The following is a 72,089-nucleotide window of genomic DNA, read 5'->3' on the forward strand; positions in this document are numbered from 1 at the left end:
CCAACCTGAGCTACAAACCCACACCCTAAACCCCAACCTGAGCTACACACCCACACCCTAAACCCCAACCTGAGCTACACACCCACACCCTAAACCCCAAACTGAGCTACACACCTACTCCCTAAACCCCAACCTGAGCTACACACCCACACCCTAAACCCCAACCTGAGCTACACACCTACACCCTAAACCCCAACCTGAGCTTCACACCTACACCCTAAACCCCAACCTGAGCTACACACCCACACCCTAAACACCAACCTGAGCTACAAACCTACTTCCTAAACCCCAACCTGAGCTACACACCTACACCCTAAACCCCAAACTGAGCGACAAACCCATACCCTAAACACCAATCTGAGCTGCACACCTACACCCTAAACCCCAACCTGAGCAACAAACCTACACCCTAAACCCCAACCTGAGCTACACACCGACACCCTAAACCCCAACCTGCGCTACACACCGACACCCTAAACCCCAACCTGAGCTACATACCCACACCCTCAACCCCAACCTGAGCTACAAACCTACTCCCTAAACCCCAACCTGAGCTACACACCCACACCCTAAACCCAAACCTGAGCTACACACCCACACCCTAAACCCCAACCTGAGCTACAAACCCACACCCTAAACCCCAACCTGAGCTACACACCCACACCCTAAACCCCAACCTGAGCTACACACCTACACCCTAAACCCCAACCTGAGCTACACACCCACACCCTAAACCCCAAACTGAGCTACACACCTACACCCTAAACCCCAACCTGAGCTACACGCCCACACCCTAAACCCCAACCTCAGCTACACACCCACACCCTAAACCCCAAACCGAGATACACACCTACTCCCTAAACCCCAACCTGAGCTACACACCCACACCCTAAACCCCAACCTGAGCTACACGCCCACACCCTAAACCCCAAACTGAGCGACAAACCCACACCCGAAACCGCAACCTGAGCTACACACCTACTCCCTAAACCCCAACCTGAGCTACACACCTACACCCTAAACCCCAACCTCAGCTACACACCCACACCCTAAACCCCAAACCGAGATACACACCTACTCCCTAAACCCCAACCTGAGCTACACACCCACACCCTAAACCCCAACCTGAGCTACACGCCCACACCCTAAACCCCAAACTGAGCGACAAACCCACACCCTAAACCGCAACCTGAGCTACACACCTACTCCCTAAACCCCAACCTGAGCTACACACCTACACCCTAAACCCCAACCTGAGCTACACACCCACACCCTAAACCCCAAACTGAGCGACAAACCTACACCCTAAACCCCAACCTGAGCTACACACCCACACCCTAAGCCTCAACCTGAGCTACACACCCACACCCTAAGCCTCAACCTGAGCTACACACCTACACCCTAAACCCCAACCTGAGCTACACACCCACACCCTAAACCTCAACCTGAGCTACACACCCACACCCTAAACCTCAACCTGAGCTACACACCCACACCCTAAACCCCAACCTGAGCTACAAACCGACACCCTAAACCCCAACCTGAGCTACACACCCACACCCTAAACTCCAACCTGAGCTACACACCCACACCCTAAACTCCAACCTGAGCTACACACCCACACCCTAAACCCCAACCTGAGCTACATACCCACACCCTAAACCGCAACCTGAGTTACAAACCGACACCCTAAACCCCAACCTGAGCTACACACTACTACCTAAACCCCAACCCGAGCTGCACACCTACACCCTAAACCCCAACCTGAGCTACACACCCACACCCTAAACTCCAACCTGAGCTACACACCCACTCCCTAAACCCCAACCTGAGCTACACACCCACACCCTAAACCCCAACCTGAGCTACACACCCACACCCTAAACCCCAACCTGAGCTACATACCCACACCCTAAACCCCAACCTGAGCTACACACCTACTCCCTAAACCCCAACCTGAGCTACACACCCACACCCTGAACCCCAACCTGAGCTACACACCTACTTCCTAAACCCCAACCTGAGCTACACGCCCACACCCTAAACCCCAACCTGAGGAACATACCTACACCCTAAACCCCAACCTGAGCTACACGCCCACACCCTAAACCCCAACCTGAGCTACACACCCACACCTTAAACCCCAAACAGAGCGACAAACCCACAACCGAAACCGCAACCTGAGCTACACGCCCACACCCTAAACCCCAACCTGAGATACACACCCACACCCTAAACCCCAAACTGAGCGACAAACCCACAACCGAAACCTGAGCTACACACCTACTCCCTAAACCCCAACCTGAGCTGCACACCCACACCCTAAACCCCAACCTGAGCTACATACCCACACCCTAAACCCAACCTGAGCTACACACCTACTCCCTAAACCCCAACCTGAGCTACACACCCACACCCTAAACCCCAACCTGAGCTACATACCCACACCCTAAACCCCAACCTGAGCTACAAACCGACACCCTAAACCCCAAACTGAGCTACACACCTACTCCCTAAACCCCAACCTGAGCTACACACCCACAACCGAAACCTGAGCTACACACCTACTCCCTAAACCCCAACCTGAGCTGCACACCCACACCCTAAACCCCAACCTGAGCTACATACCCACACCCTAAACCCCAACCTGAGCTACACACCTACTCCCTAAACCCCAACCTGAGCTACACACCCACTCCCTAAACCCCAACCTGAGCTACATACCCACACCCTAAACCCCAACCTGAGCTACAAACCTACTTCCTAAACCCCAACCTGAGCTACACACCCACACCCTAAACCCCAACCTGAGCTACACACCCACACCCTAAACCTCAACCTGAGCTACACACCCACACCCTAAACCCCAACTTGAGCTACACACCCACACCCTAAACCCCAACCTGAGCTACAAACCGACACCCTAAACCCCAAACTGAGCTACACACCTACTCCCTAAACCCCAACCTGAGCTACACGCCCACACCCTAAACCCCAAACTGAGATACACACCTACACCCTAAACCCCAACCTGAGCTACACGCCCACACCCTAAACCCCAACCTCAGCTACACACCCACACCCTAAACCCCAAACTGAGCGACAAACCCACACCCGAAACCGCAACCTGAGCTACACACCTACTCCCTAAACCCCAACCTGAGCTGCACACCCACACCCTAAACCCCAACCTGAGCTACACACCCACACCCTAAACCCCAACCTGAGCTACACACCCACACCCTAAACTCCAACCTGAGCTACACACCTCCTCCCTAAACCCCAACCTGAGCTACACACCCACACCCTAAACCCCAACCTGAGCTACACACCCACACCCAAACCCCAAACTGAGCGACAAACCTACACGCTAAACCCCAACCTGAGGTACACACCCACACCCTAAGCCTCAACCTGAGCTACACACCCACACCCTAAGCCTCAACCTGAGCTACACACCTACACCCTAAACCCCAACCTGAGCTACACACCCACACCCTAAACCTCAACCTGAGCTACACACCCACACCCTAAACCGCAACCTGAGCTACACACCCACACCCTAAACCCCAACCTGAGCTACAAACCGACACCCTAAACCCCAACCTGAGCTACACACCCACACCCTAAACTCCAACCTGAGCTACACACCCACACCCTAAACCCCAACCTGAGCTACATACCCACACCCTAAACCCCAACCTGAGTTACAAACCGACACCCTAAACCCCAACCTGAGCTACACACTACTACCTAAACCCCAACCTGAGCTGCACACCTACACCCTAAACCCCAACCTGAGCTACACACCCACACCCTAAACTCCAACCTGAGCTACACACCTACTCCCTAAACCCCAACCTGAGCTACACACCCACACCCTAAACCCCAACCTGAGCTACACACCCACACCCTAAACCCCAACCTGAGCTACACACCCACACCCTAAACCCCAACCTGAGCTACATACCCACACCCTAAACCCCAACCTGAGCTACAAACCTACTTCCTAAACCCCAACCTGAGCTACACACCCACACCCTAAACACCAACCTGAGCTACACACCCACACCCTAAACCTCAACCTGAGCTACACACCCACACCCTAAACCCCAACCTGAGCTACAAACCGACACCCTAAACCCCAACCTGAGCTACACACCCACACCCTAAACTCCAACCTGAGCTACACGCCCACACCCTAAACCCCAACCTGAGCTACATACCCACACCCTAAACCCCAACCTGAGTTACAAACCGACACCCGAAACGGCAACCTGAGCTATACACTACACCCTAAACCCCAACCTGAGCTGCACACCTTCACCCTAAACCCCAACCTGAGCTACACACCCACACCCTAAACTCCAACCTGAGCTACACACCTACTCCCTAAACCCCAACCTGAGCTACACACCCACACCCTAAACCCCAACCTGAGCTACACACCCACACCCTAAACCCCAACCTGAGCTACACACCCACACCCTAAACCCCAACCTGAGCTACAAACCTACTTCCTAAACCCCAACCTGAGCTACACACCCACACTCTAAACCCCAACCTGAGCTACACACCCACACACTAAACCCCAACCTGAGCTACTCACCCACTCCCTAAACCCCAACCTGAGCTACACACCCACACCCTAAACCCCAACCTGAGCTACACACCTACACCCTAAACCCCAACCTGAGCTACACACCCACACCCTAAACCCCAAACTGAGCTACACACCTTGTCCCTCAACCCCAACCTGAGCTACACGCCCACACCCTAAACCCCAACCTGAGCTACATACCCACACCCTAAACCCCAAACTGAGCTACACACCCACACCCTAAACCCCAAACTGAGCTACACGCCCACACCCTAAACCCCAAACTGAGCTACACACCCACACCCTAAACCCCAACCTGAGCTACACACCCACACCCTAACCCCAAACTCAGCGACAAACCCACACCCGAAACCGCAACCTGAGCTACACACCTACTCCCTAAACCCCAACCTGAGCTGCACACCCACAACCGAAACCCCAACCTGAGCTACACACCCACACCCTAAACTCCAACCTGAGCTACACACCTACTCCCTAAACCCCAACCTGAGCTACAAACCTACTTCCTAAACCCCAACCTGAGCTACACACCCACACCCTAAACCCCAACCTGAGCTACATACCCACACCCTAAACCCCAACCTGAGTTACAAACCCACACCCTAAACCCCAACCAGAGCTACACACTACACCCTAAACCCCAACCTGAGCTGCACACCTACACCCTAAACCCCAACCTGAGCTACACACCTACTCCCTAAACCCCAACCTGAGCTACACGCCCACACCCTAAACCCCAACCTGAGCTGCACACCCACACCCTAAACCCCAAACTGAGCGACAAACCCACACCCTAAACCCCAACCTGAGCTACATACCCACACCCTAAACCCCAACCTGAGTTACAAACCGACACCCGAAACCGCAACCTGAGCTACACACCTACTCCCTAAACCCCAACCTGAGCTGCACACCCACACCCTAAACCCCAACCTGAGCTACACACCCACACCCTAAACTCCAACCTGAGCTACACACCTACTCCCTAAACCCCAACCTGAGCTACACACCCACACCCTAAACCCCAACCTGAGCTACACACCCACACCCTAAACCCCAAACTGAGCGACAAACCGACACCCTAAAACCCAACCTGAGCTACACACCCACACCCTAAACCTCAACCTGAGCTACACACCCACACCTTAAGCCTCAACCTGAGCTACACACCTACACCCTAAACACCAACCTGAGCTACACACCCACACCCTAAACCCCAACCTGAGCTACACACCCACACCCTAAACTCCAACCTGAGCTACACACCTTCACCCTAAACCTCAACCTGAGCTACACACCCACACCCTAAACCCCAACCTGAGCTACACACCCACACCCTAAACCCCAACCTGAGCTACACACCCACACCCTAAACCCCAACCTGAGCTACACACCCACACCCTAACCCCCAACCTGAGCTACACACCCACACCCTAAACCCCAACCTGAGCTACACACCCACACCCTAAACACCAACCTGAGCTACACACCCACACCCTAAACCTCAACCTGAGCTACACACCCACACCCTAAACCCCAACCTGAGCTACAAACCGACACCCTAAAACCCAACCTGAGCTACACACCCACACCCTAAACTCCAACCTGAGCTACACACCCACACCCTAAACCCCAACCTGAGCTACATACCCACACCCTAAACCCCAACCTGAGTTACAAAGCGACACCCTAAACCCCAACCTGAGCTACACACTACACCCTAAACCCCAACCTGAGCTGCACACCTACACCCTAAACCCCAACCTGAGCTACACACCCACACCCTAAACTCCAACCTGAGCTACAAACCTACTTCCTAAACCCCAACCTGAGCTACACACCCACACCCTAAACCCCAACCTGAGATACACACCTACTCCCTAAACCCCAACCTGAGCTACACACCCACACCCTAAACCCCAACCTGAGCTACACACCTACACCCTAAACCCCAACCTGAGCTACACACCCACACCCTAAACCCCAAACTGAGCTACACACCTACTCCCTAAACCCCAACCTGAGCTACACGCCCACACCCTAAACCCCAACCTGAGCTACACACCCACACCGTAAACCCCAAACTGAGCGACAAACCCACACCCGAAACCGCAACCTGAGCGACACACCTACTCCCTAAACCCCAACCTGAGCTGCACACCCACACCCTAAACCCCAACCTGAGCTACACACCCACACCCTAAACTCCAACCTGAGCTACACACCTACTCCCTAAACCCCAACCTGAGCTACACACCCACACACTTAACCCCAACCTGAGCTACACACCCACACCCTAAACCCCAAACTGATCGACAAACCTACACCCTAAACCCCAACCTGAGCTACACACCCACACCCTAAACCTCAACCTGAGCTACACACCCACACCCTAAACCTTAAACTGAGCTACACACCTACACCCAAAACCCCAACCTGAGCTACACACCCACACCCTAAACCTCAACCTGAGCTACACACCCACACCCTAAGCCTCAACCTGAGCTACACACCCACACCCTAAACCCCAACCTGAGCTACAAACCGACACCCTAAACCCCAACCTGAGCTACACACCCACACCCTAAACCTCAACCTGAGCTACACACCCACACCCTAAACCTCAACCTGAGCTACACACCCACACCCTAAACCCCAACCTGAGCTACAAACCGACACCCTAAACCCCAACCTGAGCTACACACCGACACCCTAAACCCCAACCTGAGCTACATACCCACACCCTAAACCCCAACCTGAGTTACAAACCGACACCCTAAACCCCAACCTGAGCTACACACTACACCCTAAACCGCAACCTGAGCTGCACACCTACACCCTAAACTCCAACCTGAGCTACACACCCACACCCTAAACTCCAACCTGAGCTGCACACCTACTCCCTAAACCCCAACCTGAGCTACACACCCACACCCTAAACCCCAACCTGAGCTACACACCCACACCCTAAACCCCAACCTGAGCTACATACCCACACCCTAAACCCCAACCTGAGCTACAAACCTACTTCCTAAACCCCAACCTGAGCTACACACCCACACCCTAAACCCCAACCTGAGATACACACCTACTCCCTAAACCCCAACCTGAGCTACACACCCACACCCTAAACCCCAACCTGAGCTACACACCTACACCCTAAACCCCAACCTGAGCTACACACCCACACCCTAAACCCCAAACTGAGCTACACACGTACTCCCTAAACCCCAACCTGAGCTACACGCCCACACCCTAAACCCCAACCTGAGCTACACACCCACACCCTAAACCCCAAACTGAGCGACAAACCCACACCCGAAACCGCAACCTGAGCTACACACCTACTCCCTAAACCCCAACCTGAGCTGCACACCCACACCCTAAACCCCAACCTGAGCTACACACCCACACCCTAAACACCAACCTGAGCTACACACCTACTCCCTAAACCCCAACCTGAGCAACACACCCACACCCTTAACCCCAACCTGAGCTACACACCCACACCCTAAACCCCAAACTGATCGACAAACCTACACCCTAAACCCCAACCTGAGCTACACACCCACACCCTAAACCTCAACCTGAGCTACACACCCACACCCTAAACCCCAACCTGAGCTACACACCTACACCCAAAACCCCAACCTGAGCTACACACCCACACCCTAAACCTCAACCTGAGCTACACACCCACACCCTAAGCCTCAACCTGAGCTACACACCCACACCCTAAACCCCAACCTGAGCTACAAACCGACACCCTAAACTCCAACCTGAGCTACACACCCACACCCTAAACCTCAACCTGAGCTACACACCCACACCCTAAACCCCAACCTGAGCTACACACCCACACCCTAAACCCCAACCTGAGCTACAAACCGACACCCTAAACCCCAACCTGAGCTACATACCCACACCCTAAACCCCAACCTGAGTTACAAACCGACACCCTAAACCCCAACCTGAGCTACACACTACACCCTAAACCGCAACCTGAGCTGCACACCTACACCCTAAACTCCAACCTGAGCTACACACCCACACCCTAAACTCCAACCTGAGCTGCACACCTACTCCCTAAACCCCAACCTGAGCTACAAACCGACACCCTAAACCCCAACCTGAGCTACACACCCACACCCTAAACCCCAACCTGAGCTACATACCCACACCCTAAACCCCAACCTGAGCTACAAACCTACTTCCTAAACCCCAACCTGAGCTACACACCCACACCCTAAACACCAACCTGAGCTACACACCCACACCCTAAACCTCAACCTGAGCTACACACCCACACCCTAAACCTCAACCTGAGCTACACACCCACACCCTAAACCCCAACCTGAGCTACAAACCGACACCCTAAACCCCAACCTGAGCTACAAACCTACTTCCTAAACCCCAACCTGAGCTACACACCCACACCCTAAACCCCAACCTGAGCTACACACCTACTCCCTAAACCCCAACCTGAGCTACACACCCACACCCTAAACCCCAACCTCAGCTACACACCCACACCCTAAACCCCAAACTGAGATACACACCTACTCCCTAAACCCCAACCTGAGCTACACACCCACACCCTAAACCCCAAACTGAGCGACAAACCAACACCCGAAACCGCAACCTGAGCTACACACCTACTCCCTAAACCCCAACCTGAGCTGCACACCCACACCCTAAACCCCAACCTGAGCTACACACCCACACCCTAAACTCCAACCTGAGCTACACACCTACTCCCTAAACCCCAACCTGAGCTACACACCCACACCCTAAACCCCAACCTGAGCTACACACCCACACCCTAAACCCCAACCTGAGCTACATACCCACACCCTAAACCCCAACCTGAGCTACAAACCTACTTCCTAAACCCCAACCTGAGCTACACACCCACACCCTAAACCCCAACCTCAGCTACACACCCACACCCTAAACCCCAACCTGAGCTACACACCCACACCCTAAACCTCAACCTGAGCTACACACCCACACCCTAAACCTCAACCTGAGCTACACACCCACACCCTAAACCCCAACCTGAGCTACAAACCGACACCCTAAACCCCAACCTGAGCTACACACCCACACCCTAAACTCCAACCTGAGCTACACACCCACACCCTAAACCCCAACCTGAGCTACATACCCACACCCTAAACCCCAACCTGAGCTACACACCCACACCCTAAACCCCAACCTGAGCTACACACCCACACCCTAAACCCCAACCTGAGCTACACACCTACTCCCTAAACCCCAACCTGAGCTACACGCCCACACCCTAAACCCCAACCTGAGCTACACACCCACACCCTAAACCCCAAACTGAGCGACAAACCCACACCCGAAACCGCAACCTGAGCTACACACCCACTCCCTAAACCCCAACCTGAGCTGCACACCCACACCCTAAACCCCAACCTGAGCTACACACCCACGCCCTAAACCCCAAACTGAGCTACACACCTACTCCCTAAACCCCAACCTGAGCTACACACCCACACCCTAAACCCCAACCTCAGCTACACACCCACACCCGAAACCCCAAACTGAGATACACACCTACTCCCTAAACCCCAACCTGAGCTACACGCCCACACCCTAAACCCAACCTGAGCTACACACCCACACCCTAAACACCAAACTGAGCGACAAACCCACACCCGAAACCGCAACCTGAGCTACACACCTACTCCCTAAACCCCAACCTGAGCTGCACACCCACACCCTAAACCCCAACCTGAGCTACACACCCACACCCTAAACTCCAACCTGAGCTACACACCTACTCCCTCAACCCCAACCTGAGCTACACACCCACACCCTAAACCCCAACCTGAGCTACACACCCACACCCTAAACCCCAAACTGAGCGACAAACCTACACCCTAAACCCCAACCTGAGCTACACACCCACACCCTAAGCCTCAACCTGAGCTACAAACCGACACCCTAAACTCCAACCTGAGCTACACACCCACACCCTAAACCCCAACCTGAGCTACATACCCACACCCTAAACCCCAACCTGAGTTACAAACCGACACCCTAAACCCCAACCTGAGCTACACACTACACCCTAAACCCCAACCTGAGCTGCACACCTACACCCTAAACCCCAACCTGAGCTACACACCCACACCCTAAACCCCAACCTGAGCTACACACCCACACCCTAAACTCCAACCTGAGCTACACACCTACTCCCTAAACCCCAACCTGAGCTACACACCCACACCCTAAACCCCAAACTGAGCGACAAACCCACACCCTAAACCTCAACCTGAGCTACACACCCACACCCTAAACCTCAACCTGAGCTACACACCTACACCCTAAACCCCAACCTGAGCTACACACCCACACCCTAAACCTCAACCTGAGCTACACACCTACTCCCTAAACCCCAACCTGAGCTACACGCCCACACCCTAAACCCCAACCTCAGCTACACACCCACCCCCTAAACCCCAAACTGAGATACACACCTACTCCCTAAACCCCAACCTGAGCTACACACCCACACCCTAAACCCCAACCTGAGCTACACACCCACACCCTAAACCCCAAACTGAGCGACAAACCCACACCCGAAACCGCAACCTGAGCTACACACCTACTCCCTAAACCCCAACCTGAGCTGCACACCCACACCCTAAACCCCAACCTGAGCTACACACCTACTCCCTCAACCCCAACCTGAGCTACACACCCACACCCTAAACCCCAACCTGAGCTACACACCCACACCCTACACCCCAAACTGAGCGACAAACCTACACCCTAAACCCCAACCTGAGCTACACACCCACACCCTAAGCCTCAACCTGAGCTACAAACCGACACCCTAAACCCCAACCTGCGCTACAAACCGACACCCTAAACCCCAACCTGAGCTACACACCCACACCCTAAACTCCAACCTGAGCTACATACCCACACCCTAAACCCCAACCTGAGTTACAAACCGACACCCTAAACCCCAACCTGAGCTACACACTACACCCTAAACCCCAACCTGAGCTACACACCCACACCCTAAACTCCAACCTGAGCTACACACCCACACCCTAAACCCCAACCTGAGCTACATACCCACACCCTAAACCCCAACCTGAGTTACAAACCGACACCCTAAACCCCAACCTGCGCTACACACTACACCCTAAACCCCAACCTGAGCTGCACACCCACACCCTAAACCCCAACCTGAGCTACATACCCACACCCTAAACCCCAACCTGAGCTACAAACCTACTTCCTAAACCCCAACCTGAGCTACACACCCACATCCGAAACCGCAGCCTGAGCTACACACCTTCTCCCTAAACCCCAACCTGAGCTGCACACCCACACCCTAAACCCCAACCTGAGCTATACACCCACACCCTAAACTCCAACCTGAGCTACACACCTACTCCCTAAACCCCAACCTGAGCTACACACCCACACCCTAAACCTCAACCTGAGCTACACACCTACACCCTAAACCCCAACCTGAGCTACACACCCACACCCTAAACCTCAACCTGAGCTACACACCCACACCCTAAACCTCAACCTGAGCTACACACCCACACCCTAAACCCCAACCTGAGCTACAAACCGACACCCTAAACCCCAACCTGAGCTACACACCCACACCCTAAACTCCAACCTGAGCTACACACCCACACCCTAAACCCCAACCTGAGCTACATACCCACACCCTAAACCCCAACCTGAGTTACAAACCGACACCCTAAACCCCAACCTGAGCTACACACTATACCCTAAACCCCAACCTGAGCTACACACCTACATCCTAAACCCCAACCTGAGCTACACACCCACACCCTAAACTCCAACCTGAGCTACACACCTACTCCCTAAACCCCAACCTGAGCTACACACCCACACCCTAAATCCCAACCTGAGCTGCACACCCACACCCTAAACCCCAACCTGAGCTACACACCCACACCCTAAACCCCAACCTGAGCTACAGACCCACACCCTAAACCACAACCTGAGCTACAGACCCACACCCTAAACCCCAACCTGAGCTACAAACCTACTTCCTAAACCCTAACCTGAGCTACACACCCACACCCTAAACCCCAACCTGAGCTACACACCCACACCCTAAACCCCAACAAGAGCTACAAACCCACACCCTAAACTTCAACCTGAGCTACACACCCACTCCCTAAACCCCAACCTGAGCTACACACCCACACCCTAAACCCCAAACTGAGCTACACACCCACACCCTAAACCCCAACCTGAGCTACACACCCACACCCTAAACCCCAACCTGAGCTACATGCCCACACCCTAAACCCCAACCTGAGCTACACGCCCACACCCTAAACCCCAACCTGAGCTACAAACCGACACCCTAAACCCCAACCTGAGCTACATACCCACACCCTAAACCCCAACCTGAGCTACACACCCACACCCTAAACCCCAACCTGAGCTACACACCCACACCCTGAACCCCAACCTGAGCTACACACCTACTCCCTAAACCCCAACCTGAGCTACACGCCCACACCCTAAACCCCAACCTGAGGAACATACCTACACCCTAAACCCCAACCTGAGCTACACGCCCACACCCTAAACCCCAACCTGAGCTACACACCCACACCTTAAACCCCAAACAGAGCGACAAACCCACAACCGAAACCGCAACCTGAGCTACACACCTACTCCCTAAACCCCAACCTGAGCTGCACACCCACACCCTAAACCCCAACCTGAGCTACATACCCACACCCTAAACCCCAACCTGAGCTACACACCTACTCCCTAAACCCCAACCTGAGCTACACACCCACTCCCTAAACCCCAACCTGAGCTACATACCCACACCCTAAACCCCAACCTGAGCTACAAACCTACTTCCTAAACCCCAACCTGAGCTACACACCCACACCCTAAACCCCAACCTGAGCTACACACCCACACCCTAAACCTCAACCTGAGCTACACACCCACACCCTAAACCCCAACCTGAGCTACACACCCACACCCTAAACCCCAACCTGAGCTACAAACCGACACCCTAAACCCCAAACTGAGCTACACACCTACTCCCTAAACCCCAACCTGAGCTACACGCCCACACCCTAAACCCCAAACTGAGATACACACCTACACCCTAAACCCCAACCTGAGCTACACGCCCACACCCTAAACCCCAACCTGAGCTACACACCCACACCCTAAACCCCAAACTGAGCGACAAACCCACACCCGAAACCGCAACCTGAGCTACACACCTACTCCCTAAACCCCAACCTGAGCTGCACACCCACACCCTAAACCCCAACCTGAGCTACACACCCACACCCTAAACCCCAACCTGAGCTACACACCCACACCGTAAACTCCAACCTGAGCTACACACCTCCTCCCTAAACCCCAACCTGAGCTACACACCCACACCCTAAACCCCAACCTGAGCTACACACCCACACCCAAACCCCAAACTGAGCGACAAACCTACACGCTAAACCCCAACCTGAGGTACACACCCACACCCTAAGCCTCAACCTGAGCTACACACCCACACCCTAAGCCTCAACCTGAGCTACACACCTACACCCTAAACCCCAACCTGAGCTACACACCCACACCCTAAACCTCAACCTGAGCTACACACCCACACCCTAAACCTCAACCTGAGCTACACACCCACACCCTAAACCCCAACCTGAGCTACAAACCGACACCCTAAACCCCAACCTGAGCTACACACCCACACCCTAAACTCCAACCTGAGCTACACACCCACACCCTAAACCGCAACCTGAGCTACATACCCACACCCTAAACCCCAACCTGAGCTACACACCCACACCCTAAACACCAACCTGAGCTACACACCCACACCCTAAACCTCAACCTGAGCTACACACCCACACCCTAAACCCCAACCTGAGCTACAAACCGACACCCTAAACCCCAACCTGAGCTACACACCCACACCCTAAACTCCAACCTGAGCTACACGCCCACACCCTAAACCCCAACCTGAGCTACATACCCACACCCTAAACCCCAACCTGAGTTACAAACCGACACCCGAAACGGCAACCTGAGCTATACACTACACCCTAAACCCCAACCTGAGCTGCACACCTTCACCCTAAACCCCAACCTGAGCTACACACCCACACCCTAAACTCCAACCTGAGCTACACACCTACTCCCTAAACCCCAACCTGAGCTACACACCCACACCCTAAACCCCAACCTGAGCTACACACCCACACCCTAAACCCCAACCTGAGCTACACACCCACACCCTAAACCCCAACCTGAGCTACAAACCTACTTCCTAAACCCCAACCTGAGCTACACACCCACACTCTAAACCCCAACCTGAGCTACACACCCACACACTAAACCCCAACCTGAGCTACTCACCCACTCCCTAAACCCCAACCTGAGCTACACACCCACACCCTAAACCCCAACCTGAGCTACACACCTACACCCTAAACCCCAACCTGAGCTACACACCCACACCCTAAACCCCAAACTGAGCTACACACCTTGTCCCTCAACCCCAACCTGAGCTACACGCCCACACCCTAAACCCCAACCTGAGCTACACACCCACACCCTAAACCCCAAACTGAGCTACACACCCACACCCTAAACCCCAAACTGAGCTACACGCCCACACCCTAAACCCCAAACTGAGCTACACGCCCACACCCTAAACCCCAACCTGAGCTACACACCCACACCCTAAACCCCAAACTCAGCGACAAACCCACACCCGAAACCGCAACCTGAGCTACACACCTACTCCCTAAACCCCAACCTGAGCTGCACACCCACAACCGAAACCCCAACCTGAGCTACACACCCACACCCTAAACTCCAACCTGAGCTACACACCTACTCCCTAAACCCCAACCTGAGCTACAAACCTACGTCCTAAACCCCAACATGAGCTACAAACCCACACCCTAAACCCCAACCTGAGCTACATACCCACACCCTAAACCCCAACCTGAGCTACAAACCTACTTCCTAAACCCCAACCTGAGCTACACACCCACACCCTAAACCCCAACCTGAGCTACAAACCTACTTCCTAAACCCCAACCTGAGCTACACACCCACACCCTAAACCCCAACCTGAGCTACATACCCACACCCTAAACCCCAACCTGAGTTACAAACCCACACCCTAAACCCCAACCTGAGCTACACACCTACTCCCTAAACCCCAACCTGAGCTACACGCCCACACCCTAAACCCCAACCTGAGCTGCACACCCACACCCTAAACCCCAAACTGAGCGACAAACCCACACCCTAAACCCCAACCTGAGCTACATACCCACACCCTAAACCCCAACCTGAGTTACAAACCGACACCCGAAACCGCAACCTGAGCTACACACCTACTCCCTAAACCCCAACCTGAGCTGCACACCCACACCCTAAACCCCAACCTGAGCTACACACCCACACCCTAAACTCCAACCTGAGCTACACACCTACTCCCTAAACCCCAACCTGAGCTACACACCCACACCCTAAACCCCAACCTGAGCTACACACCCACACCCTAAACCCCAAACTGAGCGACAAACCGACACCCTAAAACCCAACCTGAGCTACACACCCACACCCTAAACCTCAACCTGAGCTACACACCCACACCTTAAGCCTCAACCTGAGCTACACACCTACACCCTAAACACCAACCTGAGCTACACACCCACACCCTAAACCCCAACCTGAGCTACACACCCACACCCTAAACGCCAACCTGAGCTACACACCTTCACCCTAAACCTCAACCTGAGCTACACACCCACACCCTAAACCCCAACCTGAGCTACACACCCACACCCTAAACCCCAACCTGAGCTACACACCCACACCCTAAACCCCAACCTGAGCTACATACCCACACCCTAACCCCCAACCTGAGCGACACACCCACACCCTAAACCCCAACCTGAGCTACACCCCCACACCCTAAACCCCAACCTGAGCTACACACCCACACCCTAAACCTCAACCTGAGCTACACACCCACACCCTAAACCCCAACCTGAGCTACAAACCGACACCCTAAAACCCAACCTGAGCTACACACCCACACCCTAAACTCCAACCTGAGCTACACACCCACACCCTAAACCCCAACCTGAGCTACATACCCACACCCTAAACCCCAACCTGAGTTACAAAGCGACACCCTAAACCCCAACCTGAGCTACACACTACACCCTAAACCCCAACCTGAGCTGCACACCTACACCCTAAACCCCAACCTGAGCTACACACCCACACCCTAAACTCCAACCTGAGCTACACACCTACTCCCTAAACCCCAACCTGAGCTACACACCCACACCCTAAACCCCAACCTGAGCTACACACCCACACCCTAAACCCCAACCTGAGCTACATACCCACACCCTAAACCCCAACCTGAGCTACAAACCTACTTCCTAAACCCCAACCTGAGCTACACACCCACACCCTAAACCCCAACCTGAGATACACACCTACTCCCTAAACCCCAACCTGAGCTACACACCCACACCCTAAACCCCAACCTGAGCTACACACCTACACCCTAAACCCCAACCTGAGCTACACACCCACACCCTAAACCCCAAACTGAGCTACACACCTACTCCCTAAACCCCAACCTGAGCTACACGCCCACACCCTAAACCCCAACCTGAGCTACACACCCACACCGTAAACCCCAAACTGAGCGACAAACCCACACCCGAAACCGCAACCTGAGCTACACACCTACTCCCTAAACCCCAACCTGAGCTGCACACCCACACCCTAAACCCCAACCTGAGCTACACACCCACACCCTAAACTCCAACCTGAGCTACACACCTACTCCCTAAACCCCAACCTGAGCTACACACCCACACACTTAACCCCAACCTGAGCTACACACCCACACCCTAAACCCCAAACTGATCGACAAACCTACACCCTAAACCCCAACCTGAGCTACACACCCACACCCTAAACCTCAACCTGAGCTACACACCCACACCCTAAACCTCAACCTGAGCTACACACCTACACCCAAAACCCCAACCTGAGCTACACACCCACACCCTAAACCTCAACCTGAGCTACACACCCACACCCTAAGCCTCAACCTGAGCTACACACCCACACCCTAAACCCCAACCTGAGCTACAAACCGACACCCTAAACCCCAACCTGAGCTACACACCCACACCCTAAACCTCAACCTGAGCTACACACCCACACCCTAAACCTCAACCTGAGCTACACACCCACACCCTAAACCCCAACCTGAGCTACAAACCGACACCCTAAACCCCAACCTGAGCTACACACCGACACCCTAAACCCCAACCTGAGCTACATACCCACACCCTAAACCCCAACCTGAGCTACATACCCACACCCTAAACCCCAACCTGAGTTACAAACCGACACCCTAAACCCCAACCTGAGCTACACACCCACACCCTAAACTCCAACCTGAGCTGCACACCTACTCCCTAAACCCCAACCTGAGCTACACACCCACACCCTAAACCCCAATCTGAGCTACACACCCACACCCTAAACCCCAACCTGAGCTACAAACCCACACCCTAAACCCCAACCTGAGCTACAAACCTACTTCCTAAACCCCAACCTGAGCTACACACCCACACCCTAAACCCCAACCTGAGATACACACCTACTCCCTAAACCCCAACCTGAGCTACACACCCACACCCTAAACCCCAACCTGAGCTACACACCTACACCCTAAACCCCAACCTGAGCTACACACCCACACCCTAAACCCCAAACTGAGCTACACACGTACTCCCTAAACCCCAACCTGAGCTACACGCCCACACCCTAAACCCCAACCTGAGCTACACACCCACACCCTAAACCCCAAACTGAGCGACAAACCCACACCCGAAACCGCAACCTGAGCTACACACCTACTCCCTAAACCCCAACCTGAGCTGCACACCCACACCCTAAACCCCAACCTGAGCTACACACCCACACCCTAAACTCCAACCTGAGCTACACACCTTCACCCTAAACCCCAACCTGAGCTACACACCCACACCCTAAACCCCAACCTGAGCTACACACCCACACCCTAAACCTCAACCTGAGCTACACACCTACACCCAAAACCTCAACCTGAGCTACACACCCACACCCTAAACCCCAACCTGAGCTACACACCCACACCCTAAACCCCAACCTGAGCTACACCCCCACACCCTAAACCCCAACCTGAGCTACACACCCACACCCTAAACCTCAACCTGAGCTACACACCCACACCCTAAACCCCAACCTGAGCTACAAACCGACACCCTAAAACCCAACCTGAGCTACACACCCACACCCTAAACTCCAACCTGAGCTACACACCCACACCCTAAACCCCAACCTGAGCTACAAACCTACTTCCTAAACCCCAACCTGAGCTACACACCCACACCCTAAACCCCAACCTGAGATACACACCTACTCCCTAAACCCCAACCTGAGCTACACACCCACACCCTAAACCCCAACCTGAGCTACACACCTACACCCTAAACCCCAACCTGAGCTACACACCCACACCCTAAACCCCAAACTGAGCTACACACCTACTCCCTAAACCCCAACCTGAGCTACACGCCCACACCCTAAACCCCAACCTGAGCTACACACCCACACCGTAAACCCCAAACTGAGCGACAAACCCACACCCGAAACCGCAACCTGAGCTACACACCTACTCCCTAAACCCCAACCTGAGCTGCACACCCACACCCTAAACCCCAACCTGAGCTACACACCCACACCCTAAACTCCAACCTGAGCTACACACCTACTCCCTAAACCCCAACCTGAGCTACACACCCACACCCTAAACCCCAAACTGATCGACAAACCTACACCCTAAACCCCAACCTGAGCTACACACCCACACCCTAAACCTCAACCTGAGCTACACACCCACACCCTAAACCTCAACCTGAGCTACACACCTACACCCAAAACCCCAACCTGAGCTACACACCCACACCCTAAACCTCAACCTGAGCTACACACCCACACCCTAAGCCTCAACCTGAGCTACACACCCACACCCTAAACCCCAACCTGAGCTACAAACCGACACCCTAAACCCCAACCTGAGCTACACACCCACACCCTAAACCTCAACCTGAGCTACACACCCACACCCTAAACCTCAACCTGAGCTACACACCCACACCCTAAACCTCAACCTGAGCTACACACCCACACCCTAAACCCCAACCTGAGCTACAAACCGACACCCTAAACCCCAACCTGAGCTACACACCGACACCCTAAACCCCAACCTGAGCTACATACCCACACCCTAAACCCCAACCTGAGCTACATACCCACACCCTAAACCCCAACCTGAGTTACAAACCGACACCCTAAACCCCAACCTGAGCTACACACCCACACCCTAAACTCCAACCTGAGCTGCACACCTACTCCCTAAACCCCAACCTGAGCTACACACCCACACCCTAAACCCCAATCTGAGCTACACACCCACACCCTAAACCCCAACCTGAGCTACATACCCACACCCTAAACCCCAACCTGAGCTACAAACCTACTTCCTAAACCCCAACCTGAGCTACACACCCACACCCTAAACCCCAACCTGAGATACACACCTACTCCCTAAACCCCAACCTGAGCTACACACCCACACCCTAAACCCCAACCTGAGCTACACACCTACACCCTAAACCCCAACCTGAGCTACACACCCACACCCTAAACCCCAAACTGAGCTACACACGTACTCCCTAAACCCCAACCTGAGCTACACGCCCACACCCTAAACCCCAACCTGAGCTACACACCCACACCCTAAACCCCAAACTGAGCGACAAACCCACACCCGAAACCGCAACCTGAGCTACACACCTACTCCCTAAACCCCAACCTGAGCTGCACACCCACACCCTAAACCCCAACCTGAGCTACACACCCACACCCTAAACTCCAACCTGAGCTACACACCTACTCCCTAAACCCCAACCTGAGCAACACACCCACACCCTTAACCCCAACCTGAGCTACACACCCACACCCTAAACCCCAAACTGATCGACAAACCTACACCCTAAACCCCAACCTGAGCTACACACCCACACCCTAAACCTCAACCTGAGCTACACACCTACACCCAAAACCCCAACCTGAGCTACACACCCACACCCTAAACCTCAACCTGAGCTACACACCCACACCCTAAGCCTCAACCTGAGCTACACACCCACACCCTAAACCCCAACCTGAGCTACAAACCGACACCCTAAACTCCAACCTGAGCTACACACCCACACCCTAAACCTCAACCTGAGCTACACACCCACACCCTAAACCTCAACCTGAGCTACACACCCACACCCTAAACCCCAACCTGAGCTACAAACCGACACCCTAAACCCCAACCTGAGCTACATACCCACACCCTAAACCCCAACCTGAGTTACAAACCGACACCCTAAACCCCAACCTGAGCTACACACTACACCCTAAACCGCAACCTGAGCTGCACACCTACACCCTAAACTCCAACCTGAGCTACACACCCACACCCTAAACTCCAACCTGAGCTGCACACCTACTCCCTAAACCCCAACCTGAGCTACAAACCGACACCCTAAACCCCAACCTGAGCTACACACCCACACCCTAAACCCCAACCTGAGCTACATACCCACACCCTAAACCCCAACCTGAGCTACAAACCTACTTCCTAAACCCCAACCTGAGCTACACACCCACACCCTAAACCCCAACCTGAGCTACACACCCACACCCTAAACCTCAACCTGAGCTACACACCCACACCCTAAACCTCAACCTGAGCTACACACCCACACCCTAAACCCCAACCTGAGCTACAAACCGACACCCTAAACCCCAACCTGAGCTACAAACCTACTTCCTAAACCCCAACCTGAGCTACACACCCACACCCTAAACCCCAACCTGAGCTACACACCTACTCCCTAAACCCCAACCTGAGCTACACACCCACACCCTAAACCCCAACCTCAGCTACACACCCACACCCTAAACCCCAAACTGAGATACACACCTACTCCCTAAACCCCAACCTGAGCTACACACCCACACCCTAAACCCCAAACTGAGCGACAAACCAACACCCGAAACCGCAACCTGAGCTACACACCTACTCCCTAAACCCCAACCTGAGCTGCACACCCACACCCTAAACCCCAACCTGAGCTACACACCCACACCCTAAACTCCAACCTGAGCTACACACCTACTCCCTAAACCCCAACCTGAGCTACACACCCACACCCCAAACCCCAAACTGAGCGACAGACCTACACCCTAAACCCCAACCTGAGCTACACACCCACACCCTAAGCCTCAACCTGAGCTACACACCCACACCCTAAACCTCAACCTGAGCTACACACCCACACCCTAAACCCCAACCTGAGCTACAAACCGACACCCTAAACCCCAACCTGAGTTACAAACCGACACCCTAAACCCCAACCTGAGCTACTCACTACTACCTAAACCCCAACCTGAGCTGCACACCTACACCCTAAACTCCAACCTGAGCTACACACCCACACCCTAAACTCCAACCTGAGCTACACACCTACTCCCTAAACCCCAACCTGAGCTACACACCCACACCCTAAACCCCAACCTGAGCTACACACCCACACCCTAAACCCCAACCTGAGCTACATACCCACACCCTAAACCCCAACCTGAGCTACAAACCTACTTCCTAAACCCCAACCTGAGCTACACACCCACACCCTAAACCCCAACCTGAGCTACACACCCACACCCTAAACCCCAACCTGAGCTACACACCCACACCCTAAACCTCAACCTGAGCTACACACCCACACCCTAAACCTCAACCTGAGCTACACACCCACACCCTAAACCCCAACCTGAGCTACAAACCGACACCCTAAACCCCAACCTGAGCTACAGACCCACACTCTAAACCCCAACCTGAGCTACACACCCACACCCTAAACCCCAACCTGAGCTACACACCCACACCCTAAACCCCAAACTGAGCTACACACCTACTCCCTCAACCCCAACCTGAGCTACACACCTACTCCCTAAACCCCAACCTGAGCTACACGCCCACACCCTAAACCCCAACCTGAGCTACACACCCACACCCTAAACCCCAAACTGAGCGACAAACCCACACCCGAAACCGCAACCTGAGCTACACACCCACTCCCTAAACCCCAACCTGAGCTGCACACCCACACCCTAAACCCCAACCTGAGCTACACACCCACGCCCTAAACCCCAAACTGAGCTACACACCTACTCCCTAAACCCCAACCTGAGCTACACACCCACACCCTAAACCCCAACCTCAGCTACACACCCACACCCGAAACCCCAAACTGAGATACACACCTACTCCCTAAACCCCAACCTGAGCTACACGCCCACACCCTAAACCCAACCTGAGCTACACACCCACACCCTAAACCCCAAACTGAGCGACAAACCCACACCCGAAACCGCAACCTGAGCTACACACCTACTCCCTAAACCCCAACCTGAGCTGCACACCCACACCCTAAACCCCAACCTGAGCTACACACCCACACCCTAAACTCCAACCTGAGCTACACACCTACTCCCTCAACCCCAACCTGAGCTACACACCCACACCCTAAACCCCAACCTGAGCTACACACCCACACCCTAAACCCCAAACTGAGCGACAAACCTACACCCTAAACCCCAACCTGAGCTACACACCCACACCCTAAGCCTCAACCTGAGCTACAAACCGACACCCTAAACTCCAACCTGAGCTACACACCCACACCCTAAACCCCAACCTGAGCTACATACCCACACCCTAAACCCCAACCTGAGTTACAAACCGACACCCTAAACCCCAACCTGAGCTACACACTACACCCTAAACCCCAACCTGAGCTGCACACCTACACCCTAAACCCCAACCTGAGCTACACACCCACACCCTAAACCCCAACCTGAGCTACACACCCACACCCTAAACTCCAACCTGAGCTACACACCTACTCCCTAAACCCCAACCTGAGCTACACACCCACACCCTAAACCCCAAACTGAGCGACAAACCCACACCCTAAACCTCAACCTGAGCTACACACCCACACCCTAAACCTCAACCTGAGCTACACACCTACACCCTAAACCCCAACCTGAGCTACACACCCACACCCTAAACCCCAACCTGAGCTACACACCTACTCCCTAAACCCCAACCTGAGCTACACGCCCACACCCTAAACCCCAACCTCAGCTACACACCCACCCCCTAAACCCCAAACTGAGATACACACCTACTCCCTAAACCCCAACCTGAGCTACACACCCACACCCTAAACCCCAACCTGAGCTACACACCCACACCCTAAACCCCAAACTGAGCGACAAACCCACACCCGAAACCGCAACCTGAGCTACACACCTACTCCCTAAACCCCAACCTGAGCTACACACCTACTCCCTCAACCCCAACCTGAGCTACACACCCACACCCTAAACCCCAACCTGAGCTACACACCCACACCCTACACCCCAACCTGAGCGACAAACCTACACCCTAAACCCCAACCTGAGCTACACACCCACACCCTAAGCCTCAACCTGAGCTACAAACCGACACCCTAAACCCCAACCTGCGCTACAAACCGACACCCTAAACCCCAACCTGAGCTACATACCCACACCCTAAACCCCAACCTGAGTTACAAACCGACACCCTAAACCCCAACCTGAGCTACACACTACACCCTAAACCCCAACCTGAGCTACACACCCACACCCTAAACTCCAACCTGAGCTACACACCCACACCCTAAACCCCAACCTGAGCTACATACCCACACCCTAAACCCCAACCTGAGTTACAAACCGACACCCTAAACCCCAACCTGCGCTACACACTACACCCTAAACCCCAACCTGAGCTGCACACCCACACCCTAAACCCCAACCTGAGCTACATACCCACACCCTAAACCCCAACCTGAGCTACAAACCTACTTCCTAAACCCCAACCTGAGCTACACACCCACACCCTAAACCCCAACCTGAGCTACACACCCACACCCTAAACCCCAACCTGAGCTACACACCCACACCCTAAACCCCAACATGAGCTATAAACCCACACACTAAACCGCAACCTGAGCTACACACCCACTCCCTAAACCCCAACCTGAGCTACACACCGACACCCTAAACCCCAACCTGAGCTACACACCTCCACCCTAAACCCCAACCTGAGCTACACACCCACACCCTAAACCCCAACCTGAGCTACACACCCACATCCGAAACCGCAGCCTGAGCTACACACCTTCTCCCTAAACCCCAACCTGAGCTGCACACCCACACCCTAAACCCCAACCTGAGCTATACACCCACACCCTAAACTCCAACCTGAGCTACACACCTACTCCCTAAACCCCAACCTGAGCTACACACCCACACCCTAAACCTCAACCTGAGCTACACACCTACACCCTAAACCCCAACCTGAGCTACACACCCACACCCTAAACCTCAACCTGAGCTACACACCCACACCCTAAACCTCAACCTGAGCTACACACCCACACCCTAAACCCCAACCTGAGCTACAAACCGACACCCTAAACCCCAACCTGAGCTACACACCCACACCCTAAACCCCAACCTGAGCTACACACCTACATCCTAAACCCCAACCTGAGCTACACACCCACACCCTAAACTCCAACCTGAGCTACACACCTACTCCCTAAACCCCAACCTGAGCTACACACCCACACCCTAAATCCCAACCTGAGCTGCACACCCACACCCTAAACCCCAACCTGAGCTACACACCCACACCCTAAACCCCAACCTGAGCTACACACCCACACCCTAAACCCCAACCTGAGCTACAGACCCACACCCTAAACCCCAACCTGAGCTACAAACCTACTTCCTAAACCCCAACCTGAGCTACACACCCACACCCTAAACCCCAACCTGAGCTACACACCCACACCCTAAACCCCAACAAGAGCTACAAACCCACACCCTAAACTTCAACCTGAGCTACACACCCACTCCCTAAACCCCAACCTGAGCTACACACCCACACCCTAAACCCCAAACTGAGCTACACACCCACACCCTAAACCCCAACCTGAGCTACACACCCACACCCTAAACCCCAACCTGAGCTACATGCCCACACCCTAAACCCCAACCTGAGCTACACGCCCACACCCTAAACCCCAACCTGAGCTACAAACCGACACCCTAAACCCCAACCTGAGCTACACACCCACACCCTAAACTCCAACCTGAGCTACACACCTACACCCTAAACCCCAACCTGAGCTACACACCCACACCCTAAACCCCAACCTGAGCTACATACCCACACCCTAAACCCCAACCTGAGTTACAAACCGACACCCTAAACCCCAACCTGAGCTACACACTACACCCTAAACCCCAACCTGAGCTACACACCCACACCCTAAACTCCAACCTGAGCTACACACCCACACCCTAAACCCCAACCTGAGCTACATACCCACACCCTAAACCCCAACCTGAGTTACAAACCGACACCCTAAACCCCAACCTGAGCTACACACTACACCTTAAACCCCAACCTGAGCTGCACACCTACACCCTAAACTCCAACCTGAGCTACACATCTACTCCCTAAACCCCAACCTGAGCTACACACCCACACCCTAAACCTCAACCTGGGCTACACACCTTCACCCTAAACCCCAACCTGAGCTACACACCTACACCCTAAACCCCAACCTGAGCTACAAACCTACTTCCTAAACCACAACCTGAGCTACACACCTACACCCTAAACACCAACCTGAGCTACACACCTACACCCTAAACCCCAACCTGAGCTACAAACCCACACCCTAAACCCCAAACTGAGCTACAAACCTACACCCTAAACCCCAACCTGGGCTACACACCTAAACGCTTAACCCCAACCTGAGCTACACACCTACACCCTAAACCCCAACCTGAGCTACAAACCCACACCCTAAACCCCAAACTGAGCTACAAACCCACACCCCAAACCCCAACCTGAGCTACACACCCACACCCTAAACCCCAACCTGAGCTACACACCTACACCCTAAACCCCAACCTGAGCTACACACCTACACCCTAAACCCCAACCTGAGCTACAAACCTACTTCCTAAACCCCAACCTGAGCTACACACCTACACCCGAAACACAAACCTGAGCTACAAACCGACACCCTAAACCCCAACCTGAGCTACACACCCACACCCACCCCCTAAACCCCAACCTGAGCTACAAACCTTCACCCTAAACCCCAACCTGAGCTACACACCTACACCCTAAACCCCAACCTGAGCTACACACCCACACCCTAAACCCCAACCTGAGCTACACACCCACACCCTAAACCCCAACCTGAGCTACCACCTACAACCTAAACCCCAACCTGAGCTACACACCCACACCCTAAACCCCAACCTGAGCTACACACCCACACCCTAAACCCCAACCTGAGCTACACACCCACACCCGAAACCCCAAACTGAGCGACAAACCCACACCCTAAACCGCAACCTGAGCTACACACCTACTCCCTAAACCCCAACCTGAGCTGCACACCCACACCCTAAACCCCTACCTGAGCTACAAACCCACACCCTAAACCCCAACCTGAGCTACACGCCCACACCCTAAACTCCAACCTGAGCTACACACCTACTCCCTAAACCCCAACCTGAGCTACAAACCTATTCCTAAACCCCAACCTGAGCTACACACCTAAACCCTAAACCCCAACCTGAGCTACACACCCACACCCTAAACCCCAACCTGAGCTACACACTCACACCCTAAACCCCAACCTGAGCTACACCACTACACCCTAAACCCCAACCTGAGCTACACACCTACACCCTAAACACCAACCTGGGCTATACACCCACACCCACCCCCTAAACCCCAACCTGAGCTACAAACCTTCACCCTAAACCCCAACCTGAGCTACACACCTACACCCTAAACCCCAACCTGAGCTACACACCTACACCCTAAACCCCAACCTGAGCTACACACACACACCCTAAACCCCAACCTGAGCTACACACCTACAACCTAAACCCCAACCTGAGCTACACACCCACACCCTAAACCCCAACCTGAGCTACACACCCACACCCTAAACCCCAACCTGAGCTACACACCCACACCCTAAACCCCAACCTGAGCTACACACCCACACCCTAAACCGCAACCTGAGCTACACACCTACTCCCTAAACCCCAACCTGAGCTGCACACCCACACCCTAAACCCCAACCTGAGCTACAACCCACACCCTAAACCCCAACCTGAGCTACACGCCCACACCCTAAACTCCAACCTGAGCTACACACCTACTCCCTAAACCCCAACCTGAGCTACAAACCTACTTCCTAAACCCCAACCTGAGCTACACACCTAAACCCTAAACCCCAACCTGAGCTACACACCCACACCCTAAACCCCAACCTGAGCTACACACCCACACCCTAAACCCCAACCTGAGCTACACCACTGCACCCTAAACCCCAACCTGAGCTACACACCTACACCCTAAACACCAACCTGGGCTACACACCCACACCCACCCCCTAAACCCCAACCTGAGCTACAAACCTTCACCCTAAACCCCAACCTGAGCTACACACCCACACCCTAAACCCCAACCTGAGCTACACACCCACACCCTAAACCCCAACCTGCGCTACACACCCACACCCTAAACCCCAACCTGAGCTACAAACCCACACCCTAAACCCCAACCTGAGCTACACACCCACACCCTAAATCCCAACCTGAGCTACACCACTACACCCTAAACCCCAACCTGAGCTACACACCCACACCCGAAACCCCAACCTGAGCTACACACCCACACCCGAAACCCCAACCTGAGCTACACACGTACTCCCTAAATGCCTTTATACTCTTCTAAGGATTCATTCGATCTATCCGGTCTATACCTGACATATGCTTCCTTCTTTTTCTTAACCAAACCCTCAATTTCTTTAGTCATCCAGCATTCCCCATACCTACCAGCCTGCCCTTTCACTCTGACAGGAATATACTTTCTCTCGATTCTTGTTATCTCATTTCTGAAGGCTTCCCATTTTCCAGCTGTCCTTTACCTGCGAACATCTGCCTCCAGTCAGCTTTCAGAAGTTCTTCGAGTTAAAAATGAGGTCTGCAGTTGCTGGAGATCACAGCTGCAAATGTGTTTGCTGGTCAAAGCACAGCAGGCCAGGCAGCATCTCAGGAATAGATTTGCCTAATACCACCAAAATTGGTCTTTCTCCAATTTAGAACTTCAACTTTTAGGTCTGGTCTATCCTTTTCCATCACAATTTTAAAACGAATAGAATTATGGTCTCTGGCCCCAAAGTGCTCCCCCACTGACACCTCAGTCACCTGCCCTGCCTTATTTCCCAAGAGGAGGTCAAGTTTTGCACCTTCTCTAGTAGGTACATCCACATACTGAATCAGAAAATTGTCTTGTACGCACTTAAGAAATTCCTCTGCATCTAAACCTTTAACACTGTGGCAGTCCTGGTCTGTGTTTGGAAAGTTAAACCCCCGACCATAACGACCCTATTATTCTTACAGATAGCTGAGATCTCCTTACAAGTTTATTTCTCAATTTCCCTCTGACTATTAGGGGTGTCTATAATACAATCCCAATAAAGTGATCATCCCTTTCTTATTTCTCAGTTCCACCCAAATCACTTCCCTGGATGTATTTCCAGGAATATCCTCCCTCAGCACAGCTGTAATGCTATCCCTTATCAAAAATGCCACTCCCCCTCCTCTCTTGCCTCCCTATCTATCCTTCCTGTAGCACTTGTATCCTGGAACATTAAGAGGATACTTAGGACATAACACTAGAGATGTTGGAGATCATGAGGATAAGAAAATTAGCATGAAGGTGATTTACCTGAATGCTCATAGTATTCCTAACAAAGCAGATGTATTAACAGTACAAATCATCGTGACTGATTATGATGTGGAGGCATCATAGAGACATGCTTGCAGGGGGTTCAGGACCAGCAGTTAACCATCCAAGGATTTATAAGTTAATGAAAACACAGGGAAGTGGGTGGGGAGGGCGGGGTGGCCTTGTTAATTAAGAATGTAATTAAATCGATGGCACTGAGTGACATAGGGTCAGATGATGTGGAGTCTGTGTGGGTGGAATTGAGGAACCACAAAGGCGAAAAAACCAGTATGGGAGTTATATACAGAGCTCCTAACAGTGGTCAGGACCAGGTGCACAAGATGTATATCAGAAGCACATCAGAAAGGCAAGGTCACGGTGATCATGGGGGACTTCAATACGCAAAGGGACTGGGTGAATAATGTTGCCGGTGTATCCAAAGGAAGGGAATCCACGGAATACTTACAGGCTGGCTTTTTGGAACAGCTTGTGATGGAGCCCTATTCTGGACTCAGTGCGATGTAATGAGCTCGACTTTATCAAAGATCTGAGAGCAAGGGAACACCTAGGAGGCAATGATCATAATATGGTAGAGTTCAGTCTGCAGTTTGAAAGAGAGAAGGCAAAATCAGATGTAATGGTGTTACAGTTAAATAAAGGTAATGACGGGGGCATGAGAGAGGAACTGAAGAAAATAGACTGGAAGCAGACCCTAGCGGGGAAGACAGTGGAGCAACAATGGCAGGAGTTTCTGGGTATTATCGAGGACACAGGACAGAAATTCATCCCAAAGGAAAGAAAGGTTATCTGGGAAGGGGTTAGACTGCCATGGCTGACAAAGGAAGTCAGGAAATGTATCATAGAAAAAGAGAGAGCCTATAAAGTGGCCAAGAGCAGTGGGAAATCAGAAGATTGAGTAGACTACAAAAACGGGATAACAAAGAGAGAAATAAGGAAGGAGAGGATCAAATATGAAGGTAAGCTAGCCAGTAATATTAGAAATGATATAAAAGTTTCTTACAATACATAAGAAACAAATGAGAGTCAAAGTAGAGATTGGACCACTCCAAACTGATGCTGAATGGATAGTGTTGGGAGATAAGGAAATTGCTGAAGAACTTAAGAAATACTTTGTGTCAGTCTTCACAGTGGAAGACATGTTTAATAACCCAACAATTAAGGAGAGCTGGGGGCAAAGTTGAGTATGGTAGCCATTACAAAAGGGAAAGTACTAGAAAAGCTAAAAGGTCATAACATTGCTAAATCTGGCCTGGATGGGCTCCATCCTAGAGTTCTGAAGGAGGTGGCTGAGGAAATAGTAGAGGCATCGGTAGTGATCTTTCAAAAATCACTGGAGTCAGGGAAAGTCCTAGATGATTGGAAAATTGCTGTTGTAACCCCTTGTTCAAGAAAGGATCAAGACAAAAGAAAATTATAGGCCAATTAGTCTAGCCACAGTTCGTGGTAAAATTCCAGAATCTATAGTTAAGGATGAGATTTCTAAATTCTTGGCAGTGCAGGGTTGGATTAGAACGATTCAGCATGGATTTAGTAAGGGGAGCTTGTGTCTGACAAACCTGTTAGAATTCTCTAAAGAGGTAACAAGTAGGATAGACCAGGGAAACCCAGTGGATGTTATCTACCTGGATTTCCAAAAGGCCCTTTGATAAGGTGCGTCACGGGAGGCTGCTGAGTAAGGTGAGGGCCCATGGTGTTCGAGGTGAGCTACTGGCGTGGATTGAGGATTGGCTGTCTGACAGAAGGCAGAGAGTTGGGATAAAAGGTTCTTTATCAGAATTGCAGTTGGTGACAAGCGATGTCCCGCAGGGTTCAGTGTTGGGGCCACAGCTGTTCATGAAGGTACTGGGGGCAGTCCGGTGAAGTTTGCCGATGATGTGATGTGAGGCGGGCAGGCAGGTAGTTCCGAGGAGGTGGGGAGGCTGCTGAAAGATTTAGACAGTTTAGGAGAATGATCCAGGAAATGGCTGATAAAATGCAATGTGAGCAAATGCGAAGTCTTGCACTTTGGAAAAAAGATCACAGGCATGGAATATTTTATAAACGGTGAGAAAATTCATAAAGCCAAAGTACAAAGGGATCTGAGAGTGCTAGTCCAGGATTCTCGAAAGGTTAACTTGCAGGCTGAGTCTGTGATTAAATAATGTAATGTCATTATCTTAATAGGGTTGGAATGTAAAAGCAGTGATGTGCTACTGAGACTTTATAAAGCTCTGGTTAGGCCCCATTTGGAATACTTTGTCCAGTTTTGGTCCCCACACCTCAGGAAGGACATACTGACACTGGAACGTGTCCAGTGGAGATTCACACGGATGATCCCTGGAATGGTTGGTCTAACAAATGATGAATGCCTGAGGATCCTGGGATTGTATTCATTAGAGTTTAGAAGGTTAAGGGGAGATCTAATAGAAACGTACAAGATAATGAATGGCTTGGAAAGAGTGGACTCTTGGAATTTGTTTCTGTCATGCGGGGATGCTCGGACCCGTGGGCACAGCCTTAGAATTAGAGAGGGTCAATTTAGAATGGAAATGAGGAGACATTTCTTCAGCCACAGAGGGGTGGGCCTGTGGAATTCATTGCCATGGAGCGCAGTGGAGGCCGGGACGTTAAATGTCTTAAAGACAGAGAGTGATAAATTCTTAATCTCACAAGGAATTAAGGGATATGGGGAGAGTGCGGGTAAATGGTGTTGAAATTCCCATCAGCCATGATTGAATGGGCCCAATGGCCTTGCTTCCACTCCTATGTATTATGGTCTTTTTCCCAGGGTTGGGGAATGGAGGACTAGAGGGCAAGAGTTTAAGGTAAGAGTAAAAGGGAACCTGAGGGGCAACGTTTTTACACAGAGGGTGGTACACATACGGACTGAGCTGCCAGAGGAAGTAGTTGAGGCGGGTACATTAATGACATTTAAAAGGCATTTGGACAAATACATGGATAGGAAAGGGTTAGAAGGATATGGGAGTATAGTGCTGGAAAAGCACAGCAGGTCAGGTAGCATCCAAGGAGCAGGAGAATCGACGTTTCAGGTATAAGTCCTTTATCAGGACTAAGACTTGTGGGCTAAGGGGCTGAGAGATAAATGGGAGGGAAGGTGGGATTAGGGGGAAGGTCGCTGATAGGTAGGTGAAGGTGGGGGAGAAGGAGAGGATCAGAGAGGAGGGTGGAGCAGATAGATGGGGACGGTGATGGTCCGTCCAGGAGGGCGGTGCCGAGTTGGAGGCTTGGGAATAGGATAATGTGAGGGGAAGGGAAATTAGGGAAATCTGATGAAATCCACACTGATTCTGCGTGGTTGCAGAGTGCCAAGGTGGAATAAAAGGTGTTATTCCTTCAGGCATCGAGTGGTAAGGGTTTGGCGATGGAAGAGGCCCAGGACCTGCATGTCCTTGATGGAGTGGGAGGGGGAGTTGAGGTGTTAAGCCGCGGGGCTTTGGGGTTGGTTGGTGCGGGTGTCCCAGAGATGTTCTCTGAAACGATCTGCAAGTAGGTGTCCTGTCTCCCTGACATAGAGGTCTCCTCCATCGCCAAACCTTTACCACCTGATGCCTGGAGGAAGAACACTTCATATTCTGCCTTGGGACCCCGCAACCACACGGAATCAATGTGGATGACCCCAGTTTCCTCATTTCCTCTTCCCCACATTATTCCAGTCCCAAGCCTCCAGCTTGGCACTGGCTCCTGACCTATCCATCACCTTTCCCATTTCTGTGCTCCACCCTCCTCTCTGTCTTATCACCTTCTCCCTTACCTCCATCCACCTATCTCTTTCCCAGCTACCTTTCCCCCAACCCCATCCCCCTCTCATTTATCTCTCAGACCACTCGGCCCACCAGCCTCATTCCTGATCAAGGGCTTTAGTCGATTCTCCTGCTCCTCGGATGCTACCTGACCTGCTGTGCTTTTCCAGCAACACTCTCTCGACTCTGATCTCCAGCATCTACAGTCCTCACTTCCTCCATCGAAGGATGTGGGCCAAGTCCAGGGAAATGGGGTTAGCGTGGATGGACATTTTGGTCGGCATGGACCAGTTTGGGCCAAAGGGCCTGTCCCTGTGCTGTAGGACTCCATGACTCTATGACACCCTTCCATCTCAACCCTCTGTCTTCTATGACCAAGTCAGTTTTGTATACATCTAGCCAGCCTAACATGAATGCCATGAGATTTTAGTTTCCCTCATCAATTATCTTTGTCACCTCTTCAAAAAATTTAAACAAGTGGGTGAGACATGACCTTTCCCACGCTGCTTGTCACTGACTTAATCCATCTTCTTATCCCTCAGTCCCTTTTCTCAGAGCTTCCCCACCACAGATGTTACGCTCATCGGCCTATATCCCTGCTTCCTTTCTTAAACAGGAGAACAACATTGGCTAATCTCTCATCCTCTGAGACCTCACCTGTGGGCAAAGGGGTTCTGAAGATATCTGGTCATGCCCCAGCTATTTCTCACAAATAACTTGGATAGATCCCATCTGGCCCTGGGGACTTGTCTACCTTAATGTAATTTACTAATGGTGGCATGGAACTATCATTAATTATTGTAAAGCTATCTGGTTCGTTCATATCCTTAAGGGAAGGACATCCTTTGCTGCATTTGTCTTTTGGCCTTTGTGACAGTTTAATGGTCAGCATCTCAGCCGCAGTGTATCTTTTATGGACAGACCAGTACTGAGGAACTCTATTCAATCAGGCTCTTTCTCCCCAGATACCTCACAACCAAAGACTTCCAGATATCATACCATCTATCAAATGAGACTGTGGTGACAGAGAAAGGCACTGATCTGGTAAGCAATCTCTTGGAGATGGAATTTGATTGAATGTGGCCTGAAGAATGTGCCTTTTTACTTTGCTGGATTTTTGACTGCGAACTGAAATAGAAAACCAATGAATGTGGAAAGAATTCCTGTACTTTTGAAAAGTAAGTGACCTGACTGTCCTTGTCAGTGCTGTTTATACAGCTGCTGGTTCAGACAGTGTGGGGGAAGCTCGAAAGATGGGCTGGAGCATGGGGATGTCTACAAGAGGGATTTGGCCAGCATAAGACCATAAGACAGAGAAACAGAAATTAGGCTATTCGGCCCATCGAATCTGCTCTACCATTCAATCATGGCTGATAGGTTTTACCAACCTCATTTTCCTGCTTTCTCCCAGTAACCCATGATCTCCTTGGTAATGAAGAACTTGTCAATTTCTGTTTTCAATATACTCAATGACCTGGGCTCCACAGCCTTCTGTGACAATCAATTCCACAGGTCCATCACTCTCTGGCTAAAGACATTTCTCCATATCTCAGTTTTAGAGGGTCTTCCCTTTACTGTAAGGCTGTTCCCTCAGCTCCTCGTTTCTCCTGCCAAAGGAAGCCCCTTCCCAATGTCCTCTGTGACCAGGTTACTCAGTATTCTGTAAGATTGAATCAGATTCCTCCCCTCTCATCCTTCTAAACTCCAATAAGTTGAGTCCTGGAGTCCTCAACACGTAACAGATTAATCTGTGGAAGGGTGGGTAGTTATTGATTTAAAAAGCTTTCTACCCACTGGTACTTACAGGAAGGTGATGGCCTAACCATGTTATTGTTAGACTATTAATGTCGAGACTCCGGTATTGTCCCAGGGACATGAGTTCAAATTTGGCCATCATGGAAAGTGGAATTTGCAATTCAGTGAAAACCAGGAATAAAATTCTGCTGGGTGGGAAACGAGATCCAAGTCAATGTATTTGTTGATAGAGTTCCAGGATAGATAACCACAAAACAACATGTCCCTCTCTCACTAGTATCCTTACATACGGATGAGGAAGGACACCACTTCGACTGGGACAACACATCCATCCTAGGACAAGCCTGAGACACGCACAAAAATTCCTAGGAGCATGGCATTTCAACTGGAACTCTATCAACAAATATATTGACTTAGATCCCATTCACTGAAATGGGAAACCGGTACCTGTCAGGCAGGGAGGAAGATATAGAGCGCGGGAGCCGTGGTTTACGAAGGAAGTGGAATCCCTGGTCAAGAAGAAGCAGGAGGCTTATGTTAGGACAAAATGTGAAAACTCAGTTAGGGCACTTGAGGGTTACAAGGAAGTCAGGAAAGACCTAAAAAGAGAGCTCAGAAGAGCCAGGAGGGGACATGAGATGTTGTTGGCGGATAGGATCAGGGTAAACCCTAAGGCTTTCTATAGGTATGTCAGAATAAAAGAATGATGAGAGTTAAATTAGGGCCAATCAAGGATAATAGTGGGAAGTGGGAATAGTGGACTCAGAGGAGATAGGGGAAGCACTAAATAAATACATTTCGACAGTGTTCACTATAGAAAATGAAAATGTTGGTGAGGAAGATACAGAGATACTTACATCTAGACTAGAAGAGATTGAGATTCACAAGGAAGAGGTATTAGAAATACTGCAGAGTGTGAAAATAGACAAGTCCCCTGGGCCTGATGGGATTTATCCTAGGATCCTCTGGGAAGCAAGGGAAGAGATTGCCAAGCCTTTGGCATTGATTTTCTTAGATTAGATTACTTACAGTATAGAAACAGGCCCTTCGGCCCAACAAGTCCACACCGACCCGCTGAAGCACAACCCACCCATACCCCTACATTTACCCCTTACCTAACACTATAGGCAATTTAGCATGGCCAATTCACCTGACCCACACATCTTTGGACTGTGGGAGGAAACCGGAGCACCCGGAGGAAACCCACGCAGACACGGGGAGAACGTGCAAACTCCACACAGTCAGTTGCCTGAGGCGGGAATTGAACCCGGATCTCTGGCACTGTGAGGCAGCAGTGCTAACCACTGTGCCACCGTGCCGCCCACAAATCACCATTATCTACAGGAATAGTGCCTGAGGACTGGAGAATGTCAAATGTGACTCCCTTGTTCAAAAAGAGGAGGAGAGACAATCCTGGTAATTACAGACCAGTGAGCCTTACTTCAGTTGTTGGTGAAGTGTTGGAAAAGGTTATAAGAGATAGGATTTATAATCATCTAGAAAAGAATAATTTGATTAGGGATAGTCAGCACGGCTTTGTGAAGGGTAGGTCGTGCCTAATGAATCTTTTTTTTTGACGAAGTGAACAAACAGGTGGATGAGAGTAAACTGGTTGATGGTGTTTATAAGATTTCAGTAAGGCATTTGATAAGGTTCCCCACAGTGGGCTATTGTACAAAATGCAGAGGAATGGGATTGTGGGAGATGTAGCAGTTTGGATCAGTAATTGGCTTGCTGAAAGAAGACAGAGGGTGGTGGTTGATGGGAAATGTTCATCCTGGAATCCAGTTACCAGTGGTGTACCGCAAGGGTCAGTGTTGGGTCCACTGCTGTTTGTCATTTTTATAAACGACCTGGATGAGGGCGTAGAAGGGGGGGTTAGTATATTCGCAGACGACACTAAGGTCGGTGGAGTTGTGGATAGTGACGAAGGATGTTGTAGGTTACAGAGAGACATAGATAAGCTGCAGAGCTGGGCTGGGAGGTGGCAAATGGAGTTTAATGTGGGCAAGTGTGAGGTGGTACACTTTGGATGGAGTAACCGGAATTCAAAGTACTGGGCTAATGGTAGGATTCTTGAGAGTGCAGATGAGCAGAAGATCTCGGTGTCCAGGTACACAGCTCCCTGAAAGTTGCCACCCAGGTTGACAGGGTTGTTAAGAAGGTATACAGTGTTTTAGCTTTTATTAATAGAGGGATCGAAGTTCCGGAACCATGAGGTTATGCTGCAGCTGTATAAAACTCTGGTATGGTCCCACTTGTAGTATTGTGTACAGTTCTGGTCACTGCATTATAGGAAGGATGTGGAAGCTTTGGAAAGGGTGCAGAGGAGATTTACTCGGATGTTGCCTGGTATGGAGGAAAGGTCTTACGAGGAAAGGCTGAGGGACTTGAGGCTGTTCTTGTTAGAGAGAAGGAGGGTGAGAGGTGACTTAATAGAGACATACAAGATAATCAGAGGGTTAGATAGGGTGGACAGTGAGAGCCTTTTTCCAAGTATGGGGATGGTGAGCATGAGAGGGCATAGCTTTAAATTGAGGGGTGATAGATATAGGACAGATATCAGAGGTAGTTTCTTTACTCAGAGAGTAGTAAGGGTAGGGAATGCTTTGCCTGCAATGGTAGTAGATTCGCCAAGTTTAAGTGCATTTAAGTTGTCATTGGACAAGCATATGGATGTACATGGAATAGTGTAGGTGGGATGGGCTTCAGATTGGCGTGACAGGTTGGCGCAACATCGAGGGCCGAAGGGCCTGTACTGCGCTGTAATGTTCTATGTTCTATGTTACCACCCCATGAGTAAAAGAACAGGAAATGACATCGCCATAGGAAATGATGTCACCACAGGAAATGACATCGCCAAACCCAAGGAAACCTACACATAGAAATAGAAAGCAGAAAACACCAGCAGTGCTTTGTCTGGAGCTTCACTGAACGGGTTATCCACTATGGTGACAAAACGTCTGAAAATGAGCCTTCCAGCTCAGTGAGCAAACTTACATCCATGAATAGGGAGGGTTTGGAGGGATATGGACTGGATACTGGTCATTGGGACCAGGTTAGGTTAGGACATCTGGTCAGCATGGATGGGTTGGACAGGGTGGATGGGAGAGTCTGTTTCCGTGCTGTACATCTCTATGACTCTTTGACTCGAAGTTGAATCTCTTGTTAAGAGGAAGAAGGAGGCTTATGTTAGGATGAGATATAAAGGCTCAGTTAGAGCTCTTGAGATTTACAAGTTCGACAGAAAAGACTTAAAGAGAGAGCTAAGAAGAGCCAGGAGGCAACGTGAGATGTTGTTGGCGGATAGGATCATGGAAAATGCTAAAGCTTTCTGTAGGTATATCAGGGATAAAGGAATGACGAGAGAAAGATTAGAGCCATCTAGCCAGGAAAGGGATTGAGGATCTGAAAAGTGACTACAGAGAGTTAGGTAGGAAGCTGAAGAGCAGGACGAGTAGAGTAGTGATCTCGGGTTTGCTGTCGGTGCCACGAGATAGTGAGATGAGGAACAGTCAGCGAATGCAGCTTAACACGTGGCTGCAAGGCTGGTGCAGGAGGGAGGGCTTCAGATACATAGACCATTGGGATACCTTCTGGGGAAGGTGGGACCTGTACATGAAGGACAGGTTGCCCCTGAACTGGAGGGGCACAGATGTCCTGGGTGGGAGATGTGCTCATGTGGTTCGGGAGGGTTTTAAACTAGTTTGGCAGGGGGTGGGAATCAGAGCCACATGTCTGAGAGGGGGTCGGGGGGTCAGTTGCAGATGGGTCAGTGACAGGGTACGGTGAATCTATCAGGAAGGTTTCTCACACAATGAAACAAAGGGATCAGTTAAAGTTTCAGAAATAAGAGTGACAAACTCAGAGCATGGATCAATACTTATGGCTACGATGTTGTGGCCATAACGGAGACATGGGTTTCACTGGGGCAGGAATGGTTGCTAGATGTTCCAGGGTTTAGAACGGTTAAAAAGAACAGGGAGGGTGGAACAAGAGGAGGGGGTGTAGCATTGCTTATCAGAGAGTGCATCACAGCTACAGAAACGAAGGTTGGTGAGGAAGGTTTGTCTACTCAGTCAGGATGGGTGGAAGTTGGGAACAGCCACTGCAATGGGGGTTTACTACAGACCACCTAATAGCAGTAGAGAGATTGGAGATCTCAATGACGGGCAGATTCTGGAAAAATGTAGATGCAGCAGGGTTGTTGTTACGGGTGACTTCAACTTTCCCAATATCGACTAGAACCTCCTTAGTGCAAAGTTTAAAATCAGACAACACTCAGTTATAGTCCAACAGGTTTAATTGGAAGCACTAGCTTTCATTGAAGACTCAACAAGCAATCAAAGTGTTTTTCAATGTATAATTCCAGATACATCACACTGTAAACTTTTACTATAAATTCTATGTCTTACAATTGTGTCCTCCACAATCACCTGATGAAGGAGCGACGCTCTGAAAGCTAGTGTGCTTCCAATTAAACCTGTTGGTCTATAGCTTGGTGTTGTGTGATTTTTAACTTTGTACAGCCCAGTCCAACATCAGCATCTCCAAATCATGACTCCTTAGTGCAGATGGTTTGGATGGAGCCGTTTTTGTCAGGTGTATTCAGGAGGGTTTCCTTACTCAGTATGTAGACAGGCCGACGAGGGGAGAGGCCATTTTGGATTTGGTGCTCGGCAACGAGCCAGGACAGGTGTCAGATCTCACGGTGGGAGAGCACTTTGGTGACAGTGATCACAACTGCCTCACATTTACCATCGCCTTGGAGAGGAAAAGGAGCAGTTACCGAGGGAAGATATTTAATTGGGGAAAAGGAAATTATGACGCTATCAGACAGGAGTTGGGAAGTACAGACTGGGAGCAATTGTTCCACAGAAAGGGCACAGCAGACATGTGGAGACTATTTAAGGAGCAGTCGTTGTGAGTGATGCACGAATTTGTCCCTCTGAGACAGGTAAGAAGGTGTAAGAGAGGCTTGGCAAGTAGGATTAGGGAGAACCCAAAGGCATTTTACTCCTCTGTGAGGAATAAGAGAATGATCAGGGAGAAGGTCGGCCGATCAGGGATAGCGGAGGGAATTGTGTGTGAAATCTGAGCAGATAGGGGAAGCCCTAAATGAGTTTTTTGCTTCCCTTTTCACCAAGGAAAGGAAACTTGTAAATGAAAACTTAGAGGTGCTGGAGTACAGTCTTGACCAGATCAAGATTGAAGAAGTTGATGTGCTAGAAATTTTGGCAAAAATTAAGATTGATATGTCCCTGGGACCAGATCACATTTGTCCTCGGCTGCTCCGAGACTTGAGAAAGTAGGTTGCTAAGTCACTGGTGAGGATATATGCTTCCTCACTCTCCACGGGGGACGTACCGGAGGATGGAGGGAGGCGAATGGTGTTTCTTTTTTCAAGAAGGGTAATAGAGAAATCCCTGACAATTACAGACCAGTCAGTCTCACATCAGTAGTCAGCAAGGGTTTGGAAAGAAGTCTGAGAGATAGGATTTATGACTATTTGGAAAAGCATAGTGCGATTAAAGGCAGTCAGCATGGCTTTGTGAGGGGCAGGTCATTCCTCACAGGCCTTAATGAGTTCTTTGAGGAGGTGACGAGGCAGGTCAGTGAAGGTCGAGCAGCGGATGTGGTATATATGGACCTCAGCAAAGCATTTGATAGCTTCCCTATGGTTGCCTCATTCATAAAGTCAGGAAGTATGGGATACAGGGAGATTTGGCTATCTGGATTCAGAATTGGCTGGCTGACAGAAGGCAGAGAATGGTTGTAGATGGAAAGTATTCTATCTGGAGGTCAGTGTTGAGTGGGGTCCCGCAGGGCTCGGTTCTTGGGGCCTCTGCTCTTTGTAATTTTTATAAATGACTTGGATGAGGAGGTTGAGGGGTGTGTTAGTAAATTTGCAGATGACACAAAGGTTGGAGGTGTTGTCAATAGTATAGAGGGCTACTGCAGGCTGCAGCACAACATAGACAGGATGCAGAGCTGGGCTGAGAAATGGCAGATGGAGTTCAACCTGGATAAATGCGAAGTGATGCATTTTGGAAGGTTGAACCCGAATGCTGAATACAAGATTAAAGACAGGATTCTTGGCAGTGTGGAGGAACAGAGGGATCTGGGTGTGCAAGTACATAGATCCCTGAAAGCTATCCCCCAAGTGAATAGGGTTATTAAGAAAGTATATGGTGTTTTGGTTTTCATTGACAGGGGGATTGAGTTTAAGAGCCGCGAGGTTTTGCTGCAGCTCTACAAGTCCCTGGTGAGACCACACTTGGAATATTGTGTCCAGTTCTGGTTGCCCTACTAAAGGAAAGATACAGAGGCTTTGGAGAGGGTACAAAGGAGGTTTACCAGGATGCTGCCTGGACTGGAGGGCTTGCCTTATGAAGGGAGGTTGACTAAGCTCAGACTTTTCTCTCTGGAGAGTAGGAGGAAGAGAGGAGACCTGATTGTATACATGATAATGAGAGGAATAAATAGAGTCAACAGCTAGAGACTTTTCCCCAGGGCGGGATTGACTGGCACGAGGGATCATAGTTTGAAGATATTAGGAGAAAGGTATAGAGGGGACATTAGTGATAGGTTCTTTACGCAGAGAGTTGTGAATGCATGGAATATACTGCTAGCTGTGGTGGTGGAAGCAGAATCATTGGGGACATTTAAGTGACTGCTGGACATGCACATGGAGAGCAGTGAGTTGTGGGGTGCGTAAATTAGGTTATTTTATTTTAGATAGGAATAATCCTCAACACAATATCATTCTCCGAAGCGCCTGTTCTGTGCTTTAATTTACTATGTTCTAACCAATCGATGTCAGTTGTGGGAAGTTGTGCGTGGATTCCGAGGAGATATGGGAATATTTTTCATCAGTATTCCCACTGGAAAAAGACAGTGTTGTCGAGGAGAATACTGAGATGCAGGCTACTAGGCTACACGGGATTGAGGTTCACAAGGAGGAGCTGTTAGCAATTCTGGAAAGTGTGAATATACTAAGTCCCCTGGACTGGATGGAATTTATCCCAGGATTCTCTGGGAAGCCTTTGACTTTGATCTTTATGTTGTCATTGTCTGTCTACAGGAGTAGTGCCAGAAGACTGGAGAACAGCAAATGCTGTTACTTGTTTAAGAAGGGGAGTAGAGACAACCTGGTAATTATAGACCAGTGAGCCTCACTTCAGTTGTGGTTAAAGTAAGGTTGTAAGAGATAGGATTTATAATCATCGAGAGAGAGAAATAAGTTGATGTGGGATAGTCAACATGGTTTTGTGAAGAGTAGGTCGTGCCTCTCAAACTTTACTGAGTTCTTCAATAAGAAGGAGACTAAATGAGGATGTAGTGGTTGATGTGGTGTATATGGATTTCAGTGAGGTGTTCGATAAGGGTCCCCATGATAGGCTATTGTACAAAATACAGAGGGACATAGGTGAGCTGCAGAGCTGGGCTGAGAGTCATAGAGTCATAGAGATGTACAGCAAGATGTTGCAGTTGTATAAGACTCTGGTGCGGCCTCATCTGGAGTATTGTGTGCAGTTTTGGTCACCATACTATAGGAAGGATGTGGAAGCTTTAGAACGAGTGCAGAGGAGGTTTACCAGGATGTTGCCTGGAATGGTAGGAAAATCTTATGAGGAAAGGCTGAGGCACTTGGGGCTGTTCTCATTGGAGAAGAGAAGGTTTAGGGGAGATCTGATAGAAGTGTATAAGATGATTAGGGGTTTAGATAGGGTAGATACTAAGAACCTTTTACCGCTAATGGAGTCAGGTGTTACTAGGGGACATAGCTTTAAATTAAGGGGTGGTAGGTATAGGACAGATGTTAGGGGTAGATTCTTCACACAGCGGGTTGTGAGTTCATGGAATGCCCTGCCCGTATCAGTGGTGAACTCTCCTTCTTTATGGTCATTTAAGCGGGCATTGGATAGGCATTTGGAAGTTATTGGGCTAGTATAGGCTAGGTAGGATTCGGTCGGCGCAACATCGAGGGCCGAAGGGCCTGTACTGCGCTGTATCCTTCTATGTTCTATGTTCTATGAAACAGACCCTTCAGTCCAACCCGTCCATGCCGACCAGATATCCCAACCCAATCTAGTCCCACCTGCCAGCACCCGGCCCATATCCCTCCAAACCCTTCCTATTCATGTTGCAGTTGTATAAGACTCTGGTGCGGCCTCATCTGGAGTATTGTGTGCAGTTTTGGTTGCCATTCTGTAGGAAGGATGTGGAGGCATTGGAACGGGTGCAGAGGAGGTTTACCAGGATGTTGCCTGGCATGGTAGGAAGATCGTATGAGGAAAGGCTGAGGCACTTGGGGCTGTTCTCATTGGAGAAAAGAAGGTTTAGGGGAGATTTGATAGAGGTGTACAAGATGATTAGGGGTTTAGATAGGTTGACAGTGAGAACCTTTTTCCGCTAATGGAGTCATCTGTTACTAGGGGATACAGCTTTAAATTAAGGGGAGGTTGGTATAGGACAGATGTTAGGGGTAGATTCTTTACTCAGCGGGTTGTGAGTTCATGGAATGCCCTGCCAGTAGCAGTGGTGGACTCTCCCTCTTTATGGTCATTTAAGCGGGCATTGGATAAGCATATGGAGGTTATTGGGCTAGTGTAGGTTAGGTAGACTTTGGTCGGCGCTACATCGAGGGCCGAAGGGCCTGAACTGCGCTGTATTTTTCTATGTTCTATGTTCTATTCATATACCCATCCAAATGCTTCTTAAATGTTTCAATTGTACCAGCCTCCACCACATCCTCTGGCAGCTCATTCCATACCCGTACCACCCTCTGTGTGAAAAAATGCCCCTTAGATCCCTTTTTTTATCTTTCCCCTCTCACCCAAAACCTATGCCCTCTAGTTCTGGACTCCCCCACCCCAGGGAAGAGACTTTGTCTTTTTATCCGATCCATGCCCCTTATAATTTTATAAACCTCTATAACGTCACCCCTGAGCCTCCGACGCACCAGGGAAAACAGCCCCAGCCGGTTCAGCCTGTCCGTATAGCTGAAATCCTCCAACCCTGGCAACATCTATCCAACATCCATCCAAAATTGGAGGGGTAGTGGACAGCGAAGAGGGTTACCTCAGATTACAACAGGATCTTGACCAGATGAGCCAATGGGCTGAGAAGTGGCAGATGGAGTTTAATTCAGATAAATGCGAGGTGCTGCATTTTGGGAAAGCAAATCTTAGCAGGACTTATACACTTAATGGTAAGGACCTAGGGAGTGTTGCTGAACAAAGCGACCTTGGATTGCAGGTTCATAGCTCCTTGAAAGTGGAGTCGCAGGTAGTTAGGATAGTGAAGGAGGTGTTTGGTATGCTTTCCTCTATTGGTCAGAGTATTGAGTACAGGAGTTGGGAGGTCATGTTGTGGCTGTACAGGACATTGGTTAGGCCACTGTTGGAATATTGTGTGCAATTCTGGTCTCCTTCCTATCGGAAAGATGTTGTGAAACTTGAAAGGGTTCAGAAACGATTTACAAGGATTTTGCCAGGGTTGGAGGATTTGAGCTACAGGGAGAGGCTGTGCAGGCTGGGGCTGTTTTCCCTGGAGCGTCGGAGTCTGAGGGGTGACTTATAAAGGTTTACAAAATTACGAGAGGCATGAATAGGATAAATAGACAAAGTCTTTTCCCTGCGGTGGGAGAGTCCAGAACTAGAGGGCATAGGTTTAGGGTGAGAGGGGAAAGATATAAAAGAGAAGTAAGAGGCAACTTTTTCACACAGAGAGTGGTACGTGTATGGAATGAGCTGCCAGAGGATGTGGTGGAGGCTGGTACAATTACAACATTTAAGAGGCATCTGGATGGGTATATGAATAGGAAGGGTTTGGAGGGATATGGGCCGGGTGCTGGCAGGTGGGACTAGATTGGGTTGGGATATCTGGTCGGCATGGACGGGTTGGACCGAAGGGTCTGTTTCCATGCTGTACATCTCTATGGCTATGACTCTATTTAAAAGATATTTGGATAAATACATGAATATTATTGCCCAGGAGCAGGCAGGTGGGACCATTCTATTTTGGGATATTGTTCAGCATAGACTGGTTGGACTGAGAAGTCTGTTTCTGTGCTGTAAGATTGTATGACAAGAGAGTTGCAAGACACTGTTGAAATTTTTTTTTGCTGTCAATGTATTAAACTCTGTATTGCTTTAATGCTGTTTCAAATTCTTCAACATCCTGTCATAGTCACATTAACAAAATCATACCTCACAGACAGTGTCCCAGACCCCACTATCACCATCCCTGGACATGCCCTGTCCCACTGGCAGGACATTCCCAGCAGAGGTGGGGGGCAGCACAGTGGGATACAGTCGGGAGGGAGTTGCCCTGGGAATCCTCAACATTGACTCCGGATCCCATGAAGTCTCATGGTTTCAGGTTAGACATGAGCAAGGAAACCCCCTGCTGATTACCACATACCGCCCTCTCTCGGCTGATGAATCATTACTCCTCCATGTTGAACACACTCAGAGGAAGCACTGAGGGTGACAAGGACACAGAATGTCCCCTGGGTGGGGGATTTCAATGTCCCACCACCAAGAGGCGCTCGACAGCAGTATTACTGATCGAGCTGGTCGGGTCCTAAAGGACCTCGCTGTTAGACTGGGTCTGCGGCAGGTGGGGAGGGAACCAACAAGAGGGAAAACCATACTGACCTCATCCTCCCCAATCTGCCGGCTGCAGGTGTATCTGACCATGACAGGATCGGTGAGAGTGACCATGGCACATGTTGAAGATGCAAGAATGAGCAAGCTGTCAGCCCCTTAGACTCAGGCCTACAGAGCAGCAAGTTACAAAAACGGAAATTGCTGGAAAAGCTCAGCAAGTCTGGCAGCATCTGGAGAGAAAAATCAGAGTTAACATTTCAGATTGAATGACCCTTCCTCAGAATTGATGGTGGCTGGCAAAATATTGGTTTATATGCAGCACATAGAGTGGGTGAAGGTCGAAGGAGTAAACACTGGGTAGCAATAGAGCTCAAAGGGAGACAAGAGCAATTAGACAGACAAAGTAATGGATAATGATCTGGCTCGGAGGATGAATAGCTGTTAATGGGGACTGTTAGTGGCTAACAATGAGTTAACAACAGTCTAGATCAGAGTGGTGCTGGAAAAGCACAGCAAGTAAGAACCCTTCGTGCCCGAAACATTGATTCTCCTGCTCCTCGGATTCTGCCTGACCTGCTGCGCTTTTCCAGCACCACTCTGATCTAGACTCTGGTTTCCAGCATCTGCAGTCCTCACTTTTGCCTGATGAGTTAATGACATCCTAACCAATCCTGGCGTGTGGGTGTTGGGTAAGGACATGGAGATTTTAAGACCTAAAGTTGTTGAGCTTGATATTGAGTCTGGAAACCTGCAGGGTCCCTAAGTGGAAAATGAGGTGCTTGATGTTTCTTTTTTTGTTGTTCTGAATTCCAATATCCGTTAATGTTTAGTCCAGTTGCCTCTTTCTGAGACCCAATGTTCTTGTTACATTTGTTCTGTAATGTTAATGGCATTTAACATATGGAAAACTTCCTGAGAGGTTTTCTTGGGATGCAATGAAATGAGGAGGGATTGATACTGAGATGTGACCATCTTCTTACAGTACCAGTGTTACTATCAGGGATCTGTGCGAAGATATCCTGGATCCCAGGTCTCTGCAAGCACCTGCTCAGGACTCAGGTAAACTGACAGATACTTCTCTGCACTTTACTCAGGTTCATGAAACTTAAGCTAAAATAGTCAATGGCTTTAATCTGTGACCTATTCAGTTGGGGAGACCTTGTCAATGAAATAAAATGTTTTTATTCTACTGAAAAAAAATGTGTTGCTGACTGTGTAACTATGTTAACTGTTTTATGAGAGAAAGTAGAGAATTAAAAGCAATCTTCACACCCTTCCTAGACACAGAGAGAGACAGCTGAAGGGCTTTTGCCCGAAACGTCGGTTTGCTGCTCCCCGGATGCTGCCTGAACTGCTGTGCTCCTCCAGCATCTTTAATCCAGAAGCTGAACCAAATCAGCCTTTAGAACATAGAACATAGAACAATACAGCACAGAACAGGCCCTTCGGCCCACGATGTTGTGCCGAACATCTATCCTCGATTAAGCACCCATCCATGTACCTATCCAATTGCCGCTTAAAGGTCGCCAATGATTCTGACTCTACCACTCCCACGGGCAGCGCATTCCATGCCCCCACCACTCTCTGGGTAAAGAACCCACCCCTGACATCTCCCCCATACCTTTCACCCTTCACCTTAAATTTATGTCCCCTTGTAACACTCTGTTGTACCCAGGAAAAAGTTTCTGACTGTCTACTCTATCTATTCCTCTGATCATCTTATAAACCTCTATCAAGTCACCCCTTATCCTTCGCCGTTCCAACGAGAAAAGGCCGAGAACTCTCAACCTATCCTCGTACGACCTATTCTCCATTCCAGGCAACATCCTGGTAAATCTCTGCACCCTCTCCAAAGCTTCCACATCTTTCCTAAAGTGAGGCGACCAGAACTGCACACAGTACTCCAAATGTGGCCTAACCAAAGTCCTGTACAGCTGCAACATCACTTCACGACTTTTGAATTCAATCCCTCTGCTAATGAACGCTAATACACCATAGGCCTTCTTACAAGCTCTATCCACCTGAGTGGCAACTTTCAAAGATCTATGTACATAGACCCCAAGATCCCTCTGTTCCTCCACCTTACTAAGAACCCTACCGTTAACCCTGTATTCCGCATTCTTATTTGTTCTTCCAAAATGGACAACCTCACATTTGGCAGGGTTGAACTCCATCTTCCACTCCTCAGCCCATCGCTGCATCATATCTAAGTCCCTTTGCAGCAGACAACAGCCCTCCTCACTGTCCACAACTCCACCAATCTTCGTATCATCTGCAAATTTACTGACCCACCCTTCGACTCCCTCATCCAAGTCATTAATAAAAATTACAAACAGCAGAGGACCCAGAACTGATCCCTGCGGAACTCCACTTGTAACTGGGCTCCAGGCTGAATATTTACCATCTACCACCACTCTCTGACTTCGACCGGTTAGCCAGTTTTCTATCCAATTGGCCAAATTTCCCTCTATCCCATGCCTCCTGACTTTTCGCATAAGCCTACCATGGGGAACCTTATCAAACGCCTTACTAAAATCCATGTACACTACATCCACTGCTCTACCCTCATCCACATGCTTGGTCACCTCCTCAAAGAATTCAATAAGACTTGTAAGGCAAGACCTACCCTTCACAAATCTGTGCTGGCTGTCCCTAATCAAGCAGTGTCTTTCCAGATACTCATAAATCCTATCCCTCAGTACCCTTTCCATTACTTTCCATTAGTAAGACTAACTGGCCTGTAATTCCCGGGGTTATCCCTATTCCCTTTTTTGAACAGGGGCACAACATTCGCTACTCTCCAGTCCCCTGGTACCACCCCCGTTGACAGTGAAGACGAAAAGATCATTGCCAACGGTACTGCAATTTCCTCTCTTGCTTCCCACATAATCCTAGGATATATCCCGTCAGGCCCGGGGGACTTGTCTATCCTCAAGTTGTTCAAAATGTCCAACACATCTTCCTTCCTAACAAGTATCTCTTCTAGCTTACCAGTCCGTTTCACACTCTCCTCTTCAACAAAACGGTCCCTCTCGTTCGTAAATACTGAAGAAAAGTACTCATTCACAGTGTAACTGGACTGGGATGTGTTTGCACAGCAGGGTAAGGGTCACTCACTGTGTATCTGTACTGGGATGAGTTTATTCAGCAGAGTTAGGGTTACTCACTGTAGAACTGTACTGGGATGTGTTTATACAGCAGGGTGAGGGTCACTCACTGTGTAACTACTGTGATGTGTTTATACAGCAGGGTGTGGGTCACTCACTGTGTATCTGTACTGGGATGTGTTTATACAGCAGGGTGAGGGTCACTCACGCTGTAACTCTACTGGGATGTGTTTATTCAGCAGGGTATGGGTCACTCACTGTGTTACTGTACTGGGAAGTGTTTATACAGCAGGGTAAGGGTAACTCACTGTGTAACTGTACAGGGATGTGTTTATTCAACAGGATGAGGGTCACTCACTGTATAAATCTACTAGGGTGTGTTTATTCAGCAGGGTAAGGGTCACTCACTGTGTAACTGTACTGGGATGTGTTTATTCAGCAGGGTAAGGGTCACTCATTGTGTAACTGAACTGGGTTGTGTTTATACAGCAGGGTGAGGGTCACTCACTGTGTTACTGTACTGGGATGTGTTTATACAGCAGGGTGAGGGTCACTCACTTTGTAACTGTACTGGGATGTGTTTATACAGCAGGGTGAGGGTCACTCACTGTGTTACTGTACTGGGATGTTTTTATACAACAGGGGAAGTGTCACTCACTGTGTATCTGTACTGGGATGTGTTTATACAACAGGGTAAGGGTCACTCACTGTGTATCTGTACTGGGATGTGTTTATTCAGCAGGGTAAGGGTCACTCACTGTGTAACTGTACTGGGATGTGTTTATACAGCAGGGTGAAGGTCACTCACTTTGTAACTGTACTGGGATGTGTTTATACAGCAGGGTGAGGGTCACTCACTTTGTAACTGTACTGGGATGTGTTTATACAACAGGGTCAGGGTCACTCACTGTGTAACTGGACTGGGATGTGTTTACACAGCAGGGTAAGGGTCTCTCACTGTGTAACTGTACTGGGATGAGTTTATTCAGCAGAGTTAGGGTTACTCACTGTAGAACTGTACTGGGATGTGTTTATACAGCAGGGTGAGGGTCACTCACTGTGTAACTACTGTGATGTGTTTATACAGCAGGGTGTGGGTCACTCACTGTGTATCTGTACTGGGATGTGTTTATTCAACAGGGTGAGGGTCACTCATTGTATAAATCTACTGGGTTGTGTTTATTCAGCAGGGTGAGGGTCACACAATGTGTAACTGTACTGGGATGTGTTTATTCAGCAGGGTGAGGGTCACTCAGTGTGTTACTGTACTGGGATGTGTTTATACAGCAGGGTGTGGGTCACTCACTGTGTATCTGTACTGGGGTGTGTTTATACAGCAGGGTAAGGGTCACTCACGCTGTAACTGTACTGGGATGTGTTTTGTACAGCAGGGTAAGGGTCACTCAGTGTGTAAATGTACTGGGATGTGTTTATTCAGCAGGGAGAGGTTCATTCACTGTGTAACTGTACTGGGATGTGTTTTTTCAGCAGGGTGAGGGTCACTCACTTTGTAACTGTACTGGGACGTGTTTATACAACTGGGTAAGGGTCACTCACTGTGTAACTGGACTGGGATGTGTTTACACAGCAGGTTAAGGGTCACTCACTGCGGAACTGTACTGGGGGTCTCTAAACAGCAGTGTGGGGGTCACTCACTGTGTAACTGTACTGGGATGTGTTTATACAGCAGGGTGAGGGTCACTCACTGTGTAACTCTACTGGGATGTGTTTATTCAGCAGGGTGAGGGTCCCTCAGTGTGTTACTGTACAATGATGTGTTTATTCAGCAGGGTATGGGTCACTCACTTTGTAACAGTACTGGGATGTGTTTATACAGCAGGGAGAGGGTCATTCACTGTGTAACTGTACTGGGATGTGTTTATTCAACAGGGTGAGGGTCACTCATTGTATAAATCTTCTGGGGTGTTTTTATTCAGCAGGGTGAGTGTCACCCAATGTGTAACTGTACTGGGATGTGTTTTTTCAGCAGGATAAGGTCCCTCACTATGTAACTGCACTGGGATGTGTTTATTCAGCAGTGTAAGGGTCACTCACTGTGTAACTGTACTGAGATGTGTTTATACAGCAGGGTGAGGGTTACTCACTGTGTAACTGTACTGGGGTACGTTTATTCAGCAGGGTGTGGGTCACCCACTGTGTAACTGAACTGGGATGTGTTTATTCAGCAGTGTAAGGGTCACTCACTTTGTAACAGTACTGGGATGTGTTTATTCAGCAGGGTGAGGCTCACTCACTGTGTAACTGTACAGGGATGTGTTTATTCAGCAAGATGAGGATCACTCACTGTGTAACTGTACTGGGATGTGTTTATTCAGCAGGGTGAGGGTTACTCACTGTTTAAATCTACTGGGGTGCGTTTATTCAGCAGGGTGAGGGTCACACAATGTGTAACTGAACTGGGATGTGTTTATTCAGCAGGATAAGGTCCCTCACTGCGTAACTGTACTGGGATGTGTTTATTCAGCAGGGTGTGGGTCCGTCACTGTGTAACTGTACTGGGATGTGTTTATTCAGCAGGTTGAGGAGCCTGGCCCCGTTGCTCAGAAGGGAAGAGTGGAGAAAAGTAGAGCGATAGTTCTTGGGGACTCAGTAGTGAGGGGCACAGATAGGCGGTTTTGTGGGGGCGACAGAGACTCACGATTGATATGTTGCCTCCCAGGTGCAAGGGTACGTGATGTCTCTGATGGTGTTTTCCGGGTCCTTAAGGGGGAGGGGGAGCAGCCCCAGATCGTGGTCCACTTTGGAACCAACGACATAGGTAGGAAGAGGGGTGAGGATGTCAGGCAGGCTTTCAGGCAGCTAGGTTGGAAGCTCAGAGCTAGAACAAACAGAGTTGTTGTCTCTGGTTTGTTACCCGTGCCACGTGATAGAGAGTCGAGGAATAGGGAGAGAGAACAGTTAAATGCGTGGCTACAGGGATGGTGCAGGAGGGAGGGATTCCGGTTTCTGGACAACTGGAGTTCTTTCTGGGGAAGGTGGGACCTCTATAAACAGGATGGTCTCCACCTTAACCTGAGGGGCACCAGCATCCTTGGGGGGAGGTTTGCTAGTGCTCTTTGGGAGGGGTTAAACTAACTCTGCAGGGGCATGGGAACCTGGACTGTAGCTTTATGGAACAGGACCTTGAGTGTAGGGAGGTTAGGAACAAGGCATCGATCTCGAAGGAGGGTGCCTGTAAACAGGAAGGTGGCTTGAAGTGTGTATACTTCAATGCCAGATGTATAAGAAATAAGGTAGGTGAACTTGCAGCGTGGGTTGGTACCTGGGACTTCGATGTTGTGGCCATTACAGAGACGTGGGTAGAACAGGGGCAGAAATGGCTGTTGCAGGTTCCAGGGTTTAAATGTTTTAGCAGGGTCAGAGATGGGGGTAAAAGAGGGGGTGGTGTGGCATTGCTTGTCAAGGATAGTATTACAGCGGTGGAAAGGACGATGGAGGAAGACTTGCCATCTGAGGTAGTTTGGGCTGAGGTTAGAAATAGGAAAGGTGAGGTCACCCTGTTAGGAGTTTTCTACAGGCCTCCCAATAGTCCGAGAGAAGTAGAGGAAAGTATTGCGAGGATGATTCAGGAGAAGAGTGAAAGTAGCAGGGGTGGTTGTTATGGGGGACTTTAACTTCCCAGATATTGACTGGGAAAGCTATAGCTCGAGTTTGTTAGATGGGTCGGTGTTTGTCCAATGTGTGCAGGAGGGTTTCCTGACAATATGTAGACAGGCCAACAAGAGGTGAGGCTATATTGGATTTGGTTCTGGGTAATGAACCAGGCCAGGTGTTAGACTTGGACGTAGGTGAGCACTTCGGGGACAGTGACCACAACTCGGTGACTTTTACTCTAGTGATGGAGAGGAATAAGTGTGCACTGCAGGGCAAGAGTTATAGCTGGGGGCAGGGAAATTATGATGCGGTGAGGCATGACTTAGGATGTGTGGTTTGGAAAAATAGGCTTCAAGGGAAGAACACAAATGATATGTGGAGATTGTTCAAGGATCAGCTATTGGGTGTCCTTGATAAGTATGTACCAGTCAGGCAGGGAGTAAAGGGTCTTGTGAGGGAGCCGTGGTTTAATAAGGAATTGGAATCCCTTGTGAAAGGGAAGAGGGCGGCCTATGTAAAGATGAGGCGTGAAGGTTCAGTTGGGGCGATTGAGAGTTATAAGGTAGCCAGGAAGGATCTAAAGAGCAAGCTAAGAGCAGCGAGAAGGGGACATGAAAAGTCCTTAGTTGGTAGGATTAGGGAAAACCCAAAGGCTTTCTATAGGTATGTCAGGAATAAAAGGATGACTAGGGTAGGTCTCGGTCCAGTCAAGGATAGTAGTGGGAAGTTGTGCGTGGAGGCTGAAGAGATTGGAGAGACACTGAATCAATACTTTTCGTCAGTATTCACTCAGGAACGGGACACTATTGCTGATGTGAATATTGAGTCACAAGTGATTAGAATGGATGGCCTTGAGGTATGTAGGGAAGAGGTCTGGGGAATACTGGAAAGGATGAAAATAGATAAGTCCCCTGGGCCTGATGGCATTTATCCTAGGATCCTCTGGGAAGCTAGGGAGGAGATAGCGGAGCCATTGGCCTTGATTTTTATGTCGTCATTGTCTACGGGAATAGTGCCAGAAGACTGGAGGATAGCGAATGTGGTTCCCTTGTTCAAGAAGGGGAGTAGGGATAGCCCGAGTAACTATAGGCCAGTGAGTCTCACTTCTGTTGTGGGCAAAGTCTTAGAGAGAATTGTAAGGGATAGGATTTATGAACATCTGGATAGGAATAATGTGATCAAGGATAGTCAGCATGGTTTTGTGAAGGGCAGGTCGTGCCTCACAAACCTTATTGAGTTCTTTGAGAAGGTGACTAAGGAGGTGGACGAGGGTAAAGCAGTAGATGTGGTGTATATGGATTTTAGCAAGGCGTTCGATAAAGTACCCCTTGGTAGGCTAATGCAAAAACTACGGAGGTATGGCATTGAGGGTGCGTTAGAGGTTTGAATTAGGAATTGGCTGGCTGGAAGAAGACAGAGGGTAGTAGTTGATGGAATAGGTTCATCTTGGAATGCAGTTACTAGCGGTGTTCCATAAGGATCTGTTTTGGGACCATTGCTGTTTGTCATCTTTATAAATGATCTCGAGGAAGGGCTTGAAAGCTGGGTGAGCAAGTTTGCGGATGACACGAAAGTCGGTGGAGTTGTGGACAGCGAAGAAGGATGTGGCAGGTTACAGCGGGATATAGATAAGTTGCAGAGCTGGGCAGAAAGGTGGCAAATGAGTTCAATGTAGCTAAGTGTGAAGTCATTCACTTTGGTAGGAGTTACAAGAAGATGGATTACTGGGCTAATGGTAGGCTACTTGGTAGTGTGGATGAGCAGGGGGATCTTGGTGTCCATGTACACAGATCTCTGAAAGTTGCCACCCAGGTAAATAGTGCTGTGAAGAAGGCATATGGTGTACTGGGCTTTATTGGTAGAGGAATTGAGTTCCAGAGTCCTGAGGTCATGTTGCAGTTGTATAAGACTCTGGTGCGGCCTCATCTGGAGTATTGTGTGCAGTTTTGGTCGCCATACTATAGGAAGGATGTGGAGGCACTGGAACGGGTGCAGAGGAGGTTTACCAGGATGTTGCCTGGCATGGTAGGAAGATCATATGAGGAAAGGCTGAGGCACTTGGGGCTGTTCTTATTGGAGAAAAGAAGGTTTAGGGGAGATTTGATAGAGATGTACAAGATGATTAGGGGTTTAGATAGGGTAGACAGTGAGATCCTTTTTCTGTTAATGGAGTCATCTGTTACTAGGGGACACAGCTTTAAATTAAGGGGTGGTAGGTATAGGACAGATGTTAGGGGTAGATTCTTTACTCAGCGGGTTGTGAATTCATGGAATGCCCTGCCAGTAGCAGTGATGGACTCTCCCTCTTTATGGTCATTTAAGCGGGCATTGGATAAGCATATGGAGGTTATTGGGCTAGTGTAGGTTAGGTAGGCTTGGATCGGCGCAACATCGAGGGCCGAAGGGCCTGTACTGCGCTGTATATTTTCTATGTTTCTTTCTATGTTCTAACTGTACTGGGATGTGTTTATACAACAGGGTAAGGGTCTCTCACTGTGTAACTGTACTGGGGGGTCTCTAAACAGCAGTGTGAGGGTCACTCACTTTGTCTCTGTACTGTGATGTGTTTCTACAGCAGGGTGAGGGTCACTCACTGTGTAACTGTACTGGGATGTGTTTATACAGCAGGTGATAGGTCACTCACTGTGTAACTGTACTGGGATGTGATTATTCAGCAGGGTAAGGGTCACTCACTGTGTAACTGTACTGGGGTGTGTTTATTCGGCATGGTGTAGAACACTCAGTTTGTGTTTCTTTCTAGGGCGTTATGTGTTGAGCAGGGTATGAGGTATATAATCTGTAAGTACAGGGTTGTTGTTAATTAAATGATTGTTGAGTGTTTTCTGTCTCTGTCTCTGTCTCTGTGTGTATCTCTCTCTCTTCCAGTGCTCTGATCTTTTTCAATAATCGAACCTATATTCTTGAACCTCTTGAGGGCGATGAAAGTGGCCGACATGTTGTATACAGAACTGAAGATTTCTCTCGAGTGTCCACTAACTGTGGAGTTAAGCATTCTGTCCAGGAGTTCACCATCACTGATCGTTTTCTGCCTCGACCAAGGGTAAGTGATAAACATAGCAACTGACTGAGTCAAAGCAACATAAGTCAGTACGTTACCTTGCAAAAATTCTGCCTAATCAGGCCATGTGCCCTCTACTTGATAATAATTAGAATATTTTTCACTATATTCTCTTAAAAGAAAAGAATTTCATGACAATATTTGTGGTCCATCACTAATTGCCATGATCAAGGTGTCAATGAGCTGTCTTCTACAACTACTGCAGTTCCCATGCTTCATGAACACCCAGACTGTTATTCAGTCGGGGCTTCCTGGAGTTTTTGAGTTGAAAAGGGACAATCTTTGGACAAATGTCTTGTGACTTCAATCAGATGCAACTTACCATTTTTAAACATTTACACTAAAACTCATGGCATCTTCTTGAGTCATAGACTCATACATCATGGAACAGAATCTTTGATCTAACCAATCTGCCTGTCCCTGGCCCAGTTCCATCCAAACCTTTCCTATTCATGTGATTATCCAAGTTTCTTTTAAATCTTGTAATTATGCCCACATCCGTCATTGCTTCAGAAAGTCCACTCCACACACAAACAACCCTCCGTGTATAAAATTTGCCCCTCATGTCTGTTTTAAAGCTCTCTCCTCTCATCTTAAAAATGAGCCTGCCAGTCTTGAAAGCCTCCATCCGAGGGAAAAGACACTCACCCTTACTCCTTTCCATGTCCTTCAAGAGTTTATAAGCCTCTATGTGGTCTCCCCTTTACCTCCTACACTCCAGTGAAAACACTCCTCTCCTGTTCAGCCTTTCCTTATAAACCAAATCTTCCATATCCAGCCACATCCTCATAAATATCTTCTGAATCTTCACTCGCGTAATAATATCCTTCTTGTAACTGGATGACCAGAACTGGACACATTATTCCAGAAAAGGCCTCACCATTGTCCTGGACAACCTTAACATGACATTCCAACTCCTGTACTGAAAGGACTGGGCAGTACCTTTTTAACCACACTGCCTGTATCTGACACAAACTTCAAACAATTATGTACCTGAACCAGAGGCCCATCTGTCAACAACAGTACCCAAGCTTGAAAAGTATGGTGCTGGAAAAGCGCAGAGGTCAGACAGCATCCAAGAAGCAGGAGAATCGACGGTTTAGATATTAACCCTTCATCAAGAATGTTCAGGGGTGAGAGCTGGGAGATAAATGGGGAGGTGGGGGTGAGGTAGCCGGGAAGGCAATAGGTAGATGCAGGTGGGGGTGATTGTAATAGGTCGGTGGGGAGGGTGGAGCAGATGGTGGGAAGGAAGATGGACAGTTTAAGAGCGTGGAATAGTGGTGCTGGAAGAGCACAGCAGTTCAGGCAGCATCCGAGGAGCAGGAAAATCGACGTTTCGGTCCTTTATCCCTGATGAAGGGCTTTTGCCCGAAACATCGATTTCACTGCTCCTCGGATGCTGCCTGAACTGCTGTGCTCTTACAGCACCACTGATCCAGAATCTGGTTTCCAGCATCTGCAGTCATTGTTTTTCCCTCGTTTAAGAGGGTGTGCTGAGTTGGAGGGTTGGATCTGGGATGAGATGGGATGAGGAAACTGATGAAGTTGGCATTGAATTTGTGTGGTTGGAGGGTCCCAAGGCTGAAGATGAGGCATTCTTTCTCCAGGGTGGTTTGGATTTTGTGGTGGAGGAGGCCCAGGACTTACATGTCCTTGGTGGAGTAGGAGGGGGAGTTGGAGTGATTGGCCACAGGATGGTGGGATTGGTTGGTGTGTGTATCCCAGAGATGTTCCACAAGTTGACGTCCTATCTCCCAGTCCTACCATTAATTGTATAAACCTTACCCTTGTTTGTTAAACCAAATTACAATAACTTGGATTTATCCAGATTTATTCAGACTGAACTACATCTGCCATCTTTCAGCCCATTGACCCCTTTGATCAAGATCCCTTTGTAATCCTAGAAAACATTTGTCACTGTCCACTATATCATCAATTTTGGTATCATCAGCAAACTTACAAACCATTCCTTCTATATTCCCATCCAACTCATTTATATAAATGACAAACAAAAGAGGGCCCAGCACCGATCCCTGTGAAACACCACTGGTCACAGGCCTCCAGTCTGAAAAGCACCCATTCTCACCCTGTTTCCTGCAAGCCAGTTGGCCTGCTCACCCTGAATCCCATGTGATCTAACTTTACTAATTAGTCTACCATGTGGAACCTTGTCAAAGGCTTTACTAAAATCCAACTAAACAACATCTCCTGCTCTGCCACCACCAATCAAGTTAGTGAGACATGAGGTTCCTTGCACAAAACCATGTTGACAATCCCAAATCAATTTTTACCTCTCAAAATATTCATAAATGTGATCTTTTATAATTGCTTCCAACAATTTACCTGAAACTGAAGTCTGTAGTTCCCTGCTTTGTCTTTACAACCTTTCTTAAGCAAAAATACAACATTAACCATCTTCCAGTCTTTAGGCACCTCACCCATACTATTCCACTGTGCAAATATCTCTGCATGAGGTCTTACAATTTTCTCCCTTACTTTCTCCAATGTTCTGGGATATATTAGATCATTGTTGTGGTTCTGTTCGCCGAGCTGGAAGTTTTTGTTGCAAACATTTCGTCCCCTGGCTAGGAGACATCATCAGTGCTCTGGAGCCTCCTGCGAAGCGCTTCTTTGATGTTTCTTTGATGTTTCTTCCGGTATTTATAGTGGTCTGTCCTTGCCGCTTCCGGGTGTCAGTTTCAGTTGTTCGCTGTAGTGGTTGGTGGAATTCCCTGGCTGTTCTCTGTCTGGTTTGCCCTATGATAGTAGTGTTTTCCCAGTCGAATTCATGTTGCTTGTTGTCTGAGTGTGTGGCTACTAGGGATAGCTGGTCGTGTCGTTTCGTGGCTAGTTGATGTTCATGTATGCGGATTGTTAGCTGTCTTCCTGTTTGTCCTATATAGTGTTTTGTGCAGTCCTTGCATGGTATTTTGTAAACTACATTAGTTTTGCTCATGTTGGGTATCGGCTCCTTTGTTCTAGTAAGTTGTTGACTGAGCGTGGCTGTTGGTTTGTGTGCCGTTATGAGTCCTAAGGGTCGCAGTAGTCTGGCTGTCAGTTCTGAAACGCTCCTGATGTATGGTAGTGTGGCTAGTCCTTTTGGTTGTGGCATGTCCTCGTTCCGTGGTCTATCTCTTAGGCATCTGTTGATAAAGTTGCACGGGTATCCGTTTTTGGCGAATACCTTGTATAGGTGTTCCTCTTCCTCTTTTTGCAGTTCTGGTGTACTGCAGTGTGTTGTGGCTCTTTTGAATAGTGTCCTGATGCAGCTTCGTTTGTGTGTGTTGGGGTGGTTACTTTCATAGTTTAGGACTTGGTCTGTGTGTGTTGTTTTCCTGTGTACCCTTGTGGCGAATTCTCCGTTCGGTGTTCTCTGTACTATCGTGTCTAGGAATGGGAGTTGGCTATCCTTTTCTCCTTCTCTCGTGAATCGGATGCCTGTGAGTGTGGCGTTGATGATCCGGTGTGTTTTTTCTATTTCCGTGTTTTTGATGATTACAAATGTGTCATCGACATATCTGACCCAGAGTTTGGGTTGAATTTGTGGTAGGGCTGTTTGTTCTAACCTTTGCATAACTGCCTCTGCTATGAGTCCTGAGATTGGTGATCCCATGGGTGTTCCGTTGATTTGTTCGTATATCTGATTGTTGAATGTGAAGTGTGTAGTGAGGCACAAGTCCAGTAGTTTAAGTATGCCGTCTTTGTTGATAGGTTCCGCCTCCTGTTTTCTGTTCTGTATGTCCAGTAGGTTGGCTATTGTTTCTCTGGCTAGGGTTTTGTCAATCGAAGTGAACAGTGCCATCACGTCGAAGGTATATTAGATCATATCCTGGAGATTTATCCACCTTTATATTCTCTAAGACCAATAGAAGTTCCACTTGGATGATAGTAAAATGAAGAGTATGTAGGTTAGTCTAATCTTAGAGTAGGACAAAAGGTCAGCAGAACATCGAGGGCCAAAAGAGCTGTACTGTGCTGTAGGTTCTGTGTTCAATGTTCCGTGATGTGAACTGTTTTTAAAACATCAATATTTATTTCCCTGCGTTCTCTCGACTCAATTTCTTTCTCCACAGTGAAAACTGATGTGAAATATTCAATTAGTATCTCTGCCATCTCCCTGGGGCTCAACACAAAGATGACTTTCTCGATCTTTAAGAGGCTTTATTCTCTCTCTTATTACCCTCTTGCTCTTAATGTATTTGTAGAATCTGTTTGGATTATCCTTAATCTATCTGTCAATGCTTTCTCATATCCCGTCTTTGCCTTCCTGATTTCTTTGTTAAGAATGCCCCGATAGTTTTTGGGTTGACTAGGAGATTCAATTGTCGATATTTAAAATAAGATTCTTTTATACTCTTCAATACTCTTCAAGACCCTCAATGTCTTGATTCATCCATTGTTCCCTACTCCTACCAGCCACACTAATCTTACTGAATTCTTTGAGGATGTGACAAAACACATTGATGAAGGTAGAGCAGTGGGTGTGGTGCATTATTAGCAAGGCATTTGATAACTTTCCTCATGGTAGGCTCATTTCAAAAGTTAGGAGCTATGGGATACAGGGAAATCTGTCTGTCTGGATAGAAAGTAAGGAGCTATGGGATACAGGGAACTCTGTCTGTCTGGATACAGAAAGTAAGGAGCTATGGGATACAGGGAAATCTGTCTGTCTGGATCCAGGATGGGCTGGCCCAGAGAAAACAGAGGGAAAGGATTCAGCCTGGAGCTCAGGAACCAGTGGGGTTCCACAGGGATGGGTTCTGGGAGCTCTGTGCTTTGTGATCTTTCTAAATGACTTGGGTGAGGGAGTGGAAGGGTGGGTTAGTGAGTTTGCCGATGACACGAAGGTGGGTGGAGTTGTGGATAGTGTGGGGGGCTGTTGTAGGTTACACCGGGACATTGACAGGATGCAGAGCTGGGCTGAGAAGTGGCAGATGGAGTTCAACCTGGAAAGGTATGAGGTGATTCACTTTGGAAGGTTGAGTTTGAATGCAGATTACAGGGTTAAAGGCAGGTTTCTTGGCAGTGTGGAGGATCAGAGGGATCTTGGGGTCCACGTACATAGATCCCTCAAAGTTACCACCCAAGTTGATGGTGTTGTTAAGAAAGTGTATGGTGTGTTGGCTTTCGTTAACAGGGGGATTGAGTTTAAGAGCCGTGAGGTTATGGTGCAGCTCTATAGAGCCCTGGTTAGACCACACTTGGAATATTGTGTCCAGTTCTGGTTACCTCATTATAGGAATGATGTGGAAGCTTTAGAGAGGGTGCCGAGGAGATTTCCCAGGATGCTGCCTGGACTGGAGGGTGTGTCTGATGGAGAAAGGTTGAGGGAGCTCGGGCTTTTCTCATTGGAGTGAAGAAGGATGAAGGTGACTTGATAGAGGTGTACAGGATGGTGAGAGGCATCGATAAAGTGGCTAGGCAGAGACTTTTTCCCAGGGTGGAAATGTCTGTCATGAGGGGGTATAATTTTAATGTAATTGGAGGAGGGTTTAGGGGAGATATCAGAGGGAGGGTCTTTACACAGAGAGTCGGGTGGGGTCAAATGAAGATCTTGCCTGGCTCCTTCTCGAGTAGAAACATCTACATATTGATAAAGAAAATTTCTTTATCGGCCAATATCAGACCAGTAGCTAACCAATCAGCAGTCTGTTTCTCCTGTAGTACAAATTAGTGCCTCTCTTTGTGGGTATGGACATGGAGACGCTGCTGATGGGGAGCACCACTGTCAGCAGTGGGAGTAGAGGCAGATACGTTCGGGTGTTATGGACTAGGCCAGTCCACTCAAACATTCTTAAGCAGGCAGCCCAGACCATAATGTTGTGCAATTTGTTTCATTAAGAGTCCAGTGAAAATTATGCAGAGTGAGGTAGCTAGGTTGACTTGCAGGTTTTAAAACAGGTAAAAATTTATTCCAAATTTCACAATGAAACACAAAGAACAGAATAAAGAATCCCTACAGAACTCAGTCTATCCAAACTAGACTTAACGATGCTGTTCCAAATATACACAACAGTCCCAATAAGCAAGCTTCCTTAAAAAACAGTAAAAATGAAACCAATGCTTGCAGGTTGAAGTTAGGAGTGCAGAAGGAGGCAGACAGAGAGAGACAGAGAGATTGCCGTAGCCTGTCTCCACACAGCTGAACTGCGAACTAGTTCTAAACTAAACTGCTCAGCAAGAGAGCTGACTACTCCCCTTTCATTATACAGGTCACTTCCAAAACCTGACCACTTTAGCCTGAAGATTCATCTGTTCACATCTAAACAAAAAAGCCTCTCAAAATCCTTTTTCATCTCTGTACCAAATTAGTCATCTCGGAATCGGGAGAGATTTATGACTCCCTGAGAAAAAACTAAGGTCACAGTCTCCTTGAGAAAAGGAACATCTTTTAGCAAAAAGGGACCAGCTTTGTGACTCTTGGATAGGCACATGATGTGTACGTAGGTTAGTCTGATCTCAGAGTAGGATAAAAGGCTGGCAGAACATGAAGGGCCGAAGGGCCTGTACTGTGCTGTGCTGTACTGTTCCATGTACTCTTCATTCTAACTGGAACATAATGCCCCTGAACTCTTGAAAGCCTCTCATTTGTCAGATGACCTTTTACCTGCCAGCTGTCTACAGGTAGTTCTCCGATAATGCGATTATTAAACATGATTTGACTGCAACACGATTTGTGAGTTGCCAACCTTCTTTTATAAAGTGAACTCCTGTTCACTATTCCGTGATTCTCATCCCGGAACTGTCGCAGAGAGCGGAAGACAAGAATCTGCATTAGCGTCACATGGTCAACGGATCATTCACTCTCTCATGAAGACCTTTGTGAAAGGAAATATGAAATGTTAGTGCTAGTGGAATTGGAAAACATCGTGAAAATGCCTCTACAGCCTGAGGACAAGACACTGAGAGCAATCTGTTATTTTAATTGAGATAAGAGATAAATTTTACAGAAATTGGCCAACAGTAAAACGACAGCATTGAGGAGCAGTCTGAAACGTGGTTTTGTTGTTTGTATTGAGAGTATTTTTTCTCTTTTTTAAAAAAAAATATGTTTAGATGTTGAAGAATATCTGCAGACCCATGTGAATCTGTCTCAGTGACTAATCTCCGTGGTACCCAACTGCAAACAATACCAGTCCAGAGGCTTGGACATGGTCAGTCAGCTGCTCAGGGTGGTCAGAATCAGGAAACTCTGCCCACAGTGGGTGAGGGAGAGCAAGGTGGGGGGCACACTGTTACTGGTGGGGCATGTGTGCAGAGGTGAGGAGGCTGTGCAGAAGTCAGGGTCAGAGGTTAATGAGGATGAGAGAGACTGGGGAAGATATTGCAGGAAATGGTGGGTATCGTTGCAGAGATAGAGTGAGTGTGAGGTATCAGCGAGAGGACAGTGGCACCTTCACTGGCAGAGTGGAGAAGGGCATTGATCTTCTTCCTACGTTCTTTACATTCCTTCAGATGGTAGAGACTGCACTGGCCTATTGGTAACCCTGGTCCAGGTTGGTGTGGTTCCAGCAGAATGATGGCCTCTGTTGGCCTGGGGGTAAAAGACATCCTGTCTCTGCATCATCCATCCCCATCAGCAGCGTCTCCATGTCCATACCCACAAAGAGAGGCACTAATTTATACTACAGGAGAAACAGACTGCTGATTGGTTAGCTACTGGTCTGATATTGGCCGATAAAGGAATTTTCTTTATCAATATGTAGATGTTTCTACTCGAGCAGGAGCCAGGCAAGATCTTTATTTGACCAATAAGAGCCGAGTCCTGGGCTGATGTGAGGAACTATGAGAGGGCAGCTGCAGACTGACCGCTCTTGTCTGGGATGGCGGGACACAATATCTTTGTAAGGGCACCAGGGGTCTGCCGGGAGCGGTGAGTCACTGATTTGTGCTTTTAAGTTGAAGTCAGAGAGCAGAGGTTTCCGGGAAAGAAGAGACTTCTTATTTTTATTAATACATCTTGCTATATAAGTCAGTGTCCTCTCAACCCGACACCCGACCTTTGTAGGGCCTCCCACCCAACCAGCTCCTCTAACCTTAAAGACCAGGGAGATAGCAGGTAAGCGTCTCTTTTTTACTTTGTGATTAGGGGACGAGCAGGGATGGCAGTGCAGGGAGAGCAATGTTCCTTCTGCAGGATGTTTGAGGTGAGGGACACCGTTAGTGTCCCATCCAAATACATCGGCAGGAAGTGCACCCAAATCTCAATCCTCCAAGACCGTGTTAGGGAACTGGAGCGGGAGCTGGATGAACTTTGGATCATTTGGGGGGCAGAGGCTGTGATAGATAGGAGTTACAGGGAAGTGGTTACTCCTAGGCAAGAAGAAAGATGGGTGACTGTTCGAAAGGGGAAAAAACATCAGTGGAGGGATCTCCTGTGGTCGTTCCCCTGAAAAACACGTATATCGTTTTGGATACTGGGATTAGTGGTGCTGGAAGAGCACCACTGGATTAGTGGTCCTGGACCTCTCCATCAATGCTGGACGATCTCTGACACCTCCCTCCCCTTCCTGGACTTCTCCATCTCCATTAATGACGTAGAACAGTCGATCTCCCGTAATTACACCAGCACCACTCCCCACCTCTTCCTCCGCTACATTGATGACTGCATTGACGCCACCTCGTGCTCCTGCGAGGAGGTTGAGCAATTCATCAACTGCACCAACACATCCCACCCTGACCTTAAATTTACCTGGACCATCTCTGACACCTCCCTCCCCTTCCTGGACCTCCATCTACATTAATGACGACTGACTTGACACTGACATTTTTTACAAACCCACCGACTCCCACAGCTACCTGGATTACACCTCTTCCCACCCTACCTTTTGCCAAAAATGTCATCCCGTATTCCCAATGCGCCCACCGTATCTGCTCCCAGGAGGACCAGTTCCACACATAGAACACACCAGATGGCCTCCTTCTTTAGAGACCGCAATTTCCCTTCCCACATGGTTAAAGATGCCCTCCAACGCATCTCGTCCACATCCCGCACCTCCGCCCTCAGACCCCACCCCTCCAACCGTAACAAGGATAGAACGCCCCTGGTGCTCACCTTCCACCCTACAAACCTTCGCATAAACCAAATCATCCGCCGACATTTCCGCCACCTCCAAACAGACCCCACCACCAGGGATATATTTCCCTCCCCACCCCTTTCCACCTTCCGCAAAGACCATCCCCTCCGTGACTACCTGGTCAGGTCCACGCCTCCCTACAACCCACCCTCCCATCCTGGCACCTTCCCCTGCCACCGCAGGAACTGTAAAACCTGTCCCCACACCTCCTCCCTCACCTCCATCCAAGGCCCTAAAGGAGCCTTCCACATCCATCAAAGTTTTACCTGTACATCCACTAATGTCATTTATTGTATCTGTTGCTCCCGATGCAGTCTCCTCTACATTGGGGAGACTGGGCGCCTCCTAGCAGAGCGCTTTAGGGAACATCTCTGGGACACCCGCACCAATCAACCACACCGCCCCTTGGCCCAACATTTCAACTCCCCCTCCCACTCTGCCGAGGACATGGAGGTCCTGGGCTTCCTTCACCGCCGCTCCCTCACCACCAGATGCCTGGAGGAAGAACGCCTCATTTTCTGCCTCAGAACACTTCAACCCCAGGGCATCAATGTGGACTTCAACAGTTTCCTCATTTCCCCTTCCCCCACCTCACCCTAATTCCAAACTTCCAGCTCAGCACTATCCCCGTGACCTGTCCGGACTTGTCCAACCTGCCCAGCTCCTTTTCCACCTATCCACTCCACCCTCTCCTCCCTGACCTATCACCTTCATCCCCTCCCCCACTCACCCATTGTACTCAATGCTACTCTCTCCCCACCCCCACCCTCCTCTAGTTTATCTCTCCACCCTTCAGGCTCACTGCCTTTATTCCTGATGAAGGGCTTTTGCCCGAAACGTCGATTTCACTGCTCCTTGGATGCTGCCTGAACTGCTGTGCTCTTCCAGGACCACTGATCCAGAATCTGGTTTCCAGCATCTGCAGGCATTGTTTTTACCTCTGTTTTGGATACTGTTGAGGGGTATGCAATGGGGCCCAGGTCTCTGGCACAGAGCCTGTCCCTGTTGCCCAGAAGGGAAGGAGGGAAAGGAGGAGAGTGTTAGTCATTGGGGACTCAATAGTTTGAGGCTCAGATCGAAGGTTTGTTGGGAACAAACGAGACTCGCGTTTGGTGTGTTGCCTCCCAGATGCCAGGATCCGTGATGTCTCGGGTCGTATCTTTGGGATCCTGAAGGGAGAGGGTGACCAGCCTCAAGTCGTTATCCATGTAGGTACCAACGACATAGGTAGACAGAGGGATAGGGATGTAAGGCAGGATTTCAGGGAGCTAGGGTGGAAGCTGAGAGCTAGAACAAACCGAGTTGTTGTTATCTCTGGATTGTTACCGGTGCCATGTGATAGTGAGACAAGGAATAGGGAGAGATATCAGCTGAACACATGGCTGCAAGGATGGTGCAGGAGGGAGGGTTTGAGGTTCTTGGATAACTGGGGCTCATTCTGGGGAAGGTGGGACTTGTACAAACAGGACGGTCTTCACTTGAACCAGAGGGGTACTAATATCCTGGGTGGGAAATGTGCTGGTGCTATTCGGGTGGGTTTAAACTAGCTCAGCAGGGGGATGGGAACTGGAGGGGTAGCTGCAGTGCACAGGAGGATGAGAGTAGGAAGGACAGGGATAGGATTTCAGGGTCACAGGAATGTGCTGGCAGACAGCGAAGTGGTTTGAAGTGTGTCTACTTCAACACCAGAAGTATCCGGAATAAGGTAGGTGAGCTTGCAGCATGGATAGGTACCTGGGGCTTCAATGTTGTGGTCATTTCAGGGACATGGATAGAGCAGGGTGAGGAATGGATGCTGCAGGTTCCAGGATTTAGATCTTTCATTAAGAACAGGCAAGGTGGTAAAAGAGGGGGAGGTGTGGCCTTGTTAGTCAAGGACAGTACAACGGTGGCTGAGAGAACTTTTGATGAGGACTCACCTACTGAGGTAGTGTGGGCTGAGGTTAGAAACAGGAGAGGAGAGGTCACACTGCTTGGAGTTTTTTATTGGACTCTGCAGAGTTCCACGGAGGTGGAAGAGAGGATTAGCAACATTAACCTGGGTAGGAGTGAAAGGAACAGGGTGGTCATTATGAGGGACTTTATCTTCCCCAACTTTGATTGGAAATGTTATAGCTCGAGTATGTCGGATGGATCAGTTTTTGTCCAATGTGTACAGGAGGGTTACCTGACACAGTAAGTCGAAGGGCCGACAAGAGGGGAGGCCACACTGGGTCTGGTGCTTGGGAATGAACCAGGCCAGGCGTTTGGTTTAGTTGTAGGTGAGCACTTTGGAGAGAGTGACCATAATTCAGTAACATTTAGTTTAGCCACAGGTCAAGAGTTATTGAGGGGCAAGGGCAATTATAATGCAATTAGGCAAGAGTTAGGAGACATAGAATGGGGTAGCAAAATGCAGGGGATGGGGACAATGGAAATGTGGAGCTGGTTTAAGGAACAGATATTGCGTGTCCTCGATAGGTCTGTCCCTGTCAGGCAGGGAGGAAGTGATAAGGTAAGGGAACCGTGGTTTACTACAGAAATTGTATCTCTTGTTCAGCAGAAGAAGGAGGCTCATGTGTTGATGAGACAAGATGGTTCAGATGAGGCGATGGAGAGTTACAGATCAGTGAGGAAGGATTTAAAGAGAGGGTTAGGAAGAGCAAAGAGAGGACACGAGCAGCCTTTAGCAAATAGAATAAAGGAGAACCCTAAAGCTCTCTATAGGTATGTGAGGAATACAAGGATGACTAGGATAGGAATAGGGCCAGTCAAAGACAGAAGTGGGAAGTTGAGTGTGGACCCTGTGGAGATTGGAGAGGTGCTAACCGAACATTTCTCATCGGTGTTCACTCGGGACAAGGAGAATATTGTACAGGAGAAGAGTGAGGTACAAGATATTAGACTAGAAAGGATCGAGGTTAGTTACGCAGAGGTGTTATCAATTCTAGAAGGAATGAAAGTAGACAAGTCATCTGGGCCAGATGAGATTTATCCGAGGATTCTCTGGGAAGCTAGGGAGGAGATAGCAGAGCCTTTGGCTTTGATCTTTGAGTTGTCATTGTCTACAGGTTTAGTACCAGAGGACTGGAGGGATTGCAAATGTTGTACCCTTGTTCAAGAAGGGCAGTAGAGATGACCCAGGTAATTATAGACCAGTGAGCCTTATTTCTGTTGGAGGAAAGGTTTTGGAAAGGATTATAAGAGATAAGATTTATAATCATCCAGCAAGCAACAATTTGGTTTCAGATAGTCAACATGGTTTTGTCAAGGGCTGGTTGTGTCTCACAAACTCCACTGAGTTTTTTGAGAAGGTGACCAAGCATGTCGATGAAGGTAGGGCAGTTGACGTGGTATACATGGACTTCAGTAAAGCCTTTGATAAGGTTCCACATGGTAGGCTGTTGGAGAAAATGCAGAGGCATGGGATTGAGGGTGATTTAGCAGTTTGGATTAGAAACTGGCTTTCTGAAAGAAGGCAGTGAGTGGTGGTTGTTGGAAAATATTCAGCCTGGAGTCCGGTTACTAGTGGTTGTGCCACAAGGATCTGTTTTGGGACCACTGCTGTTTGTATTTTTATAAATGACTTAGACGCAGGCATAGGTAGGTGGATTAGTAAATTTGCAGATGATACTAAAGTCGGTGGAGTAGTGGACAGTTTGGAAGAATGTTACAGGTTGCAGGGGGACTTGGATACACTGCAGAATCGGGCTGAGAGGTAGCAACTGGAGTTCAATGCAGCTAAATGTGAGGTGATGCACTCAGGAATAATAACAGGAAGTCAGAGTACTGGGTCAGTGGAGAGATTCTTGGTAGTGTGGATGTGCAGAGGGATCTTGGAGTCCATATACACAGATCCCTGAAAGTTGCCACCCAGGTGGATAGTGCTGTTAAGAAGGCATTGGTTTCATTGGTAGAGGCATTGAGTTCCAGAACCACAATATCATGCTGTAACTATACAAAACACTGGTGCAGCCACACTTGGAATATTGTGTGCAGTTCTGGTCGCCCCATTACAAGAAGGATGTGGAAGCATTCGAAAAGGTGCAGAGGAGATTTACCAGGATGTTGTCTGGTCTGGAGGGAAGGTCTTATGAGGAAAGGCTGAGAGACTTGGATCTGTTCTCATTGGAACAAAGAAGGCTAAGAGGGGATTGGATAGAGACATACAAGATGATCAGAGGATTAGATAGGGTGGACAGTGAGAGTCTTTTTCCTAGGATGGTGAAGTCGAGGGGGCATAGCTACAAATTGAGGGGTGATAGATTTAAGACAGATGTCAGAGGCAGGTTCTTTACTCAGAGAGTGGTAAGGGCATGGAATGCCCGACCTGCCAATGTAGTTAACTCAGCCACATGAGGGAGATTTAAACAATCCTTGGATAAGCACATGGATGATGATGGGATAGTGTCGAGAGATGAGCTGAGAATAGCTCACAGGTCGACGCAACATCAAGGGCCGAAGGGCCTGTTCTGTGCTGTATTGTTCTATGTTCGATGTCAACATTTACCTTGACTGTGGTATCTTTTGGGTGAGGTTAAGATGAATTGTGTTAGGGGATTCTGTAGTCCGAGGTACAGACAGACGTTTCTGTGGCCAGCAGAGAAAAAGCAGAATGGTGTGTTGTTTCCCTGGTGCCAGGATCAAGGATGTCTCAGAGAGGGTGCAGAATGTTCTCATGGGGGAGAGGGGCCAGCAGGAGGTCATTGTCCACATTGGAACCAATGACATAGGAAGGGAAAAGGTTGAGATTCTGAAGGGAGATTACAGAGAGTTAGGCAGAAATTTAAAAAGGAGGTCTCAAGGGAAGTAATATCTGGATTACTCCCGGTGCGACAAGCTAGCGAGGGCAGGAATAGGAGGATAGAGCAGATGAATGCATGGCTGAGGAGCTGGTGTATGGAAGAAGGATTCACATTTTTGGATCATTGGAATCTCTTTTGGGGTGGAAGTGACCTGTACAAGGAGGACAGATTGCACCTAAATTGGAAGGGGACTCATACTGGCAGGGAAATTTGCTAGGACTGCTTGGGAGGATTTAAATTAGTAAGATGGGGGGGTGGGGGGTGGGACCCAGGGAGATAGTGAGGAAAGAGATCAATCTGAGACTGGTACAGCTGAGAACAGAAGTGAGTCAAACAGTCAGGGCAGGCAGGGACAAGGTAGGACTAATAAATTAAACTGCATTTATTTCAATGTAAGGGGCCTAACAGGGAAGGCAGATGAATCCAGGGCACGGTTAGGAACATGGGACTGGGATATCATAGCAATTACAGAAACATGGCTCAGGGATGGGCAGGACTGGCAGCTTAATGTTCCAGGATACAAATATTAGATGTGAGATTACCTTCAGTGTGGAAACAGGCCCTTCAGCCCAACAAGTCCACACCGACCCTCCAAAGAGCAACCCACCCAAACCCACTCCCTTACATTTACCCCTTCACCTAACACTACAGGCAATTTAGCATGGCCACTTCACCTAACCCGCACATCTTTGGACTGTGGGAGGAAAGCGGAGTACCTGGAGGAAACCCACACAGACATGGGGAGAACGTGCAAACTCCACACAGATAGTTGATGTCCCTGCTCTTGTACTGAATTCCTCTTGAAGCCAACATACCTGTGCCTTCTTCATCTGCATGTCTACTTTTCTCAGTAACTTCTGTACAAGAGCACCAAGGCCTCCTTACACCTGCCTCTTTCCCGATCTATCCCCATTCAGATAATAATCTGCCTGTTTGTTCTACTGAAGTGAATTACCTCATGTCATTTCACATTAGACTGCATCTATCATGCATTTGCCAACTCACTTAACTTGTCCAAATCACACTGAATCGTCTCTGCATCCTCCTCACAGCATACTTTCCCACCAAATTCAGTCATCTGCCAGCTTGGAAATATGACAATTACCCATCAAATTAATAATATCTCTTATGCATTGCTGAGATCCAAACACTGACCCCTGTGGTATCCCACTAGTCACTGCCTCCCACTCCGAAAAAGACTCAGTTATTCCTTTTTTGTTTCTCGTTTGTCAACCAGTTCTCAGTCTATTTCAGCTCACCTCCAATCCCATGTATTTCAATTTTGCATGCTAATCTCAAATGAAACTTTATCAAATGCTTCAGGAGGGATAGAAAGGGAGGCAAGAGAGGAGGGGGAGTGGCATTTTTGATAAGGGATAGCATTACAGCTGTGCTGAGGGAAGATATTCCTGGAAATACATCCAGGGAAGTTATTTGGGTGGAACTGAGAAATAAGAAAGGGATGATCACCTGATTGAGATTATATTACAGACCCCCTAATAGTCAGAGGGAAATTGAGAAACAAACTTGTAAGGAGATCTCGGCTATCTGTAAGAATAATAGGATAGTTATGGTCAGGGGTTTTAACTTTCCAAACATCGACTGGGACTGCCATAGTGTTAAAGGTTTAGATGGAGAGGAATTTGTTAAGTGTGTACAAGACAATTTTCTGATTCAGTATGTGGATGTACCTACTAGAGAAGGTGCAAAACCTGACCTACTCTTGGGAAAAAAGGCAGGGCAGGTGACTGAGGTGTCAGTGGGGGAGCACTTTGGGGCCAGCGACCATAATTCTATTAGATTTAAAATAGTGATGGAAAAGGATAGACCAGATCTAAAAGTTAAAATTCTAAATTGGAGAAAGGCCAATTTTGACGGTATTCGGCAAGAACGTTCAAAAGCTGATTGGAGGCAGATGTTCGCAGGTAAAGGGGAGGCTGGAAAATGGGAAGCCTTCAGAAATGAGATAACAAGGATCCAGAGAAAGTATATTCCTGTCAGGGTGAAAGGGCAGGCTGGTAGGTATAGGGAATGCTGGATGACTAAAGAAGTAGAAGGTTTGGTTTGAAAAAAAGAAGGAAGCATATGTCAGGTATAGACAGGATAGATCGAGTGAATCCTTAGAGTATAAAGGCAGTAGGAGTATACTTAAGAGGGAAATCAGGAGGGCAAACAGGGACCTGAGATAGCTTTGGCAAATAGAATTAAGGAGAATCCAAGGGTTTTTACAAATACATTAAGGACAAAAGGGTAACTAGGGAGAGAATAGGGCCCCTCAAAGATCAGCAAAGCGGCCTTTGTGTGGAGCCACAGGAGATGGGGGAGATACTAAATGAATATTTTGCATCAGTATTTACTGTGGGAAAGGATATGGAAGATATAGACTGTAGGGAAATAGATGGTGACATCTCGCAAAATGTCCAGATTACAGAGGAGGAAGTGCTGGATGTCTTGAAACGGTTTAAGGTGGATAAATCCCCAGGACCTGATCAGGTGTACCCGAGAACTCTGTAGGAAGCCAGAGAAGTGATTGCTGGACCTCTTATTGAGATATTAGTCACAGGTG

The 72,089-nt window shown here is 49.2% G+C and overlaps 1 long non-coding RNA gene across 1 annotated transcript; it reads left to right on the forward strand.

Annotated features, from left to right (window-relative positions):
- Nucleotides 1–34,466: 34,466 nt before the first annotated feature.
- On the forward strand, nt 34,467–55,584 carry LOC132817423 (uncharacterized). Its single transcript, XR_009644877.1, has 3 exons — nt 34,467–34,531; nt 46,841–46,917; nt 55,516–55,584. It is a non-coding gene; the product is annotated as an uncharacterized LOC132817423 (long non-coding RNA).
- Nucleotides 55,585–72,089: the final 16,505 nt, after the last annotated feature.

This window comes from Hemiscyllium ocellatum, chromosome 1 (genome assembly GCF_020745735.1).
Source record: "Hemiscyllium ocellatum isolate sHemOce1 chromosome 1, sHemOce1.pat.X.cur, whole genome shotgun sequence".
Classification (NCBI taxonomy): Eukaryota; Metazoa; Chordata; class Chondrichthyes; order Orectolobiformes; family Hemiscylliidae; genus Hemiscyllium; species Hemiscyllium ocellatum.